Raw genomic sequence first — 72,089 nt, forward strand, 5'->3', positions numbered from 1 at the left:
AGCCTCTCCTAAAGCCCAGGCACAAAAAAGCCTGCCTAGAGTTTGCCAGGGCCCATGCTGACAAAGATGAATACTACTGGGACTCTGTACTCTGGAATGATGAGACCAAGATAAATGTTTTTTGGAACTGATGGCTTCAAAACTGTATGGCGTCGCAAAGGTGAGGAATACAAAGAAAAATGCATGGTGCCAACAGTGAAACGTGGTGGCAGTGCATGAGTGCATGTGGGGCTGCATGAGTGCTGCTGGTGTTGGGGAGCTGCATTTCATTGATGGCATCATGAATTCACAGATGTATTGCTCTATACTGAAAGAGAAGATGCTACCATCACTCCATGCCCTTGGTCATCGTGCACTTTTTGAACATGACTAAACACACATCTAAGGCCACTGTTGGATTTCTAAAGAAGAACAGGGTGAAAGTGATTCAGTGGCCAAGTATGTCTCTTGATCTGAACTCAATCAAACACCTATGGGGAATTCTGAAGAGACAAGTTGAGCATCACTCTCCATCCAGCATCCAGTCACTAAAAGAGGTCATTGTTGAAGAATGGAAAAAGATTGATGTTGCAAATTGTCGCCAACTTGTTCATTCCATGCCTAGAAGACTTGGTGCTGTCATTAAAAATCATGGAGGTCATACAAAGTACTAGATGTAGTAGTTTTTGTTGTGGGGTGTACTCATTTTTGCACCACCCTAATTTGAGTAAAACTAAAAAATGTGTAATCCAAGTTTATATTATTAACCTTACTTTCACGTTATAAGTTAAACAGATGTTAATTAAAGTTTGTCTTTTCAACATTTTGGAAATTATGTTCATTGAGATATTGTTTAAAATGTTACTTTTCAAAGGGGGTGTACTCATTTACGCTGAGCACTGTATATAATGTGTATGTAGTGGAAGTCAACTTGTGACCAAGTAAAACCATTTCTTGTACTCATAAACTTTTGGAGCATCTTAAAGATTATTTTCTTGTCGCTGATGATACCTCCCATGGCTTTCTGAGACCTGCAAGAGTCTTGCAGTAGCAATGGCAAAAGCAGATGCATACCAGGAGTTGTACGAAAGACTAGAGACCAAAGAAGGAGAGAAAGACCTGTACAGACTAGCTAGGCAGAGAAACAGGGAAGCGAGGGATGTACAGCAGGTAAGAGTGATGAAAGATATAAATGGAAATGTGCTGACAAACAAGGAGAGTGTATTAAGAAGGTGGAATGAGTACTTTGAGGGTTTAATAAATGAGGAGATTCCAAGAGAGAAAAGTTCAGATTTGTTGGAGACAGCAAATCAGTAAGGAGGAGGTGAGGGCAGCCAATGAAAAGAATGAAGACTGGGAAAGCAGTCGGACCACATGGTATCCCGATTGAGGTTTGGAGATGTTTGGATGAGATGGCTGTGGAGTTCCTAATGAGATTGTTTAATAAGATCTTAGAGAATGAGAAAATGCCGAATGAATGGAGAAAGAGTGTGTTAGTCCCAATATACAAGAATAAGGGAGATGTACAGAGTTGCAGTAATTACAGAGAGATAAAACTGATGAGCCACACCATGAAGTTATGGGAAAGGGTATTGGAGGTGAGATTGAGAAGAGAGGTAGCAATCTGTGAACAGCAGTACGGGTTTATGCAAAGGAAGAGCATGTTGGATGCAATTTTTGCTTTAAGAATGTTAATAGAGAAGTATAGGGAACTTCCCCATTAACATTTGTGATAGGAAAGTCCCAGCAAAAGTGAAAGGTAAGATGTATAAGACAGTAGTGAAACCAGCTGTGATGTATGGATTGGAGACCGTACCCTTAATGAAGAGACAGAAGGCAAAGTTGGAGGCGGTGGAGTTGAGGATGTTAAGGTTTGCAATGAGAGTGACAAGGTTGGACAGGATAAGGAATGAGCACATCAGAGAGACAGCACATGTGGAGAGCTTGGGAATTAAGCTAAGAGAGATGAGACTGAGATGGTATGGGCACATCCTGAGAAGAGATGCAGAGCATGTTGGAAGGAGAATGTAGAAGATGGAGCTGCCAGGCAGACAAAAACGAGGAAAGACAAAGAGGAGATACATGAATGTGGTGAGAGAGGAGATGAAAGTGGCAGGTGTGGTAGAGAAGGATGCAGAAGACAGGAAGCAATGGAGACGAAAGATCCACTGTGGCGACCCCTAATTGGGAGCAGCCAAAAGAAGAAGAAGATATACCGTACATACATATACACATGAGCGTATATATGTGTGTGTGTATATATATATATATACACACACACACGCATGACTGGGCCATTCTAGCAGCTTTATTTTCTTTCTCTGAGACCAATTGAGAGTTTCCTTGGCTGTGTGTTTGGCCAAGGAAACTCTTACTCACTCACTCACTCTCTCTCTCTCTCTCACACACACACACACACATATATATATATATATATATATATATATATATATATATATATATATATATATATTAGTATATTGTGGCAGTGGGGCGTGGCCTAGCGTCGGTTTGTGAATGGAGGGCGGGACCAGGGAAGGTGAGTGGCAAAGTCAATACACCTGTGTCTAATTAATGTGTGTCTGTGTTGCAGTGACAGAGGATAGAAAAGGAGGGAGAGAGCAGAGAGAAGAGAGCTCTCCCGACCAGAACACGTGTGTGTGTGTGTGTGTGTGTGTGTGTGTGTGTGTGTGTGAGAGAGAGAGAGAGACAGAGAGAGAGACAGAGAGAGAGACTGGTAGCGTGTGTGTGATGCTGAAAAGCAGAAAATTAAAGAAAATAAAGTGTGTGAACATCAATTCCCACCTGCCGTGCTTCTGTACTACACCCTCATCAAGGAACTGTTACAGTGGTGCCGAAACCTGGGATGTACAGAAGGGAACCACCACATGGAGTCCTCCCCATTCCAAGAGCTCATCCATGCCCTCACTATCAGCATCAAGCGCTGATTACCCTTCGGAAGGAGCAGGAGCAACGCTTTGAAGCCTTGATTCTGGCCCAGCAGGAAGATCGCCAGGCATTCCAGCATCTGCTCACATCAGCATGGGCGTTGACCAGCACCATGGCAGACCCTCACGCCACCCTCATGAAGATGGGCCCACAGAAGCTTTTCCCGCTCTTTTCAAGTGAGCGGCCGAAATTCGGGGGTGGCCATTCGAGCAGCACGCGGCGCGCCTACTTCCGCTTCTGAATGGTGAGACGCAGCTCGCAGTGCTGCAGCTCCCTGCTGACAGCCGGCTTAGGTACGCTGACCTGAAGAAAGCCATCCTGCAGTGTGTTGGCCGCTCCCCGGAGCAACACTGCCAGTGCTTCCGGACGCTGATGCTGGAGGAGGTCGGCCGGCTGTTCACACTCAGCCAGCAACTCCTGGACGCCTGCCAGTGGTGGCTGAGGGCAGAAGACTGCAACGCAGATGGGATCATCGATCTGGTTGCACTGGAACAGTTCATCTCTCAACTTCTGGAAGGAACAATGGAATGGGTCCAGTGTCATCGCCTGGCCTCACTGGAACAAGCCATCAAGTTGGAGGAGGACCATCTGGAGGCAGTTCCAATGGCAGGCGGACGAGGAGCCTCTCCTCATGTTCTTTCTCTCTCTCCTTTGTCCCCCCTTCCCCCCCCTCTCTCTCCCTCTCACCCTGTTCCCCTACCGTGGAGCTGGCCTATCGCACCTGTGGAGTCCTCCCATCTCTCTCTTCTGTGTCTGTGTCTCCTCTCCCTCAGGTGAGTGACGCCCATAACACCAGTGCAGAGGGAAAGCCTGGGCGTGCTGGCGTGGTGGGGAGCCGGAGCATCTCTCGAACCCATGCTCCGCAACAGAGGTGGGAGCTGTGATCCACATCCCTGATGCACCAGAGACCGCCCCCGATCGGGCCAGAACATATTGCATACCAGTAAGCATTCAAGAGGATACATATCACACATTGGTGGATTCTGGTTGTAATCAGACCTCAATCCACCAAAGCCTGGTGCAAGGTTGGTGCATTGGGGAGAGCACAAGCGGTGAAGGTGTTGTGTGTGTGCTCTGGGATGTTTACAACTACCCTCTAGTGTCTGTCCATATTCTATTTTAGGGCCAAAAGCATATAGTTAAGGTGGCGGTTAATCCCCATCTCACCCACTCACTGATTTTGGGAACAGATTGGCCAGGGTTTCGAATGTTATTGGAACACATAGTAGGAAGTCGGTCCAATGCCACGGGGTGATCACAGTGTGGCATTGACTGGAGAAGCTGTCACAGAGCCGTCCACGTCATCACTGCATCAGGACGATACGAGGAGTGAGGAGCAGCCCTCCCCTCCTCCCTCCCTTGGGGATTCCCTCAAGGATTTCCCTTTAGAGCAGTCACGTGACAAGACTCTGCAGCATGCGTTTGACCAAGTGAGAGTAATTGATGGTCAAACTCTTCAGCCAAATGCGGCACCCGTCTTCCCATACTTCTCAATTATTAAAGATAGACTGTATCAAGTGACGCAGGACACTCAAACCGGTGAACAAATAACCCAGTTGTTAATCCCTAAGAGCTGCAGGGAACTCGTCTTCCATGCGGCTCACTTTAATCCCATGGCTGGACACTTAGGGCAGGATAAAACACTAGCCTGAACAATGGCCCGGTTCTATTGGCCAGGGATTCACGGAGACATTTGCCGGTGGTGTGCGGCATGCCGTGAATGCCAATTAGTAAATCCTGCGGCCACTCCAAAAGTGCCTTTGCACCCTCTCCCTGTAATCGAGATCCCCTTCGAAAGAGTTGGTATGGATCTCGTCAGGCCATTAGATTGGTCAGCACGAGGATATCGCTTTATTTTAGTTCTGGTGGACTATGCAATGCAATATCCGGAAGCGGTGCCTCTCTGCAATATCTCAGCACGCAGTATTGCGGAAGCGCTCTTCTGTATTATCTCCTGGGACGGGATTCCGAAAGAAATCCTGACAAACCAAGGCACTTTGTTTATGTCGTGCACACTGCATGACGTGGGTTATTGGGGATTAAATCCACCCGCACCAGCATTTATCACCCACAAAGGGATGGTTTAGAAGAGAGGTTTAATCAAACTCTTAAAAATCTCATTTGGATGTTTGTAAGTGAAGACGTACATAATTGGGATAAATGGCTCGAGCCCCTGTTATTTGCAGTACGAGAGGCCCCGCAAGCCTACATGGGATTTTCCCCAGTTGAATTATTATATGGGCGAAAGCCACGTGGTATATTTGGACATGCTACGGGAAACTTGGGAGGAGGGACCTTCACCTAGTAAAAACGAAATTCAATATGTTCTCGACCTGCGCGCCAAACTCCACACCCTCGTGTGAGGGTGTGGAGTTTGGCGCACAGGTCGAGAACATATTGAATTTCGTTTTTACGAAACCCAGGAGAATTTGCGGCTGGTACAAGAACGTCAAGCCCAGCTGTATGACAGGGGCACGTGCCTTAGAGAGTTCACTGTGGGAGACAAAGTACTCATATTATTGCCCACATTGAATTCCAAATTAGTCGCCAAGTGGCAAGGGCTCTTTGAGGTCACACGGCAAGTTGGGGACATTGACTATTAGGTGAGGTGAACGCATAGGGGCAGAGCTCTACAAATATACCACCTCAACCTATTAAAGCATTGGAATGAGAGGGTCCCTGTGGTGTTGGTGTCAGTAGTTCTGGAGAAGGCGGAGATGGGGCTGGAGGTAAAAATAACCACAACCCGAACCACTCCAGTCCCTTGCGGAAACCACCTCTCACTGGCCCAACTCGCAGAGGTAGCCAATTTGCAGGAGGAATTTTCTGACATGTTCTCACCCCTTCCTGGCCACACCCACCTCATAGAACACCTCATTGAAACACCCCCAGGGGTGGTGGTGCATAGCCGCCCGTACCACTTACCCGAACACAAAAAAAGGTGGTTCGGGACAAACTCAAGGCCATGCTCGATATGGGCATAATCGAGTAGTCACACAGTGACTGGAGCAGCCCGGTGGTCCTGGTACCCAAGGCTTATGGGTCGGTCCGGTTCTGTGTGGACTATCAAAAAGTCAGTGCGGTGTCTAAATTTGACGCGTACCCAATGCCTTGTATTGATGAGTTGCTCGATCGGTTAGGTGCGGCTCGCTTTTATTCAACACTGGATTTGATGAAGGGATATTAGTAGATCCCCTTGACTCCTCTGTCCCGAGAGAAAATGAATTTTTCCACACAGTTTGGATTACACCAGTTTGTCACACTTCCTTTTGGGTTGTTTGTGGCTCCCGCTACATTCCAGTGGCTGATGTACAAGATCCTCCGCCCCCACGCCACCTATGCGGCAGCCTATTTAGATGACATAATGATATACAGCAGTGACTGGCTGTGGCACATAGAACACCTTAGGGCCATCCTAGAGACGCTGAGGCAGGTGGGTCTCACAGCCAATCCAAAAAAGTGTGCAATGCGGGTGGAAGTACGCTATCTTGGTTTCCACTTGGGTCATGGGCAGGTTCATCCCCAAATTGACAAGACAGCAGTGATTGTGGCCTTATATATATATATATATATATACACTACCATTCAAAAGTTTGGGGTCACCCAGACAATTTTGTGTTTTCCATGAAAAGTCACACTTTTATTTACCACCATAAGTTGTAAAATGAATAGAAAATCTAGTCAAGACATTTTTCTGGCCATTTTGAGCATTTAATCGACCCCACAAATGTGATGCTCCAGAAACTCAATCTGCTCAAAGGAAGGTCAGTTTTATAGCTTCTCTAAAGAGCTAAACTGTTTTCAGCTGTGCTAACATGATTGTACAAGGGTTTTCTAATCATCCATTAGCCTTCTGAGGCAATGAGCAAACACATTGTACCATTAGAACACTGGAGTGATAGTTGCTGGAAATGGGCCTCTATACACCTATGCAGGGCCGTGCAAAGACCTTTGGAGGGGCAGGGGCTCAACATTCAAAAAAGGGCACTTGGAACAAATTCTTCACACAAGTTAACTTTATTCAAAACTAAATTTCAATTGCAACTGAACATTCTGTGTGCGTGTGTGTGTGAGTGAGATCCATCTAAATGCTGCAGTATTCTTCAAAGCAGCAGTCTTAAGTTTTCAAAGCTGCTATAATATGTTATTAACGCCGTCGTTCAAACTAAAGTTTCCGAATCTGCCACGTTAATGAAATGGATGGAGCAAACGGTTTAAATATAGCCTAGGCGGCTTCATTAAATGAAAACAACCCTACGCATTTACTGTTGTGTTCTAAGCTGCACAATATTGCATGCTCAGATAAGAAATGAAAGGAGACTTTCAGTGTGACCTTACCATGCCGTTCCTCGCACTGTCTCCCACTGTCAACCGTCTGCATGTGCTTTCTGCACGGAGGTTCACTGAATGCATGACGTCACGGATTGATGCCCGCATTTACATAGAAAAACGTTATTTTATAAATCTATAATTTCATATATTATTGTCAAATTGTAGAGAATATTGATGTTGGAGCTAACTTATCTTTTACAAATATTAAAAAAAAACAGTCCCTATGAAAAGGGCACTTTGGACAGCAAACAGAAAAGGGGCAGGGGCTAGAGCACCTGTAGCACCGGTTCATTGCACGTGGGTGCACCTATGTAGATATTGCACCAAAAACCAGACATTTAGTAGAATTTAGCTAGAATAGTCATTTACCACATTAGCAATGTATAGAGTGTATTTCTGATTAGTTTAAAGTGATCTTCATTGAAAAGAACAGTGCCATTCTTTCAAAAATAAGGAAATTTCAAAGTGACCCCAAACTTTTGAACGGTAGTGTGTGTGTGGTGTGTGTGTGTGTGTGTGTGTATGTATAATATATACCGCATACACACACACACACACACACACGTGTGCGTGTATATATATAATATATACCGCATATACACACACACACACACACACACACACACACACACGTGTGCGTGTGTAATATTGTTATATTACACACGCACACGTGTGTGTGTGTGTGTGTGTGTATGCGGTATATATTATATATACCGCATACCGCATTATATATATTATATATAATATAATATTATATTATATTATATAATATTATATTATATATATATATACACACACATATTTTATGTGTGTGTGTGTATAATAAATATATATATGTGCGTGTGCGTGTATGTATGTGTGTGTTTATATATATATATATATATATATATATATATATATATATATATATATATATATAATATCTCATCATCTCTAGCCGCTTTATCCTTCTACAGGGTCGCAGGCAAGCTGGAGCCTATCCCAGCTGACTACGGGCAAAAGGCAGGGTACACCCTGGACAAGTCGCCAGGTCATCACAGGGCTAACACATAGACACAGACAACCATTCACACTCACACCTACGGTCAATTTAGAGTCACCAGTTAACCTAACCTGCATGTCTTTGGGGGAAACCGGAGCACCCAGAAGAAACCCACGCGGACACGGGGAGAACATGCAAACTCCACACAGAAAGGCCCTCGCCGGCCCCGGGGCTCGAACCCAGGACCTTCTTGCTGTGAGGCAACAGCTACACCACCGTGCCACCCATATATATATATATATATATATATATATATATATATATATATATATATATATATATATATATATATACACACACACACACAGTGAGGCAAAAAAGTATTTAGTCAGTCATCAATTGTGCAAGTTCTCCCACTTAAAGGAGTACGCCACCCCCAGGTGAAATTGAGTCAGTCCCTGCAGTCCCTAGAGTTGGATGAGTGAGCCAAAGCATTTTGTAACCGACCCAGCCAATGTCCTGATCTAGAAACGCCCCGGTTAACTTTAGCTTAGTGTAGTCGCTGTAATCCGGCGTGTCCAGCTAGCATTGTCGTTGCAAAAGTGAATCAAATAACTCAAGATTTTTTATAATTATTTCTCATGACCTGTACATTCACATCGAGTACACATCAATGCAAATTAACACGAAGGGATTTACAAGACCAATTTATATATGGAACTATTTTCGGCCACAGCACAGGCAATGCACCGCTGCAGGCGCAAAGACACCACGCAGCACCACAACTTCCGTCAATACACCAGTGTTACCAGCATGTAGTTACGGTAAGAGGAGAAGAGAAGTTGTAGTAAGGTTGTTACATAAGTAGTTTGAAGTTAGTTTCACATCTACTGAGGAAAAATGGTTATTTGCTGTGTGAAGGGCTGCAATAACAAGCAGAGGACGTACACGAACATAATGTTTCACAGAATTCCAAAACCAGTGGAACAAAGAAATCTTTGGCTTGCAGCCCTCGGCATTCCTGCAACAACACCAGTGGATAAAATCAATCAATATCATGTTTGTGATGAGCATTTCAAACCGGAGGACTACGAAGAAAAAAATGCAGTATGCTATGAGAAAGGTGTTGCTACATCTGAAGGATACGGCCGTTCCATCCATTTTCAGTACAGAGGCAGAACAGAGTTCATCATCCATGCCTGTAAGTATAATTTCTATCCCTCCTTCCTTGGGTTATACATTGCTAACGTTATAACTGAAACTTCCCGTTAGTCCGACTCACATTGTCGCTTCCAGTTTTATTGTATAACTTCATCACCGTTTCACCCTATTGACAATACGACGAGTTTACCTTTTACCGTTACCTGTGGCATGAAATAATTGTGGGGCTTGGTTACAGCATACAATCGCTCTGTTGACTCGCGTGTACTGCAAAGTTTGATAAGAAGGTTGCAAAGAAGTCACTGTTCATGTAAAGTTTATGTAATAGACCATCCAACCAAAGATTTTTACCCAACTGACATAACGTTAGTACATGGGCATTGATACCAACTCTCAAGACTGTAGGCAAAATCATCAAATCAGTCCCCAACCAACCTAGCTAATACAGTGGCTAATTTGTAGTGTCCATTCTTCCCATGTCAAAATGAGTGTTTGATCTTTGTTTAGGCTAACGTCACATAAACAATACTAATTAGCCTAACCTGTGATACTTCTTTACACTTGCTGTAATGAATGGCAGCTATCCAACAGTACACTGCCTTCCTGTACTTTTCCTGTACTTTATTCAAAAGGTTGTCTTCATGGAGTAATCATTTTAGTTGCATTATATCAACCATTTATCAGGGTGAGCTCAGTGATGTACAGGAAGATGTACAAGACACACCAGAAGTGGAGGATTCCTTCACTCTTTTTGCGTGTGTACCTCAGTCTACTCCTCAGAAATCCAGAACTCCGGACTTCAAGGCTCCATTACCTTTTCTGCAAACAACTTGTGCACAGGGGCGGCACGGTGGTGTAGTGGTTAGCGCTGTCGCCTCACAGCAAGAAGGTCCTGGGTTCGAGCCCCGGGGCTGGCGAGGGCCTTTCTGTGTGGAGTTTGCATGTTCTCCCCATGTCCGTGTGGGTTTCCTCCGGGTGCTCCGGTTTCCCCCACAGTCCAAAGACATGCAGGTTAGGTTACCTGGTGACTCTAAATTGACCGTAGGTGTGAATGTGAGTGTGAATGGTTGTCTGTGTCTATGTGTCAGCCCTGTGATGACCTGGTGACTTGTCCAGGGTGTACCCCGCCTTTCGCCCGTAGTCAGCTGGGATAGGCTCCAGCTTGCCTGCGACCCTGTAGAAGGATAAAGCGGCTACAGATAATGAGATGAGATGAGATGAGAACTTGTGCACAGGCAACATGCACCAAGTCACTGTCTGGCCTTGCACCCACATGGACACAACCGGTCCATGCTGTTTTTACAGGTACTGTGCCATGTCACCAGAAAGTTGTTATTACATGCATCTATTCCTTTTGTAGGGCACAGCATCTTTGTCCACGCTGACTACTGTGTGCAGTCCAAGAAGAGGTCTAACATTTGATGTGAGTGGCAAACTTGGATGTCCAGTATCTTGGATCCATTATGTCTAGATTACAATTACAGTAAAGCACAAATGTAGTTATAGAGCTGTTAGAAGATCGTGTAAGTTACAGTTTTTTGTGAGGTGACTAATGTGTGTGGGGGAAGCCGTGGCCTACTGGTTCAAACTTAGACCCAAAGGGTTGCTGGTCCCTAACCAGTGGACCACAGCTGGCACCTAATCTCTCACTGCTCCCTGGGCACCGCTGAAGCAGGCAGCCCACTGCCCTGGGTTGGTGTGTTCTTCACCCTCACTGTGTGTTTCACTAATTCATGAATGGGTCAAATGCAGAGACCAAATTCCTTGCATGTGTGTGTAAATACACTTGGCCAACAAGACCGATTCTAAATGCTAAAGTAATTGTATCTGTCCAAATTGATGTTTTACCCAGAAAAAGAAGTGCTGGATCTGTTATAAAAGGCCAATAATAATGGCTATCCACCTGATGAAATCACCAGAAATCATTCACTAATGTTCTAATTACAGGCCGCAAAAGACACAACATTGTCTATCAAAAACAATTAAAACAATGGATTGCCAAGCCTGTTTATGTGGACACCACCCAAAAGTTCAGAAATGAGCTTATGGAAGGAGTCATCCGAAGAAGGCTGGACCCCTCCATAAAATACAGAGACCCATCATCACACGTTCAAGTTCCTCGCCTGGCAGCAAACATCGGTCTGCCAAAACCCAGCAAGGAGGACGTCATGAAAGGCCACACTTCACACTTCAAAGTCTCATCCTAGTCTTCAACAATTTTTTCTTTTCCTACATGTGAAACTCACTTACATGCTTTGTTAGCATTATTGATAAGCATGTGTGTAGTCATTGGTCTAGCAGTTCTGCAGTAAAAGCAGTTTTATCACATGTTGTAGAGGCAATATTGGATTACACCAAAAGTAACCTTACATATTCAAAAAATAGAGGATGTATCAAGAAAAGATACACATATTTACAAAGACTTTCCATGAAAGCAAATGTTTATTTTGTATCTCAATGTTATATACATGTTCCCTTTTCTACATGTTTGTAAGAAAATAAATAATTGTCTGTGTTCTCTTCATGTTTTGTTTTATTGGTATGTGTAGAGACTCAGGTATAGTTTTGCAGTAAAAGCAGTTTTATCTACTTACAGATACAGATAGGGCCTACATTATTTGGTTACAACAAAACAGTATAGACAGTATAGTTATTATTTGTACAGATTTGTACAGTAAGATTTTACAAAGCCATAAAAGGCTAATAATTAGGCTATATCCATTGCCTCCTGCACCTCTTGAAATCCAACGTAAATACCAGACTCTGATGGAAAGTTCTGTTGGATTGATGCAATCACACATGATGGCGTTCGATTCCCTTTGCCCAGTGTCTCTCCCTTTAGGGCCCACTCCAACACAACACGATAGGACACTAATCTGTATTGCCTGTGAAAACAGCAACTCTATAAGTAGCTATCGGTCTAATGCATGTTGAACTTCACCGTAAAATAATGCATTTTTTTAACTTACTCTGTGGACAGTTGTCCATTGGGTCCACTTGGTGTGTTGTTTCTTTTCCAGTTCACTTTATCGCGCCGGAAAAAAAAAAACGAGGACTGCAGGATGGATCATTGCTGAGAAGTCGTCAGTAGCAGTGACACAACTGCGGTCACGCTCCTCTTCGGGAGCGTTGCTCACCATCGACGGCAGTATTTTATCCCATTCTGCACAGCACAAACACTCCATTTCAGTCGGCATGGGTTGGCACACTCCACACTCACACCACCAGCTCGTGTTTGCTCTCGTTCTCTCATCCGACTCGCCTTGTCGCAACGTCCTCTCTTCCCCGATCCAAAGCACGCAACTCCTCTTCAGTGAACTCAGGTTCGAAAAGGTAGGGTCTTGGATCTTGGTAGTCGAAGTCATCATCTTCGTCTGCCGTGTAATCTTCCATATTCATCGCCATTACAACTTGAGAAAGCACACCTGTCAGTGTCAGCCTAGTAGCAGAGAACTTAGTAGTCACGCTGGTGTATTGACGGAAGTTGAGGGTTTTCAAGTGCTGCGTGGTGTCTTTGCGCCTGCAGCGGTGCATTGCCTGTGCTGTGGCCGAAAATAGTTCCATATATAAATTGGTCTTGTAAATCCCTTCGTGTTAATTTGCATTGATATGTGTACTCAATGTGAATGTACAGGTCATGAGAAATAATTATAAAAAATCTTGAGTTATTTGATTCACTTTTGCAAGACATGCTAGAAGGACACGCCGGATTACAGCGACTACGCTAAGCTAAAGCTAACCGGGGCGTTTCTAGATCAGGGCAATGGCTGGGTCGGCTACAAAACGCTTTGGCTCACTCATCCAACTCTAGGGACTGCAGGGACTGACTCAATTTCACCTGGGGGTGGCGTACTGCTTTAAAAAGATGAGAGAGGCCTGTAATTTTCATTCAAATGCTCTCTAGCAAACTTCAGACAGGCCTGGACATGTACTGAGTTAAGCAGGGGGACACATCTGGCACTGCAGGATTTGAGTCCATGGCGGCGTAGTGTGTTACTGATGGTAGCCTTTGTTACTTTGGTCCCAGCTCTCTGTAGGTCATTCACTAGGTCCCCCCGTGTGGTTCTGGGATTTTTGCTCACCGTTCTTGTGATCATTTGACCCCACGGGGTGAGATCTTGCATGGAGCCCCAGATCGAGGGAGATTATCAGTGGTCTTGTATGTCTTCCATTTTTTAATAATTGCTCCCACAGTTGATTTCTTCACACCAAGCTGCTTACCTATTGCAGATTCAGTCTTCCCAGCCTGATGCAGGTCTACAATTTTGTTTCTGGTGTCTTTTGACAGCTCTTTGGTCTTGGCCATAGTGGAGTTTGGAGTGTGACTGTTTGAGGTTGTGGACAGGTGTCTTTTATACTGATAACGAGTTCAAACAGGTGCCATTAATACAGGTAATGAGTGGAGGACAGAGGAGCCTCTTAAAGAAGTTGTTACAGGTCTGTGAGAGCCAGAAATCTTGCTTGTTTGTAGGTGACCAAATACTTATTTTACCGAGGAATTTACCAACTAATTCATTAAAAATCAGACAATGTGATTTCCTGGATTCTTTCCCCCCATTCTGTCTCTCATAGTTGAACTGTACCTATGATGAAAATTACAAGCCTCTCTCATCTTTTTAAGTGGGAGAACATGCACAATTGGTGGCTGACTAAATACTTTTCCCCCCCACTATATATATGTATGTATGTGTGTGTGTGTATATGTGTGTATATGTGTGTGTGTGTGATTGTTAGGTTTATATAAGTATTATTCTTGACCAAGAAGGCAGTAATTTATTTGTGACAAATAAATGCATTTAGTAATTTAAGTTAGTTTTATAATTACAGAATATAATTTAGGATTGTTAAGACTTTATGATTCTAATGTTAAGAACATATTCTTGATATGAGATGTTTTGCTTATGACTGTCTTTGTTTAGGTTTGTTCTTATTTTTTGTTTACTTTCTTATAACATATCTTTGTTGAAAAATTCCATCACCATCTTAAGTACATAGTAGTGCCCTGACCTGAAGGGGTGTACGTAGTCAATGACCTTTAAAATCTGTCTGTACCTTGCTATCATGTCATATCATCAGAAATACAGTGGTGCTTGAAAGTTTGTGAACCCTTTAGAATTTTCTATATTTCTGCATAAATATGACCTAAAACATCATCAGATTTTCACACAAGTCCTTAAAAGTAGATAAAGAGAACCCAGTTAAACAAATGAGACAAAAATATTATACTTGGTCATTTATTTATTGAGGAAAATGATCCAATATTACATATCTGTGAGTGCCAAAAGTATGTGAACCTCTAGGATTAGCAGTTAATTTGAAGCTAAAATTAGAGTCAGGTGTTTTCAATCAATGGGATGACAATCAGGTGCAAATGGGCACCCTGTTTTATTTAAAGAACAGGGATTTATCAAAGTCTGATCTTCACAACACATGTTTGTGGAAGTGTATCATGGCACGAAAAAAGGAGATTTCTGAGGACCTCAGAAAAAGCATTGTTGATGCTCATCAGACAGGAAAAGGTTACAAAACCATCTCTAAAGAGTTTGGACTCCACCAATCCACAGTCAGACAGATTGTGTACAAATGGAGGAAATTCAAGACCATTGTTACCCTCCCCAGGAGTGGTCGACCAACAAAGATCACTCCAAGAACAAGGTGTGTAATAGTCGGCGAGGTCACAAAGGACCCCAGGGTAACTTCTAAGCAACTGAAGGCCTCTCTCACATTGGCTAATGTTAATGTTCATGAGTCCACCATCAGGAGAACACTGAACAACAATGGTGTGCATGGCAGGGGTGCAAGGAGAAAGCCACTGCTCTCCAAAAAGAACATTGTTGCTCATCTGCAGTTTGCTAAAAATCACGTGGACAAGCAAGAAGGCTATTGGAAAAATGTTTTGTGGACGGATGAGACCAAAATAGAACATTTTGGTTTAAATGAGAAGCGTTATGTTTGGAGAAAGGAAAACACTGCATTCCAGCATAAGAACCTTATCCCATCTGTGAAACATGGTGGTGGTATCATCATGGTTTGGGCCTGTTTTGCTGCATCTGGGCCAGGACGGCTTGCCATCATTGATGGAACAATGAATTCTGAATTATACCAGCGAATTCTAAAGGAAAATGTCAGGACATCTGTCCATGAACTGAATCTCAAGAGAAGGTGGGTCATGCAGGAAGATAACGACCCTAAGCACACAAGTCATTCTACCAAAGAATGGTTAAAGAAGAATAAAGTTAATATTTTGGAATGGCCAAGTCAAAGTCCTGACCTTAATCCAATGGAAATGTTGTGGAAGGACCTGAAGCGAGCAGTTCATGTGAGGAAACCCACCAACATCCCAGAGTTGAAGCTGTTCTGTACGGAGGAATGGGCTAAAATTCCTCCAAGCCAGTGTGCAGGACTGATCAACAGTTACCGCAAACGTTTAGTTGCAGTTATTGCTACACAAGGGGGGGTCACACCAGATACTGAAAGCAAAGGTTCACATACTTTTGCCACTCACAGATATGTAATATTGGATCATTTTCCTCAGTAAATAAATGACCAAGTATAATATTTTTTATCTCATTTGTTTAACTGGGTTCTCTTTATCTACTTTTAGGACTTGTGTGAAAATCTGATGATGTTTTAGGTCACATTTATGCAGAAATATAGAAAATTCTAAAGGGTTCACAAACTTTCAAGCACCACTGTATGTCATTATGTTATGATTTACACACACACATACATCTGAACATTCCATCAGAACAGTGATGTAATTAAGGTGTGACTTGCTCACACACACACACACACACACACACACACACACACACACACACACACACAGATATCAAAATGATGTCACTCACTCACCCCCCCATAGACACACACATACACACATTCATGCACACACACATATAGATATCAAACAGTGATGTCATTTACACACAGATAACACTTGTATATAATAACCCTCTGTATTCTTGTCCAGGAGGGGGGAACTTGTGCATAAAGATGTGAACTACATTGGGGTTCCTGTCTTTCTTGGCGACTGACCCCCCCAGAGCTCTGGGTGGTACGATGGCGGGGATCCCGAGAAGTAAGTTGACCGTTTCCGACTGGGTGAACCCCAACAATTTGGTGTCAGAAGTGGGATACTTCCAATCAGGTAAGGGGTCTCTTTTAATTGATTAGTTGGGGGGGACTTCCGCCTGGTTGGAAGTATCAGAAAAAAACCCAGTGGTTTATTATTTTGGTTATGTTATTGGTAATCCTCGTGTATAGGCACAGGATGACGTTTTTATTTTGGTGAACCTCGTAGACTTTTGTTTACGGGATGTTTTTTGGTGAACCTCGTGGAAGAGCCACGGGAAGATTGGTAAACCTCGTGTAAAAGCACGGGAAGGTGATCCTCGTGAAGTGAAGGAGCTGTCACGGGAAGAGCACGCTTTTTATGTTAAACCCATAATAATTACCCTAATTAATCTCAGGACTGATTCCTTCGTGCCACCATGGGGGGAAAATTGTATTGTATTAAGGTACCCGGACCCCGAGAAAAAACCCACGGGATTGGATGAATTGCTGTGGTTTAGCATTCTACACAAATTCTAGACAATTTGGCCGGCTCAGTTTTGATTTATCCTCATTCAGGTATTTGCAATCTCTAGGAGCTGTGTAATGTATATCTTTAATTGTTTCAGCATTTATATAAGGCATTACTGGATATGCACAAAATAATGAAACAACAAATCAGTACTCTGGACATGAACAGTCAGAACTGTGTTCCTGGTGTGCATAAATGTCAAACCTTTGGTCAATCAAACCTGTATAACCAACTTCCAAAATCCTTATTTCCCTTATAAAATCCTTATAAGATGCAAATTAAAATGATTTACCTAAAATTTTGAATGATAATTAACAATGATATATCCCAGTTACTTTTTATTCAATATTAATAACAATAAACTTTAAGATTGAATACAAAGCTTCAATGTTTGACAAAAAACACAAAGTGTAAATGTTATGTGCTCTTTTTTCATCGTGGAATTGATAATAGCTCTAAATAAATATTGAAGGTTTTTTTTGTTTAAAAGAATCTGTATAACTTTATTTGTACGCCCGTATACTATGTTTATTGAATCAAATCCGTATAAAATACGGACATTCTGTATATTCATTATGATCTCAACGAAAGCTTCACTGAATCGATTCTTTAGAACAAACTCACATGCGTGTGAATCAATTTACTTGATTCTTGACTCAGAAACTACGGAAACCTTATTTGTATTCCTGTTTTCAAATTGTAAACAATAATCACACTTTCATGCTGAATGAAATTAAAGTATGAACTTTCCTCAAACCATTACGTGTGCATGAACTCAAACAAATGCAGTCCATGCGTCTGTATCGATTCGCTTGATCGAGTCATTTTTATGTTTCGTCCCGAAAAAGATCCGAATCGTTTGTGAATCTCATCACTGTTACGGGAGGAGAGAAGAGATCCTCTTCCCTCAACACAGAATGATTGCTTCTTAATCAATTAGTTTCAGCGTTTGGTGAGTAGATCATCTGTATTTTATATTCATTGTGTGTGGATAGTCCGAAACTTGTAACTGGAAAGTCACGAGTGGTCCGCGAGGTGACCCCTGAACAGGTCCCTGAGCACTCTACAAGACTATTAATGTGTTTTAATAATTAATAGTGCAGCTATTAATGCAGTTTCATGTCTAGAGCTTATAAATGATGAATACGAAGTAGTTAAAACTAAGACAGAAGTATGTGATGGCAAAATAACATTAGAACTCCAGTTCCCATGATGCTTGTGAACTGGGCATGCGCACTGGATAAAAGAAAAAGCAGCTCTTTAGGGCAAAACTCTCGTCTCATCAGATTTGGGCAGTAATTCTATGCGTTCAGACCTTAAATAATGAAATAACCGTACAAGCAAATACAACACAAAAAACATTTTTAAAACATTCACTTAAATTAAACAGACATGATAAAAACAGAAGAAATATATATTAAGGCTTAGAGTTTGATTAATTCAGCCAAATCAAATATCACTTTCAGATTTGAAGATATTTATCAGGAATCATTTTTAACCTCCTAGGGCCTAGCGGTCACATACGTGGACAGCACTTTTTAGAAATTCAGAACAAGAATCCACATATGTGGACATACTTTTTCTCAAAAAGTACATCTTATCAAAGATGATGCTTAGTTTTTATTCTAATCAGGTTCTAATAAGCCCAAATAGCAAAAAGAAATTAAAAATGCATGTAAAAAAACAGCTTGGGTCTTAGGAGGTTAAAATATTGAGTATTATACCACTTCCTGTTTAAAGGCATAATAAAAGGCATCAAATATATTTACCCTACTTGTGAATGGAAATGCCGAAAAGTTTAATGTTTAACCTAATGTTTAATGTTGATCTAAAACATTTTAAAACTGATCGTGTAGTGGTATTTTTATTAATCATATGTAATTCTAACCTTTAAATATCCTATATACTCCTGTTTCTAATGCGTTTTAGTAAATGTGGACTTGTCTTGTCTGGGAGACATGAAATTCAATCAACAGCAAGCTAACCTGCTCTTTACTTCATTTTTGACATTTTTTGAATAATTGTCGTCCTATTATAAATATAATATTTTGAATAATTGTTCCATAGCAATATGCTCTGTGTCCTTTCTCAGTCAACATTGAGATAAGACTCCCAGACTGTTACAGATAGCTATAATATAAACAAACCATCCATGCAAGAACAGCAGACAAGGACAGCCACAGATATCTGCACTTGGCACTTTCTCACACAATAATAAATTTAATAAGTAATCTCTTTATATCACTAGGTAAATTCCATATACATAAAGTAAAAATGTCCAAGATAACCAATTCTCATTCCCATTAATACTGTTAATTGAATTTAAAAATGTATTTTGAGTCTCTGTCACATATCGAATCCAACAAAAAGTGCTTATCAGCTATTCAATTTTATTCAAATTACATTGTGAAATTGTTGCCCTGTTTTATATCTCCTTTTCTTTCTTTAAACTTATTGCTCCTTATGAGGCTAAGCTTAAACATGTTTAACTATTGATATAAAATGGTCTGATTAATTGTTTGCTGAGTTTTAAACCTCCATACTTTTGCCTTTAAAAACCACAGAGGATATGGAATGGATAGGCTTTTAATGTATTTAGTTAACCATAATTTTTTTCAGCAAGAAACAGAGTTAACAAACGTTTACTTGAAGAATGTTGAGAAAAAAAAGGGGAGAAATTTTTTTTTTCCTTCCAGTGGTGTTTATAAATCGGAGACTTGGGTTTATCTTTATTTAACCATTAAGAAAAAACGTCATAAATTATCATGATTATGATAATTTAGTGTCATGATTATGATAATTTAGTGTCAATTAGATAATTTCAAGGACAATGAATACTTATACAAGCCAATGGGCTTGTATAAGTATTCATTGTCCTTGAACCTTTCCGCATTTTGTTGCACTGCAACCTGGAACTTAAATGGAATTGACATAAAACTACACAAAATATGATTTAATAAGCAGTACCTCTCTCTCTGGATCGATGTCATCCTACAGTCTCTTCTTGAGCAAGGCGTTGTGAGACTGTGCACCAGCTCGTACAATACACCTGTCAATCCAGTACCTAAACTTGATGGTACCTGGCGTTTTACACAAGATTTACGTAAGATTAATGAATTGATTGTTTCTTCTGTAATGTCACAGGTTCCTGCTCATCATTGCTGTTTTTCCATTAATGATCTCTGTTCTGCCTTTTTTCACGCACATGAGGAGATACCGTTTGGACTCAAGGTTTCATTGACTCTCCTGCTGTTTTTTTCAGCTGTAATTCATAACGTACTCTGTGACCTTCTCCCTGCCTCAGGACTCTGTGGTCTGTGTGTTCTGGTATCTGCTGAGTCACCAGAAATCTGCCAAGACACTGACACTTGTGCCTGCTCCAACATCTGGCGCATAAGGGCTTTAAGGTTTTCAGGACCAAGCTGCAATATTGCATGGACACTTAAGTATTTGAACTTTTGAAGTTTGAACTTTCTCAAGGCTGTCATTCTAGACACAAAATGCCAAAACGCCCTGCAACTAAACATGCACTGATGTCTTTTCTGGGTCAGAAAATGGATCCCTGACTGCTCTTTATATGACAAGCTTCTCCGTTCTGCAATCTCTCATCATGATCCACTGCAACATCCTTTGACCTGGACTGACACTATGGTGGTCGCTTATCACTCCCTCAGAAGCACCCTTTGTTCCGCCCCTGGGGTTACCTGATCACTTCAAGCCCTTCCACCTCTATGCCTGTGAACACCAAGGCACAGCCTCTGGGGAGCGTGGGGGGGGGGGGAACTGCAGCATTGTGCGTTTTTATCCAAAACATTAGACATTGTTGCTCAAGGCTTACCTGTGTGTCTAGGGGCTGTCTCTGCATGTGCTTTGATGGTTTTAGATGCGGAAAAATTGGTTTTGTCTCACCCACTGATCTTGCACTCGTCACATCAAGTTAAACAGGTGTTGCAAAATTTATAGACCCATTAAATTAATTTATCAGTAATTTAATTGATAATTAAATTAACATATGACTGTTTATTCTCTGTTCTACTGACAATCTCGAAATTCATGTCACATCCTCTTTTGATAATGTAGGTCATGCTCTCGCACGCCTCATTAATTCTCAGGATGATACTTGGGATGACATTGATATTGTCTGTCTAAAAATTGTACATACTACTAGTATCAGGTCTGATCTCTCTCCTCCAGCCCTCTAGGGATGGGGGAAGTACTCTTTGTTGGTGGTTCTTGTTCTAAACGTGTATAATATTTATAATTTATAATATTTATCAGGGCGGCACAGTGGTGTAGTGGTTAGCGCTGTCGCCTCACAGCAAGAAGGTCCTGGGTTCGAGCCCCGGGGCCGGCGAGGGCCTTTCTGTGTGGAGTTTGCATGTTCTCCCCGTGTCCGCATGGGTTTCCTCCGGGTGCTCCCCCACAGTCCAAAGACATGCAGGTTAGGTTAACTGGTGACTCTAAATTGACCGTAGGTGTGAATGGTTGTCTGTGTCTATGTGTCAGCCCTGTGATGACCTGGCGACTTGTCCAGGGTGTACCCCGCCTTTCGCCCATAGTCAGCTTGCCTGCGACCCTGTAGAAGGATAAAGTGGCTAGAGAGATGAGATATTTATCATACCTCTGTGGTTACTCTGTGTGTTCACTGCCTGATATTCTGCATGAGGCATATGCTCTTCCTTTCTCATTTGATTTTTGTCATCTTGATTGTGGACAAATTCTCTAAATGGGTAGAAGTTTTTTCCTGTTCTCGAGAGAACACGAAGGTAGTTACTCGTACTCTGGCAAAAGAAATAATACTTAGTTATAATAATAATAATACTAATACATTTTATTTATAAGTGCCTTTCAAGGTACCTAAGGACACTGGACAGTAAAAAAGAAAAACAAACAATAAAAGTAGAACAATAAAATAATAACAATAAAATAATAAGAAATCAATAATAATAATTATTGTTATAGTTATGGGGTTTCAAACGCCACAGACTCAGACAAAGGTACCCATTTCGCCTCAAAAGTCACACAAAACCTTTGTAAGCATCTCTAAACTAAACTGGTGTTTTCACATTCCTCAATCCTCTGGTATCGTAGAACGTACTAATCAAACATTGAAAGACAAATTAAATTAAGGCTATGCAGGACACAGGTTTGGCTCTGTAATCCATAATTCATTGTGGCTGAAATTCGTGTGACACCAAGAAATTATTTTTGGAAGACCTTTCCCTCTCCCCTGGAAGAAGGGAACTCCGGCTCTGGGTACCTCTGATTTGAAAATGCATATGGATGAGTATTCTGCAGCCCTTAAGTTGCATAAAATTTGTACCAAGGTCAATAATACCACCACACACCCCTTCCAAGTTGGAGACAAAGTGCTGGTGTGACTTTTTAAAGTAATGATTTGGACAATTGGGAAAACCTAGATACGGTGGGCCTGCAGACATAGTCGCCATTACTTTTACTGCTGTTTTAACTGATCTTTTTCCACAGTGGATCCATGCCACGCGATTGAAGAAGGCTCCATAACAAAGTTGTGTTACAATGACAAGTTTGCTATTAACGCTTTTTTGTGTCCCTATCCAGTTTCTGTTCTCTCTCTCTGTCTCTCTATTTCTGAGCTCTACACAGATTTGACTGAGAATCCTCAAGACGTTGTGAACAAAGAGGGGAAGAGATCTTGTGCGCTGTTTGGGACCAATCATCCTCATTACAACCATGACGGTCCTCATCACAGGTTTCGTGACTTCATTGTTGCTCGGGGCAGGGCTACCCGCCCGAGCCTTCGTGACTGCTTCATTGTTGCTCGGGGCAGGGTTACCCGCCCAAGCCTTCTGGACCACTTCATTGCTCGGAGCAGGGTTACCCGCTCGAGCTGGACAACATCTTCTGGCAATTTGCTAACTGGACTGCACAAGCGCACACCACACGAATGTGTTATGAATTTCATCTGATGCCGTTTTCTACTATTATTATCTCTATGCTCTGAAACTCTGTATTCTTACAGGACTCTGTTCTCACTATAGGTAGATATGCCTTCTAATTTCATTTTCCCTCACTGTTTTAGAACAAATTACTCTGAAGGAAGTAGTGTGTATTTGGGACGAATTAAGAGGTTTTGAGTTTCTCTAAGCTCCGGTGAGGTGGGACGAGGGCTGATCGGGCATGCCCGCCCTCTGAGCACCAATATACATCAGGAAGGGCAAAGATTAACTCAAGATTAATTCTCGATGTAATCACATATATGATCATGAGGTGATAATGATCATATATGATCCTAGGATTTGATAATAGTGATACTATTGTCAAAGGGGGGGATTGTTAGGTTTATATAAGTATTATTCTTGACCAAGAAGGCAGTAATTTGTTTGTGACAAAATTAAGGATTAATTTCTGTCAGTTAAAATGACCTTATGTCTCGGCTGGACATTGTTTGGGAACATTTTGTTTATTTTGATATGAAATGTGTATTGTTGATCAAAGATGTGTCTAGATGGTGACAGGGTCTGCGATGATATCACACACACTCACAATGGCCTTTGATATCACACACAACCACAGCTGCATAGCCAACGTGGATTGGGAATTAAAAGTTAGATTTAAAGCCATGATTTAAGTTAGTTTATAGCTAAGATTGTGATTTAAGATTGTTAGAGTTAACCAGTTTCTTTAATGTTGAATCGGAAGTTGAAATGATTGAATGTTGGATGTAATGGTAGCCTTATTGCTGAACAAAGTGTTAAGATCCATTATTATTTTGGACTATTGCATATACTAAGGCAGTGATTTAGATTTAATTGTTAGATCTAAGATGCATTTAGTGATTTAAGTTAGTTTTATAATTATAGAATATAATTTAGGATTGTTAAGACTTTATGATTCTAATGTTAAGAACATATTCTTGATATGAGATGTTTTGCTTATGACTGTCTTTGTTTAGGTTTATTCTTATTTTTTGTTTACTTTCTTATAACAAATATCTTTGTTGAAAAATTCCATCACCATCTTAAGTACATAGTGCCCTGACCTGAAGGGGTGTACGTAAGCAATGACCTTTAAAATCTGTCTGTACCTTGCCATCATGTCATATCATCAGAAATATGTCATTATGTTATGATTTACACACACATACATCTGAACATTCCATCAGAACAGTGATGTAATTAAGATGTGACTTGCTCTCACACACACACACACACACACACACACACACACACACACACACAGATATCAAAATGATGTCACTCAATCACCCCCCCATAGACACACACACACACACACACACATTCATGCACACACACACATAGATATCAAACAGTGATGTCATTTACACACAGATAACACTCGTATATAATAACCCTCTCTATTCTTGTCCAGGAGGGGGGAACTTGCGAATAAAGATGTGAACTACATTGGGGTTCCTGTCTTTCTTGGCGACTGACCCCCCCAGAGCTCTGGGTGGTACGATGGCGGGGGTCCCGAGAAGTAAGTTGACCGTTTCCGACTGGGTGAACCCCAACAGTATATACACACACACACGTACACACATATATATATATATATATATATATATATATATATATATATATATATATATATATATATATATGTGTGTGTGTGTGTGTGTGTGTGTGTGTATAATAAATAAATAAATATATATACACACATTTTGTGTGTGTGCGCGCACGCGTGTGTGTGTATATATATTATACATACACACGTATGTGTGTGTATGTGTATATATAATCTACATACGTGTGTATAATGTATATAAAATGTGTGTGTACATATCTTAAACACACACATACGTGTGTGTATATATATATATATATATATATATATATATATACACACACACACACACACATATATATATATATATATATATATATATATATATATATATATATATATATATATTAGTGCTGTCAAAAATGTCGCATTATTATCGCGTTAACTTGACTCAATTTTAACGGCGATAATTTTTTTATCGTGAGATTAACGCTCTGTGACATGATGTAGGTTTTTCATAAGCTTTTGAAACTGCCAGGAACTTGGAACAGAGACTTTGCTTAGAAAAACGATAGCAGCTAGACTGTAATGCCATGCCCCGCACAGCCAGAGTCCTCTGCCCTCCCCCCAAAGAACCAGTGCGGGCAGGGTGCGCTAGCCCCGCGCCTCGGGATGAAGAGCCACGGTGCTCGGCTTAGGTTTCGTTTTCCCATCGGCGGCTCCAGCCCGACTTTGCAGTGGCTGTGACAAGACGTGTTATGCTCTGCAATAAAAAAAAACAACATTGGTACATAGCAAGCCCATTCACTTTTTTATGCTGATAAGAGAATTACAATGGTTTTTCATGTGACAAAAATGTGCAATTAAATTGCGATTAATCGCGAGTTAACTATGACAGTCGCGACATTAATCGCGATTAAATATTTTAATCGCTTGAGAGCACTAATATATATATATATATAAAGTTTATTTGTATAGCGCTTTTAACAATAAACATTGTCGCAAAGCAGCTTTACAGAATTTGAACGACTTAAAACATGAGCTAATTTTATCCCTAATCTATTCCCAATGAGCAAGCCTGTGGCGACGGTGGCAAGGAAAAACTCCCTCAGATGACATGAGGAAGAAACCTCGAGAGGAACCAGACTCAAAAGGGAACCCATCCTCATTTGGGCAACAACAGACAGCCTGACTATAATATTAACAGTTTTAACAGGTATAACCCTCAACTGTCCTCATGGGGCCGTCCTTCACAGGAGCGGTGCGATAAAACTCCGACCAGACACAGGGCACCAGGATGGATCAAGCAGGTCCGAGGGGCAGAAGAGGCCAGCATCTCAATCCCAGGATCAACATGTAACTCAGAGGGACAGATTGGGGGGGGGAGGGAAGAGCGAGAGAAAGAAAACACGTTGTTAGGTATGCCCTAAAAATGACAAGTATTAAATCTGTGTGGTAGGCTCGCAGAGACGAGAGTCTTTACATCAGGCATAACACACAACAATGGCATGTTAATATGGTAAAATATATCATGACCTGCTCTGGCTGGATGCTTGATTGGGTGATGGGAGCACACTCCTCAGCAATGATGAGATGCAGATGGGACCCTTAGGGCTGGCCAAGACAATTCAGTTACATTTCACCAGGTCTGGGACATGCGACAGAATGTCTGACGGCCGATTCCCTGCAGGCTACGATAGCCAGTCGAGGTCTCCACCTTCTCCACCAAAAGATTTCCTGTTGACTCCATGTAACTCAGAGGGACAGATTTGGGGTGGGGGGGAGGGAAAGAAAACACAGGTGGTTAGGTATGCCCAATGTCACCTGAATAAGTAGAAACAGTATACATATTGCACCGAGTACAAGCAGGGACTCCGGCAACTAACTATGACAGCATAACTAAAAGGAGAGAGCCAGAAGGTAACACAGGCATGAGGGAGCCCCGGGACATAAAGCAGCCAGCCACTACACCGTCAACAAACTCGAGTGAGCAAGCGAGTGGGGACTGACAGCATCCATACATCCCAGTTTACCAAAACACTCTATGTCTGAGGACCCTCCAGATCTACTCCTTTACCTCATAAACACCATTAACAAAAGGCTTGACTAAACAGATATGTTTTCAGCCTAGACTTAAATGCTGAGACTGTGTCTGATTCCCGAACATTACTTGGAAGGCTGTTCCATAACAGTGGGGCTTTGTAAGAAAAGGCTCTGCCCCCTGATGTAGCCTTCACTATACGAGGTACCAGCAGATAGCCTACACCTTTTGATCTAAGTAGGCGTGGTGGGTCATAGAGGACGAGAAGTTCACTCAGGTACTGTGGTGCGAGACCATTTAGTGCTTTAAAGGTCAATAGTAGTATTTTATAATCAATACGAAATTTGATTGGGAGCCAATGCAGTGTGGATAAGACAGGAGTGATGTGGTCATATTTTCTAGTTCTAGTAAGGACTCTTGCTGCGGCATTTTGAACTAACTGGAGCTTGTTTATGCACTTATTGGAACATCCAGACAGTAAGGCATTACAATAATCCAACCTGGAGGTAACGAAAGCATGGACTAGTTTTTCTGCATCATGCAATGACATTAAATTTCTTATCTTGGCAATATTTCTGAGATGAAAGAAAGCTATCTGGGTGATGTTATCAATGTGAGTTTCGAATGAAAGACTGGGGTCAATAATCACTCCGAGGTCTTTTACTGCTGCACGTGAAGAAACAGAAAGGCCATCCAGAGTTACTGTGTAATCAGAAAACTTACTTCTAGCTCTATGTGGTCCTAGTACAAATACTTCAGTCTTGTCAGAGTTAAGCAGAAGGAAATTAATAAGCATCCAGTGTCTAATGCCCTTAACACATTCCTCAATTCTATTAAGCTGGTGTCTCTCATCAGGTTTTGCAGAGACATACAACTGTGTGTCATCAGCATAACAGTGGAAACTAATACAATGTTTACGAATAATATCACCCAGAGGTAACATATATAGAGAAAAAAGCAGTGGACCAAAGACAGAACCTTGTGGAACACCATACTTTACATCAGTACGTCTAGAAATATCACCATTTATATCAACATACTGATAACGATCAGTTAGATAAGACCTGAGCCAGGAGAGGGCCATTCCCTTAACTCCCACAACATTTTCTAGTCTATCCAGAAGAATGGAATGATCAATGGTATCAAATGCTGCACTAAGGTCAAGCAACACAAGTAGCGAGACACAGCCCTGATCAGACACCAACAGTAGGTCGTTTACTACTTTAACCAGTGCTGTGTCTGTGCTATGATGAGGTCTAAATCCTGACTGATACATTTCATGGATGTTATTCCTATGTAAATATGAGCATAACTGCTGTGCCACAGCTTTTTCAAGGATCTTGGAGATAAAGGGGAGGTTTGATATTGGGCGATAATTGGACAGCTGACAGGGATCAAGGTCAGGTTTTTTATTCAGGGGTTTGATAACTGCTAGTTTAAAGGATTTGGGTACATAGCCAATCATAAGAGAAGAATTTATTATTTTTAGAAGCGGTTCAATTACTCCAGGCATTATCTGTTTGAATAGATGTGTCGGTAAGGGATCTAGTACACAAGTTGAAGCTTTTGATGCGGAGATTAATGAAAGTAATTCAGTTTCTTTTAGGGGAGTACATTCTAACTGATGATCTGATACAGTTATATTGTTAACTACAAGGTCACTTTCATTGTCTAACCTTAAATTAGTAGTTTGAATTTTTTGTCGGATATTCTCAATTTTGTCATTAAAAAAATTCATGAAGTCGTTGCGACTACATACTGCAGGTGTGCATGTGTTGATAGTGGACTTATTCCTGGTTAATTTTGCTACAGTATTAAATAGGAATCTAGGATGATTTTTGTTATCTTCTATTAGGGAGGAGAAATATGTTGATCTCGCAGCACTAAGAGCTTTTCTATACTTCAGGAAGCTCTCCTTCCAAGCTAATTTGAACACTACCAATTTTGTTTGATGCCATTTACGTTCCAATTTTCGAGTGGTCCGTTTTAATGTGCGAGTGTCATCATTATACCAGGGTGCTAATTTTTTGTCTCTGACCATTTTCCTTTTAAGAGGAGCTACATTATCTAAAAGTATGGCGGAATGTTGACTCTAAGCATTCAGTTGCCTGATCAAGTTCTGCAGGGGGTGACAGTGACCCAATCAAAGTTGACAGCTCTAGGAGATCATTTATAAAGCTCTGTGCAGTAGTTGACGTGAAAGTACGTTTAATACAGTAGCGTGGTGAGGTGCATATATTATTACTCAGACATATTTTGAATGAGATGAGACAGTGATCTGAGATAACTTCAGACTGTGGAAGTATGACTATATTGTCTACGTTTAATCTGAATGTTAGTATTAGATCAAGGGTGTGACCACCATTATGGGTCGGTCCTATGACATTCTGCTTAATCCCGACTGAATCTAAGATGGACACAAACGCTGTTTTTAAAGGGTCTTCTGAGTTATTGAAGTGAATATTCAAATCTCCAACAACTAAAGCTTTGTCTAAGGAAATAACCAGATCTGAGATAAAATCTGCAAATTCAGAAAGAAACTCAGAATATGGCCCCGGGGGCCTGTAAATAATAAGCAATGGAATTAACTGGGTAGACTTATTTTTCGAGGCTACATACATTATATGAGTATGAAGAACTTCAAATGTATTAAATTTATAACCAGGTTTGTGTGTTACACCTAGATAATCGTTATAAATAACCGCGACGCCTCCTCCTCTGCCAGTTAGACGAGGCTGGTGTATATAACTGTATCCAGGAGGACTCGCTTCATTTAATGCTATATATTCATTTGGCTTAATCCATGTTTCTGTTAAACACAGTACATTAAACTCCTGATCAGTAATGAGTTCATTAACCATTAGCGCTTTAGATATAAGAGATCTAATATTTTATAATTTTTAATATATATATATATATATATATATATATATATATATATATATATATTTTTTTTTTTTTTACACACACAGTGGTGCTTGAAACTTTGTGAACCCTTTAGAATTGTCTATGTTTCTGCATAAATATGACCGAAAACAACATCAGATTTTCACACAAGTCCTAAAAGTAGATAAAGAGAACCCAGGTAAACAAATGAGACAAAAATATTATACTTGGTTATTTATTGATTGAGGAAAATGATCCAATATTACATATCTGTGAGTGGCAAAAGTATGTGAACCTCTAGGATTAGCAGTTCATTCGAAAGTGAAATTAGAGTCAGGTGTTTTCAATCAATGGGATGACAATCAGGTGTGAGTGGGCACCCTGTTTTATTTAAAGAACAGGGATCTATCAAAGTCTGATCTTCACAACACGTTTGTGGATGTGTATCATGGCACGAACAAAAGAGATTTCTGAGGACCTCAGAAAAAGCGTTGTTGATGGTCATCAGGTTGGAAAAGGTTACAAAACCATCTCTAAAGAGTTTGGACTCTACCAATCCACAGTCAGACAGATTGTGTACAAATGGAGGAAATTCAAGACCATTGTTACCCTCCCCAGGAGTGGTCGACCAACAAAGATCACTCCAAGAGCAAGGCGTGTAATAGTCAGTGAGGTCACAAAGGACCCCAGGGTAACTTCTAAGCAACTGAAGGCCTCTCTCACATTGGCTAATGTTAGTGTTCATGAGTCCACCATCAGGAGAACACTGAACAACAATGGTGTGCATGGCAGGGGTGCAAGGAGAAAGCCACTGCTCTCCAAAAAGAACATTGCTGCTCGTCTGCAGTTTGCTAAAGATCATGTGGACAAACCAAAAGGCTATTGGAAAAATGTTTTGTGGACGGATGAGAGCAGAATAGAACTTTTTGGTTTAAATGAGAAGCGTTATGTTTAGAGAAAGGAAAACACTGCATTCCAGCATAAGAACCTTATCCCATCTGTGAAACATGGTGGTGGTAGTATCATGGTTTGGGCCTGTTTTGCTGCATCTGGGCCAGGACGGCTTGCCATCATTGATGGAACAATGAATTCTGAATTATATCAGCGGATTCTAAAGGAAAATGTCAGGAAATCTGTCCATGAACTGAATCTCAAGAGAAGGTGGGTCATGCAGCAAGACAACGACCCTAAGCACCCAAGTAATTCTACCAAAGAAGGGTTAAAGAATAATAAAGTGAATGTTTGGGAATGGCCAAGTCAAAGTCCTGACCTTAATCCAATCGAAATGTTGTGGAAGGACCTGAAGCGAGCAGTTCATGTGAGGAAACCCACCAACATCCCAGAGTTGAAACTGTTCTGTACGGAGGAATAGGCTAAAATTCCTCCAAGCTGGTGTGCAGGACTGATCAACAGTTATCGGAAATGTTTAGTTGCAGTTATTGCTGCAGAAGGGGGTCACACCAGATACTGAAAGCAAAGGTCCACTTACTTTTGCCACTCACAGATATGTAATATTGGATCATTTTCCTCAATAAATAAATGACCAAGTATAATATTTTTGTCTCATTTGTTTACCTGGGTTCTCTTTATCTACTTTTAGGACTTGTGTGAAAATCTGATGATGTTTTAGGTCATATTTATGCAGAAATATAGAAAATTCTTAAGGGTTCACAAACTTTCAAGCACCACACATACATATATATATATATATAAAACGATTGAATGCATGAAGCGAGTGATTTCATGCACATTATTTGCTCAGGAATCCCCTCAAATGAAATCACTTCCCAGCCACAGAATGGCCCCTTTTTTTGGGGGGGGGGGGGACTGTTGAGATATTGTTGAAAAATAAACAAATATCACAATGACTCAATTTCAGAGGGAACTAAATTTCACCAATTTTATGAAATCGAAAGACCATATTGCTTTAAGTGATATGTATTTCACATCCCCTAAAATTAGTGTGTTGTATTCTATGTTACCAGATCTACACTCACAGACCACTTTAATAGGAACTTGTTCCTGATTCTAAAATTTCTGTCCTTGGCTGGTAGGAGTCAAACCCAATGTTCTGCTGTTTCATGCTGAGATTCTTTTCTGCCCACCATGCTTGTAAAGAGTTATGAGTTGCTATATCCTTCCTGGCAGCTCGAACACATCTGACCATTTTCCTCTGACCTCTCTTATCAACAAGGCATTTCCACCCACAGAACTGTCACTCACTGAATGTTTTTATTTTTCGCACCTTTCTATGTAAACTCTTTTGTGTAGACTGTTGTGTGTGAAAACCTGAGAATATCAGCAGTTTCTGAAATACTTAAACCAGTCCATCTGGCACCAACACCCATGCCACAGTGAAAGTCACAGAGATCACAATTTTCCCCCCTTCTGATGTTTGAAGTGAACATTAACTGAAACTCTTGATTTGTACCTGCATAATTTTATGCATTGTGCTACTGTCAAGGGATTGGCTGATTAGATAACTACATAAAACAGCAGGTGTATGGGTGTACCTGATAAAGTGGCTGGTGAGTGTATCTTGCACTACTGGCCTTAGTGCAGCTACAAGGAATGCTTTATCATCCCATAAATTGAAATGGTTAACCTACTTTAAAAATCAACAACAACAAAAAAACCTTGTTTCTACAATATTTGCTATGCCAGATATTTCTGCATGTCAGTAGTGATGTAAATGTCAATACACTTGCATTGTTTATACTTGTATTGATTTACATTATTTTGATTGAGCCCAATTGCTGAACACTGGTAGCAAAGTAGAGGAATGTATGCTAAATGACTGGACAGAAATGATTTACTGCACACTTTCCTGTATGAGCCATGCATACATCATGGCTGTGATGGCCAATCCTACTATCTAAGCCTTTACTGATTTACTCAATGCCATGTATAAGAGCAAAAGTATTTAATCATTGGTAATGGATTGAGCTGATTAAGACCGATAGTGTGTGGTTAGTACCATCCATCCATTATCTGTAACCACTTATCCTGTGCAGGGTGACGGGCAAGCTGGAGCCCATCCCAGCTGACAATGGACAAGAGACACCCTGGACAAGTCACCAGATCATCACACAGAAACAAAACACTTCACCAATTAGCCTAACCCACACGTATAACATGAGAACATGCAAACTCCACACCGCAACATCAGCCACTGGGCTCAAACCCAAAACCTTCTTGCTGTGAGGTGACAGTGCTAACCACCACACCACCATGCTGCCCTGGTTAGTACCAAACAAAGCATAATTTGATAGTTCAGAGATACGTGTGTGTAGTATGTTCCTTATGTGTGGGTGGAGAACAGAGGACGGCAGGACAGAGATCAAGGTAATCAGAAGGCTTTATTGCCGTACTTTCCAGTCTGACAATTTCAAACGTAAATTCGAGACACACACACACTGTCATCTTGTCTCAGGAAGCTCTCCCTCTGCCTCCTTAAATAGGGCGCGGTCACTGGGAAGACACACAAACACAGGTTAATTGCTGTCAGGTGTAGTGATTCTGCCACTCACCTTCCCTGAGTCCACCCTCTTGTCACAGACCGGCGCTTGACCACGCCCCTGCTGCCACATACCCCCACCGCCCGACTCAGGCCGGGCGGCTGTCCGGCCTGCAGCCGACTCCCCCCTTGACGGGAGAGGAAGTCCACCACGACCATCTGCACCCCCGGCCTGTGGACCACCTTGAAATTGAAGGGTTGGAGTGCCAGATACCAAAGGGTGATCCGCACGTTGGCATCTTTCATGCGGTGGAGCCACTGGAGGGGCGTGTGGTCCGAACAGAGGGTGAAAGGGCGCCCCAGCAGGTAGTAACGGAGGGCGAGGACTGCCCACTTGATCGCTAGACATTCTTTTTCGATTGTGCTGTAGCGCCCCTCACGCACCAACAGCTTCCTGCTAATGTACAGGATAGGGCGGTACTCCCCCTCCACCTCCTGGGACAACACCGCCCCCAGCCCTCTGTCTGACGCATTGGTCTGCAACACAAAAGGGAGAGAAAAGTCAGGGGAGTGTAATAGTGGCCCCCCACACAGTGCAGCCTTTACCTCAGAGAAAGCCCGCTGGCACTGCTGCGTCCACTGGACCGGATCTGGTGCCCCCTTTTTAGCGAGATCAGTCAGCGGGCTGGTGACGTCCGAATAATTAGGTATAAACCTACAATAGTAGCCAGCCAGCCCCAGGAACTGTCTCACCCCCTTTTTGGTCTTGGGCCTCGGGCAGGCCACAATTGCTGCTGTCTTGTTAATTTGGGGACGCACCTGCCCGTTGCCCAAGTGGAAGCCCAGATACCGTACTTACACCTGCCCAATCACACACTTCTTTGGGTTGGCAGTGAGACCCGCTCGCCTCAGCGACCTAAGGACGGCCCTCAGGTGTTGTAAGTGCCGCTGCCAGTCATTACTATAAATGATTATATCATCAAGGTATGCGGCCGCATAGGTGGCGTGGGGGCGGAGGACCCTGTCCATCAGCCGCTGAAACGTAGCAGGCACCCCAAACAGCCCAAAAGGAAGCGTGACGAATTGTTGCAAGCCGAACGGTGTGGATAAGGCTGTTTTTTCCCGGGATCATGGAGTCAAGGGGATCTGCCAATATCCCTTCATCAAATCCAGTGTCGAATAAAAGCGAGCCGTGCCTAGTCGATCAAGCAGCTCGTCAATACGAGGCATTGGGTACGCGTCGAATTTATACACCGCGTTGACTTTTCTATAGTCCACACAGAACCGGACCGACCCGTTGGCCTTGGGTACCAAGACCACCGGGCTGATCCAGTCACTGTGGGACTCCTCGACGATGCCCATTTTGAGCATGGTCTGAAGTTCTTCCCGAACCACCTTTTTTTGTGTTCGGGTAGCCTGTAAGGGCGGCTACGCACTACCACCCCCGGGGGTGTCTCTATGTGGTGCTCTATGAGGTTAGTGCGACCAGGCAGGGGCGAGAACACATCCGAAAATTCGGTCTGCAACTGGGCGACCTCCGTGAGTTGGGTCGGGGAGAAGTGGTCTCCACAGGGGACCGGAGAGGTACGTGATGCCAATGTCCCTTTTTGAACCTCCGGCCCCAGCTCCGCCTTCTCCGGAACTACCGACACCAACGCCACGGGGACCTCCTCGTTCCAGAGTTTAAGCAGATTGACGTGGTAAATCTGTAGCGCCCCACCCCTGTCCGTTCGCCTCACCTCATAGTCGACGTCCCCGACTCGCCGTGTGACCTCAAAGGGTCCTTGCCACTTGGCGATCAATTTGGAGCTTGACGTGGGCAACAGTACGAGTACCTTATCTCCCGGAGTGAACTCTCTAAGGCGCGTACCCTTGTTGTACAGGCGGGCTTGCCGTTCCTGGGCCTGCCGCAAATTCTCCTGAGTTAGGTGGGTGAGCGTATGGAGTTTTGCGCGCAGGTCCATAATGTACTGAATTTCGTTTTTGCTTTGGGAAGGTCCCTCCTCCCAATTTTCCCGCAGCACATCTAGGATGCCGCGCAGCTTACGCCCATATAATAATTCGAATGGGGAGAACCCCGTGGAGGCTTGGGGGACCTCTCGCACTGAGAACAGCAAGGGCTCGAGCCACTTATCCCAATTACGTGCGTCCTCACTTACGAATTTTTTAATAACATTTTTGAGGGTGCGGTTGAACCGTTCTACTAAACCGTCCGTTTGTGGGTGATACACACTGGTGCGGATCGGCTTAATCCCCAATAACCCATACAGTTTGCGCAGTGTCCGTGACATAAATGTAGTGCCTTGATCAGTCAGAATCTCTTTCGGGATTCCAACTCGGGAGATGACGCGGAAGAGTGCCTCCGCAATACTGCGTGCTGAGATATTGCGAAGAAGCACTGCTTCCGGGTATCGCGTTGCATAGTCCACCAGAACTAATATAAAGCGGTACCCTCGTGCTGACCGATCTAATGGCCCGACGAGGTCCATCCCAATTCTCTCAAACGGGGTCTCGATTAACGGAAGAGGGCGCAAAGGCGCTTTTGGAATGGCCGCTGGATTTACTAACTGGCATTCGCGGCATGCCGTACACCACCTACGAACATCGCTGCAAATCCCCGGCCAATAGAATCGGGCCATTATTCGGGCTAGTGTTTTATCCTGCCCTAAGTGTCCAGCCATGTCATAAAGTGAGCCGCCTGGAATATCAATTCCCGGTGGCTCTTTGGAATTAACAGCTGTGTGACTCGCTCTTTAGTTTGAGTGTCCTGCATCACTCGGTATAATCTATCCTTCATAACTGCGAAGTAGGGGGTGGCATTCAGCTGGAGCGTTTGACCATCGATTACTCTCACTTGGTCAAACGCATGCCGCAGAGTCTCGTCTCGCGATTGTTCTAATGGGAAATCCGCGAGGGATTCCCCAATAGAGAGAGGAGGAGCCGGCGGCTCCTCACTCTGACGCGGAGATGACGTAGACGGCTCTGCGACAGCTGCTCCCGCCAAAGCGACACTGGGACCTCCCCGTCAAATGGCAGGACCCACTCTTTACTAGGCGCGTCATTAAACCCCGAAATCCCGGCCAATCAGTCCCCAAAATTAAAGAGTGGGTAAGGCGAGGATTAACCGCCGCCTTCACTATAGATTTTTCCCCTCTGAAAAATATTTGGACTGACACCAAAGGGTAGCTGTGAACATCCCCGTGCACACACAACACCTTCACCCCCTGTGCTCCCCCCAATGCCTCGTCTTGAACCAGGCTTTGGCGGATCGAGGTCTGATTGCAACCAGAATCCACCAACGCCTGATATGTAGCCCCTTGGACACTCACCGGTATGCGATACGCTCCGGCCCGATCGAGGGCGGCCTCTGGCGCGTCGGGGATCCGTACCACCGCGCATTGTTGTTGCAGGTGGCCCGGCTCCCCGCAGCGCCAGCAAACCGGCCCGGGCTTTCCCTTTGCACTGGTGCTCTGGGGCTCACTCACCTGAGGGGGGGGAGAGACAGACACAGAAGGGAGAAATGGGAGGGCACCACGGGTGCAGCGGGCCGGCTGGGGTGGAGCCGGCCCCCATCTCCGCGGTGGGGGAATGGGGCGAGGACTGGACACAGAAGGAAGGGGAGAGAGAGAGAGAGAGAAGAGGAGAGAAGGGTTGACGTCGTCGGCTGTCCTGCCGCCGGAACAGCTGCCAAATGATCCTCCGCCAGCCCGACTGCCTGATCCAGCGACGCCGGGCGGTGGCACTGGACCCACTCCGCGGTTCCTGCTGGTAAGCAGGCGATGAACTGTTCCAGTACCACCTGGTCGACAATTCCCTCAGCGTCGCGATTGTTGGCCCTCAACCACCGCCAGCAGGCGTCCCGGAGCTGCTGGCCGAATGCGAACGGCCGGCCGACTTCCTCCAACCGCAGCGCACGGAAGCGCTGGTGCTGTTGTTCCGGTGTGCACCCCACACGCTGGAGGACGGCCCGGCGGAGGTCCGCGTTGGCCAGCCGGCGGTCGGCGGGGAGCTGTAGTGCGGCCAGCTGTGCCTCTCCCGTTAGCAGGGGGAGGAGGCGCACCGCGCGCTGCTCCATCGGCCACCCCGAGGCTTCGGCGACCTGTTCAAAACAACATGAGGAACGCCTCAGGGTTGTCCTGCGGGTCCATCTTGGTGACAGTGGGGGGGGGACGGGCCCGCGGCCAGAGCGCTGGTGGACCCCGCCGACGCGAGGAGATGCCGGAATGCCTCGCGATCTTCCTGCTGGGCCAGCACCAGGGCTTCGAAGCGCCGCTCTTGTTCCTTTCGGAGTGTGACGAGCACCTGGGGCTGGCTTTGCTGAGCCGTGGCGAGAGCGTGGACCAGGTCGGCGAACGGGGAGGATTCCATGGGGCTGCTTGGTTGGTGCTCCACTTTCTCCCGGGTTTCAGCGCCACTGTAGTATGTTCCCTATGTGTGGGTGGAGCACAGAGGACGGCAGGACAGAGATCAAGGTAATCAGAAGGCTTTATTGCCGTACTTTCCAGTCTGACAATTTCAAATGTAAATTCGAGACACACACACACTGTCGTCTTGTCTCGGGAAGCTCTCCCTCTGCTCTCCCTCTGCCTCCTTAAATAGGGCGCGGTCACTGGGAAGACACACAAACACAGGTTAATTGCCGTCAGGTGTAGTGATTCTGCCACTCACCCTCCCTGACTCCGCCCTCTTGTCACAGACCGGCGCTTGACCACGCCCCCACTGCCACAGTGTGATCCTTAGAAATGACTGTGGGAATAGAATTCAGGGTCATGGTTTCAGAGCTGAACACTGTACAGTTGACAAAGATGGATGAAAGTAACAAAACACTTAATGCATATCAGTGCTTAGGAAAAAAAAAGTTATCATCCATTTTAGTAGCAGGCATGTGTTTATACCAACAATGACAAAGATAGAGCTACATTTGTGTCAGGTTCACCTGGGAATGAACCTGGGTCATTGGTGTAGCAGGTAGGAATGCTGTCCCTGTGCCACAAGGTGGTGTTATAAGAGCCTGATGCAGAGACATGGGTGTTATTCAGATCAAGGGTTTTTACTTGATTTGCAGGGCAAGAATAACTGAACAGCAAGAACACAATAAATCAGGAGTACAGGCCAGGCAAAGGGTCAATAGCCAGTGCCAGTCAGAATCAGCATACAATCTAAAGTAGCAGGCAAGGGTCAACAACAAGAAAACAAACAGAAGAAACCTCAGAGCATAAACTCAGGAACAGGCTTAGTCACTGGGTTTGCACAGCACATCAACTCAAGACAAAGCAAAGAACTCAGGAAAACAGGGGACTTAAATAGGCACATAAACCAGGCTCAGGTAAAGGGCAATTCCATGTAAATGTCAACCTCACCATGCAAAAATTAAGCAACATGTAATACATCAAAACCACTCCCAGAGATATCACCTAGGCCTGTATTTTACAGATGTGAATAAGTTGAACCAATTTGTAACCAACCTAATATGTCACTGTCAGTCTTTCTTTCTTATAATGTAAAACCCAAGCTAAAATCAACTTTGATCATGTACAATTCTATATTATTGCCACAAGCCACAGAAATGGATGCTAAAATCCACAAAACAGCAAAACAATAGCCATCCTAAATATTATTTAAGAACTTTGATAGTTTTAGCTGATATTTAGAGAGTTTTTCAAAGGGTTATGGTGGTTAAATTGCTGATTTTCTAAACATATGCCGTGTCTATTTCAGACGCGTCACATCCATAACGCTGACTTTTCCTTCCGAAACTCTGCATGAAATACAAAATATTTTAAAACAAAGATTTTTTAATATTCACCTTGGACCCCTCTATCAAATGGATATCTCCATTTCGACATTAGGTTTACAATTTCACAGAGTTTGATAAAAATGTACAGTCACCCAAGAAAAGTGATACTTTTTCTGTCACATCCATAACGCATCTTTTATTGGCATTTTCTGGCATGCCCTAGATGTACTATGGGAATTGTTCTTGTTCTATCACTTCTCCAGTATGGTACAGCCTTAAAATATGCAACACCTGTTTAAATACTGGGATAAAACATTCACTGGGTCATTTGTTGCCATTTTGAGTTCAAGTGTCACGTCCATAACGCTGGAATTGCTCTAAACACAATACATAGATAATGAGACCAAACACACACTCACTGTGTCTGAAATCACTCATTACTCACTATTTAGTGAGTTCGCCATTTTGTAGTGCTGTCCGAATGTATAGTGAGAATTATTACACCCTATATAGTGGACTCATAAGTATCCCACAATGCACTGTGAAAAAAAAGTGTACAACCAATGGTCACTAACCAAGCAATATTATGCATTGCGGTTGTGCTGAAAGAAAAAAAAAAAAGTGTGTTGGGGTGAATGGATGGAGGAAGAAACACATTATAAATGGACATTCAAGTACTATATTAAAAATAGCTAAAATAGAATAAGACAGATAAAATCCAAGAATAAAAGTGACAGTGCAGAGTGAGAAAGTAATCAAAAGCCTCAAATTTGATTAAATAAAAGGCAGCAGCAAAGAAGAAAGTATTCAGCCTTGATTTAAAACAACTGAAAGATGCAGCAGACACAAAAAAGTACTTTGTATATACTGTATTAATGTGGGAAATATGCTCAGTATAATATGGATTTATCATAAAAATACATGCATGTATTTATTATTTTGAAAACCCATCAGCTGACTGATCTGGCACATTTTAATTGTGCGACAGTAATGATGTAAATAACAGCATGATGGAGTAGTATCTAAAAGTGCTTTTTCATTTTGCCAATGAGCTCACTACCGTATATAGTCCTCTATACAGAATTCCCTATATAGTGAATAGGAAGTAGTGAATGAGTGAGTGATTTCAGACACAGCCACTGAGAACCCCACATGGCCAAAAAAGGACTAGCAATAACAAAGTCATGGCAGTTAGACATGCTAGAATTTGTATATTTTGACAGAAAATACACCTACAGTGGTGCTTGAAAGTTTGTGAACCCTTTAGAATTTTCTATACATCTCCATAAATATGACCTAAAACAACATCAGATTTTCACACAAGTCCTAAAAGTCGATAAAGAGAACCCAGTTAAACAAATGAGACAAAAATATTGTACTTGGTCATTTATTTATTGAGGAAAATGATCCAATATTACATCTGTGAGTGGCAAAAGTATGTGAACCTCTAGGATTAGCAGTTAATTTGAAGGTGAAATTAGAGTCAGGTGTTTTCAATCAATGGGATGACAATCAGGTGTGTGTGGGCACCCTGTTTTATTTAAAGAACAGGGATCTATCAAAGTCTGATCTTCACAACACATATTTGTAGAAATATATCATGGCATGAAAAAAGGAGATTTCTGAGGACCTCAGAAAAAGTGTTGCTGATGCTCATCAGGCTGGAAAAGGTTACAAAACCATCTCTAAAGAGTTTGGACTCCACCAATCCACAGTCAGACAGATTGTGTACAAATGGAGGAAATTCAAGATCATTGTTACCCTCCCCAGGAGTGGTTGACCAACAAAGATCATGCCAAGAGCAAGGCGTGTAATAGTCGGCGAGGTCACAAAGGACCCCAGGGTAACTTCTAAGCAATGGAAGGCCTCTCTCACATTGGCTAATGTTAATGTTCATGAGTCCATCATCAGGAGAACACTGAACAACAATGGTGTGCATGGTAGGGTTGCATGGAGAAAGCCACTGCTCTCCAAAAAGAACATTGTTGCTCATCTGCAGTTTGCTAAAGATCATGTGGACAAGCAAGAAGGCTATTGGAAAAATGTTTTGTGGACGGATGAGACCAAAATAGAACATTTTGGATTAAATGAGAAACGTTATGTTTGGAGAAAGGAAAAACACTGCATTCCAGCATAAGGACCTTATCTGTGAAACATGATGGTGGTAGTATCATGGTTTGGGCCTGTTTTGCTGCATCTGGGCCAGGATGGCTTGCTGTCATTGATAGAACAATGAATTCTGAATTATACCAGTGAATTCTAAAGGAAAATGTCAGGACATCTGTCCATGAACTGAATCTCAAGAGAAGGTGGGTCATACAGCAAGACAATGACCCTAAGCACACAAGTCGTTCTACCAAAGAATGGTTAAAGAAGAATAAAGTTAATGTTTTGGAATGTCCAAGTCAAAGTCCTGACCTTAATCCAATCGAAATGTTCGAAGGACCTGAAGCGAGCAGTTCATGTAAGGAAGCCCACCAACATCCCAGAGCTGAAGCTGTTCTGTACGGAAGAATGGGCTAAAATTCCTCCAAGCCAGTGTGCAGGACTGATCAACAGTTACCAGAAATGTTTAGTTGCAGTTATTGGTGCACAAGGGGGCGTCACACCAGATACTGAAAGCAAAGGTTCACATACTTTTGCCACTCACAGATATGTAATATTGGCTAATTTTCCTCAGTAAATAAATGACCAAGTATAATATTTTTGTCTCATTTGTTTAACTGGGTTCTCTTTATCTACTTTTAGGACTTGTGTGAAAATCTGCTGTTGTTTTGGATCATATTTATGCAGAAATATAGAAAATTCTAAAAGGTTCACAAACTTTCAACCACCACTGTACATACAGTACAACATTGTTCACACTTTAAGCAGTATGCTAAATTGGATTGAATGGCTGGTGTCTGATGCATTATTAAGTTAAATATAAAAGTTAACCCTGATTTCACACCAGCCATTTTTACTTACTAACTTTCAAGCAAAAAAAAAAAATAATAATAATAATTAATGATGTCGGAAATTAAGACAGAGTCATCAATGTCCAAAACAGTATTAATTTTGAGAGGAATTTTAAATTTACTTTTAGTCTTAGTTTTGTTTTTGTATACACCCTGTCTGCATCCATCACCAGATTGCTAGGCCTGTCACAGCTTTGCCAGACAAACAACCATTCCCACACACGGGCAACTTAGAGTAGCCAGTTAACCTAACTGTATGTTTTTTGGGGGAAACTGGAGCACCCGGAGGAAACCCATGCAGGCACAAGGAGAACATGCAAACTCCATACAGAAAGGCCACAGTCAGCTGCTGGGCTCAAACCCAGAATCTTCTCGCTGTGAGGTAAGTGTTAACCACCACACCACTGTGCCTTATTCTTAGTTAGCTACTTACTGAAAATTGTAGTTGGTTTAAAATCACATTTTATTCTTTTTATTTGGTTTTAGTCAAGATTTAGTCAGTGAAACTCAGTTTTAATTTTAGTCATTGTTTTAGTCATCATTTCCTCAGACCATTTCATGATACTTTAATGGGTTTTGCTGGAGGATATTTCTACTGATTGTAAAAATTCCCTTTCCATACTTCTTTCATAAAATCATATAAAAATGAATGTTTAAGGTGTCTTTTCAAATTGGTAGTGCCTTTCCACCCATCTTAAGCCTAGTTGTGGTATTTTGTCCATATTAAACTACATTTTTGATCACTGAAAAGTGACCTTTTGCAAAACTCCTTCCAGGGTGAAAATTTTCAGAAACTCTATTTTCAGAGTTGAAGTGTATAAAGGGAAAATAGAGATTTTGATGTGCAACGTCAGCATTACTTTGCAACCCCATTATTTTTGATGTTCGACTGTGTACCATTACCTTCATTGTTTATTTTTGTTTTCATGTGGGTGGATATTTTTCTAAAACAGTGTTTGTGTGGATGAAATAGGAAAACCTCTGTTTTAAAATATACCTGTGTATGTGTGGACTAGACCTCAATTCCACATGGCACTGCATCCTTATTGGGAATGAGACAATGAGGTTTTTTTTTTTTTTTACAATAACAGAAACATGCTCACAGATTGTCTTTCCTTTTTCTTACCACAGGAGTCTGACAGGCCTCTGGTGCCTGGTGAAGTTGAGGAACATCTTTAGGCTCTAACAAAGTTAGCTTGTTCACATTGGGTATACTGGAAGCTGGCATTTGCGCAGACATGTACAGAGCAAGAAAACTTAATCATATGAAAGATACATGGAAGCAGTGATAATTTATACTTGCACTTAGAGATTTATGTATGGAAATGATTGGTTAAAAAGGAAAACAAGCAATGCTTTGAGATGGTTACTGTGATCTAGGTTGTCTGCCCACACAGACCAAGCTGTTTTCTCTCATCCTTACTTGTCAGGGCACAATTAACAGAGATTTCACATTAATTTCCATTGTCAAATATTTTTTTTTCATGTACATTATCATCACAGTTTAGTAATGAAATAAAAGGTCATCCCCAAATACTTAAACAAAATTTTCATTGACAAAATTAACACTGGTCCAAAACCTGTGAGTATTGTGAGTATTTTTGCCACAATTATCTGTACAATACTAAATGATAAGTAAAATGAGTGTAAAAGGTTTTTGTTGGTTATAAAAGTGTTGTTGTTCAGCCCACAACATTGGCTTCTTTTACATACAATAGAGCATCTTTATCTGGTGTTTGTGTGATTGATGTCCATAACAATGAGTAGAGTACCAGGTTGTGATGCAAGTTCTGGGAGATAGTCTTTCTCTCATTCATATATACATTCACACATCTGTCCTAATATGAGCCAGTGAGAATAAAGAAAATTGTATAACTATATATAGAAGTTGTAAAAGTTGTATTAATCACAATTTAAGCAAACAGCCAGCTATTTTAATTAAAAAGGTTGTCATATACAGAGATCAGTCTATCACAGTCATACAAATGGTGCTGCATACGACACAGTTTACAACCCCAATTCCAAAAAAGTTGGGACACTGTATAAAACAAATAAAAACAGAATGAGAAGATTTGCAAATCATGGAAACTCCATATTTCATTGAAAACAGTACAAAGAGAACATATTGGGAATTGTTGAAACAGATTTTATTGTGTTTTGAAAAGTATATGCTCATTTTGAATTTGATGTCAGCAACATGGGCAGCACGATGGTGTAGTGGTTAGCGCTGTCTCCTCACAGCAAGCAGGTCTGGGTTTGAGCCCCGTGGCCAGTGAGGGCCTTTCTGTGCGAAGTTTGCATGTTCTCCCCGTGTCCGCATGGGTTTCCTCTGGGTGCTCTGGTTTCCCCCACAGTCCAAAGACATGCAGGTTAGGTTAACTGGTGACTCTAAATTGACTGTAGGTGTGAATGTGAGTGTGAATGATTGTCTGTGTCTATGTGTCAGCCCTGTGATGACCTAGCGACTTGTCCAGGGTGTACCCCGCCTTTCACCCATAGTCAGCTGGGATAGGCTCCAGCTTGCCTGTGACCCTGTAGAACAGGATAAAGTGGCTAGAGATGATGAGATGAGATGTCAGCAACATGTTTCAGAAAATTTGGGACAGGGCAACAAAAGATTGAAAAAATTGTGTAATGTAAAAAACAAAAAAAATGAATTTACTTAATTGGCAACAGGTCAGTAGCATGACTGGGTATAAAAAGAGCATCCCAGAGAGGCTGAATCTCTCAGAAGTAAAGATGGGGAGGGGTTCACCACTCTGTGAAAGACTGCATGGGCAAACAGTGCAACAATTTTAAGAATAACATTCCTCAATGTAAGATTGCAAAGAATTTGGGGATCACATCATCTATGGTACATAATATTATTAAAAGATTCAGAGAATCTGGAGAAATCTCTGTATGCAAGAGACAAGCCTGAAAACTAACATTGGATGCCTGTGACCTTCAGGCTCTCAGGCAACACTGCATTAAAAGCAGACATGTGTCTGTAGTGGAAATCAATGTATGGGCTCAGAAACCCTTCAGAAAGCCATTGTCTGGGAAAACAGTTCACTGCTGCATCCACAAATGCAAGTTAAGACCATATATAAACAATACCCAGAAACACCACCATCTTTTCTGGGCCCGAGCTATTTTACAATGAACTAAGGTGAAGTAGAAAATTGTCCTGAGATTTGATGAATCAAAAGTAGAAATTCTTTTTTTTTTTTTTTTTTTAGAAATCATGGACACCATGTCCTCCAGGCTCCTCTCTTTAGGAGAGGGATCATCTGGCTTATCATCACTGCACAGGTGCATTAATGCACATGACATGGGCAGCTTGTACATCTGGGAAGGTATCATTAATGTTGAATGATATATACACGTTTCAGAGCAATATGCTGCCATCCAGACAAAATCTTCAGGCAAGGCCTTTCTTCTTTCAGCAAGACAATGCTAAATCGCTTTCTGCACATATTAAAACTGCGTGGATCTGTAGTAAGAGAGTCCAGGTGCTAACCTGGCCTGCCTGCAGTCCATACCTGTCTCTCATTTAAAACATTTGGTACATTATGAAGCACAAAATACAAGAAAGGAGACCCCGAACTGTTGAGCAACTGAAATTGTATATCAGGCAAGAATGGGACAATATTTCTCTTTCAAAACTACAGCAATTGTTCCTCAGCTCCCAAATGGTTACAGAGTGTTGTTAAAAGTAAAGGTGATGCAACAAAGTGGTAAACATGCCCCTCTCCCAACTTTTTTGAAATGTGTTGCTGACATTAAATTCAAAATGAGCATATATCAAAAAACAATAAAATTTCTCAGTTTCAACATTTGGTATATTGTTTTTTGTGGCAGCAGGGGCGTGGTCAAGTGCCGGTTTGTGAATGGAGAACAAGGGCAGGGAAGGTGAGTGGCAAAGTGGAAGTACCTGTTGTAAATTAATGTGCTGTTTGTGTGTGTTTGTGTGCAGTGAGAAGGAGCAGATAAAAGGGAAGAGGAGCAGAGAGTGAGGATCTCTTCCCCTGGCTGAAATCACATCTGTGCATTGGCACACAAATTTATTTTGAATCTGCGGAAAAGCGTCTTTTTTTTGTTGACTACCAGTTGAGAAAATAAAAATGGAAGTGAATTTGATCCTGCCTGCCTGTCCACTGTACTAGGGAAGCCATTACACTGGTGCCGAAAGCCGGGACGCTGGAAAAGAGCCATTGCCATGGAGTCCTCCCCATTTAGTGAGCTGATTCATGCCCTCACCGCCACCCAGCAGAACCAACACCAGGCACTGGTTGCAATGAGGACAGCAAGAGCAAGACTTTGAGGCTCTGCTGAGGGCCCAACAAGATGACTGCCAGGCACTCTTGCATCTCATCACCCCGGCAAGTGCACCAGCCCTGGAGTCCATGGGATTCCCACACATCACCCTCACAAAAATGGGGCCATACGATTATGGACCTGTTCAAGCAATCCGCGGAGGCGTGGGGGTGGCCGGATGAGCAGCGAGTGGCCCACCTATTACCGCTCCTGACTGGCGAAGTGCAGTTCACAGCTCAGCAACTACCCATGGAAAACCGGCTGCTGTACACCGACTTGAAGTGTACAATCCTCCAGTGAGTCAGCCGCTCCCCAGAGCAACATCGGCAGCACTTCTGTGACCTGACACATAGGACACCTGCCGATGGTGGCTGAGAGTGGAGGACCACGATGTAGAGGGAATCATTGATGCGGTGGCACTGGAGCAATTCATCACTCGGCTGCCTAGGGGGACAGCAGAATGGGTCCAGTGCCACTGGTCGGCATCGCTGGATCAGGCCATTGAACTGGTGGAGGACCATCTGGCAGCAGTTCCGGTGGCAGGCAGACATCCAGCTACTCTCTCTGTGTCTCTCTCCTTCTGTGCCCCTTCCTCTTGTTCCTCCCCTCCCTCCTGTCCCCCACCCCACCCCCCCAACAGAAGTGGGTGCCAATTCCCCTGCAGCCAGCTCCCTGAGCCTGCGGTTCCCCTTCCTCCTCTTCCCCTTAGGTTTCTCCTCGCCCCAGCAGTGCAGAGGTGAAGTCTGGGCCGCTGTGCTGGTGCTGCGGGGAGCCTGGGCACTTCCAGGACCAGTGCCACCTGATGGAGGTAGGGGCAGTGGTCTGGGTCCTTGACATGCCAGAAGCCGCCCCCGATCAAGCTGGAATGTACTGCATACTAGTGAATGTTCAAGGGGGTATACATCAGGCACTGGTGGATTCGGGTTGTGATGAGACCTCCATATATCAAAGCCTGATTCAGTGCGGGGCACTAGGGAATGCATGTTTGTTGAAGGTTAAGTGTATGCATGGTGATATACACAAATATCCACTAATGCCCGTCACTATTCATTTCCGACAAGAAAAGCATAATGTAGAGGCAACGGTTAGTCCAAGCCTCACCCATTTGCTGATCTTGGGAACTGGTTGGTGGGGGTTTAAAACATTAATGAAACAGATAGTAGTGGGTGGGTCCTGCAGTTGCAAATCATGGGGGAATCCTGCCGCAATGTTGGCTGGGGAGGCGGTCTCAGACATGTCCATGTCACGATGATGGAGTGGGAAGAGGTGACATGTCCATGTCATGATGGAGTGGGAAGAGGTTGCCTCTCTCTGGGGAGATTTCCCATTGAAGCAGGTGCATAATGAGTCTCTGAGACACGTTTTTGACCAAGTGAAAGTAATTGATGGCCACGTCCTTCAGCCTAATGTGCGCTGTCCTTCCCATACTTTTCTATTATTAAGGATGGGTTGTATCGAGTGACGCAGGATACTCAAACAAAAGAAAAGATGGGTTATTGAGTCCTGAAGAGCCATAGCGAACTTTTATTCTGTGCGGCTCATTATAATCCTATGGCTGGGCATTTCGGGTGGGATAAGACAATGAATCGTCTCATGGCCCATTTCTATTGGCCAGGCTTCATGCCAATATCTGCAGATGGTGTGCGGCATGTCACGAATGCCAGCTGGTGAATCCAGCAGCTACACCAAAAGCGCCATTGTGGCCCCTTCCATTGATCAAGATCCCCTTCAAAAGAATTGGCATGGATCTCATCAGGCCATTAGATCGATCTGCATGTGGGTATCGTTTTGTGTTAGTCATAGTGGATTATGTAACTCGATACCTGGAAGTAGTGCCTCTCCATAATATATCCACACAGTGTTGCGGAGGCGCTCTTCTGCATTATCTCCTGAGTCGGGATTCCAAAAGAAATCCTGACTGATCAAGGCATTACTTTCATGTCACACACACTGTGCAAACTGTATAAATTATTGGGGATTAAATTGATTCATACTAGTGTTTATCATCCTCAAACAGATGGGCTGGTTGAATGATTTAACCAAACACTTAATAATAAAAATTCATAAGTTTGTTCATGGGGATGCTAAAAATTGGGACAGGTGGCTCGTCCCTCTGTTGTTTGCAGTGCATGAGGTCCCACAAGCCTCTACCAGGTTTTCCCCATTTGAATTGCTCTATGGACATAAGCCCCATGGTGTCCTAGACATCATTAAAGAAAATTGGGAGGAAAAGAAAATTGAATCATTAAGTCATTAAAGAAAATTGCCTTCTCCATCTGGGAGCAAAACTCCATGCACTGAGTCACATAACCCTACAGGTTATGTGACTCAGTGCATGGAGTTTTTGCTACAGGCCCAAGAACATCAATCTTTTCTGTTCAGACGGACATGGCTAAGGGAATTTGCATTGGGAGATAAAGTCCTCATTTTACTGCCCACTTCAAGTTCAAAATTGCTCGTCAAGTGGCAAGGGCCCACTGAGGTCACATGGCAAATTGGGGAGGTTGACTATGAGGTCAAGCATTTGGATAGAGGCGAAACATGTCAAATTCACCACCTCAATCTCCTAAAACCATGGAGAGAGGAGGTTCCTGTGGCTCTGGCAACAGTAGTTCTGGAGAAGGCAGAGCTGGGACCAGAGGCAAGTCTAAAGTGTGGTTAATTCACCCCAGTCCCCTGTGGAGACCACCTCTCACCATCCCAGAGAGCACAGGTTGCTAGGTTACAGGAGGAGTTCTCCGATGTGTTCTCACCCCTCCCTGGTCAAACTGACCTTACAGAACACCACATTGAGACTCCCCCAGGGGTGGTGGTGCACAGCCGCTTGCATCGGGCTCCCCAAACACAAGAAAAATGTGGTTTGGGATGAACTCCAGGCTATGCTGAAGATGGGGGTAATTGAATCACACAGTGACTGGAGCAGCCCGGTGGTCTTGGTTTCCAAGACCAAAGGGTCGGTCCAGTACTGTGTGGACTATAGAAAAGTCAACACCGTGTCTAAATTTGATGCATATCCGATGCCTCACATTGATAAACTGTTCGATCAGTTAGGCACAGCTTGCTTTTACTTGACACTGGATTTAAAAAAGGGATATTGGCAGATCCCCTTGACTCCATTATCCTGAGGAAAAAACAGCCTTTTCCACTCCGTTCGGTTTATACCAATTTGTCACGCTTCCTTTCAGGTTGTTTGGGGCCCCTGCAACATTTCAGCATCTCATGGACAGAATTCTCCGTCCCCACAATGCATATGTGGCGGCCTACTTAGATGATATAATCATTTATAGTAATGATTGGGATAAGCATCTACAACATCTCAGGGCCATTCTGAGGTCTCTGAGGTGAGCTAGGCTCACAGCAAACCCAAAGAAGTGTGCAATTGGGTGGAAGTATGGTATCTGGGCTTGGGTCTTGGGCAGGTGTGTCCCAAATTGATAAGACTGCAGCAATTGCGGCCGGCCCAAGACTGAAGACCAAAAAGGGGTTGGAAGCAGTTCCTGGGGCTGGCAGGCTTGTGCCTAATTTTTTGGATGTCAACAGCCCACTGGCTGACCTCACTAAAAAGGGAGTGCCATATCCAGTCCAGTGGACGGAGCCATGCCAGCAGGCCTTTAACCAGGGAAAAGCTGTACTTTTAGACTCCCCTCTCCCTTTTGTGTTGCAGACCAACACAGACAGAGGACTGGGGGCCATTTTGTCCCAAACAGTGGAGGGGGAGGAGCACCCCATGCTGTACATAAGCCACAAGCTTTCCATGTGGGAGATGAAATACAGCACCATCGAGAAGGAGTGCTTGGCCATCAAGTGGGCGTTCCTCACCCTCCATTATTACCTGCTGGGATGCCCTTTCACTCTCTGCTTGGATCACGCCCATTCCAGTGACTCCACCGCATGAAAGATGCCAATGCCCGGATCACCCGTCAGTATCTGGCTCTGCAGCCTTTGAAGTTTGAAGTGGTCCACAGGCTGGAGGCACAGATGGGGGGGTGTCAGCTGCAGGCCGGATGGCTCCCCGGCCTGAGTCGGGCGATGGGGGTATGTGGCAGCAGGGGCATGTTCAAGCTCTGGTTTGTGAATGGAGAGCGAGGCCAGGGAAGGTGAGTGGCAAAAGTGGAAGCACCTGTTGTAAATTAATGTGCTGTCTGTGTGTGTTTGTGTGCAGTGAGAAGGAGCAGAGAGTGAGGATCTCTTCCCCTGGCTGAAATCACATCTGTGCAGGGGCACACAGAAGTTTATTTTGAATCTGCTGAAAACCATGGTTTGTGTTGACTACCAGTTGAGAAAATAAAAACGAAAGTGAATTTGATCCTGCCTGCCTTAGTGTCCACTGTATTAGGGAAGCCTACATCTTTGTACTATTTTCAATGAAATACAGAGTTTCCAAGATTATCACATTGTTTTTATTTACAGTTTACATGGCATCCCAACATTTTGGAATTGAGGTTGTATGTTTTGCTTTTCCTTCAATTTTATTCTAATATATATTAGTTTAAATCTTACCAAGCCTCAACTGTTACTTTTCATTCATAACATCTCATTATCTCTAGCTGCTTTATCCTGTTCTACAGGGTCGTAGGCAAGCTGGAGCCTAGCCCAGCTGACTACAGGCGAAAGGCAGGGTACACCCTGGATAAGTTGCTAGGTCATCACAGGGCCGACACATAGACACAGACCACCATTCACGCCTACGGTCAATTTAGAGTCACCAGTTAACCTAACCTGCATGTCTTTAGACTGTGGGGGAAACCAGAGCAAACCCACGCGGACAACATGCAAACTCCGCACAGAGAGGCCCTCGCCAGCCACAGGGTTCAAACCCGGACCTTCTTGCTGTGAGGCGACAGCGCTAACCACTACACCACCGTGCCGCCCTCGTTCATAACATGCTTCTAATAATGCTTGAGTAAGACCGTCAATATCAGCTTGTTCATCCATGTCATTGTCCAGGTCTTGCCCATTGTTGTCTTTGACAGGTCTTGCCCATTGTTGTCTTTGCGAGTGGTTGATCTTTGTATGCTGCATACTGGCTGTTAAAAACTTCGTAGTCTGTTCCTGCTTAATTTGAACAACCTTGAGCGCTAGAGACTGGTGATGCACTCCACTCAGAATCACTAGACGTCTTTTTAATTAAAAGGCTGATAGTGTATGTTCTATAGACTACCATAAACAAAGCTTCATGAAAACAAACACTTTGCAACCAATATGATGTTATCAAAATGCATCCTGCAATAAAACTCAGCCCAGTCCACCGGAGATTTTTTTTTAGATATAGGTGGGGTTTCAACCAAAACTTAATAGGGTTTTCTTTTGTTTTTATGGATTTTCCACATACAATGGCTTGCAAAAGTATTCATCCCCCTTGGTGTTTGTCCTGTTTTGTTGCATTACAAGCTGGAATTTAAAAGTTTTTGGAGGGTTAGCACCATTTGATTTGATTTACACAACATGCCTACCACTTTAAAGGTGCAAATTGTTTTTATTGTGATACAATCACAGACAAACAGGCTAAACTGACTGTCTGGTAGCTGCACGGAGTCGTCACTCAGGGTCCCCTACATCGAGACTGTGTCTGTTCCCCGAGCTCAACAAAAAATAGAAATACTCAGAGTTTGTTCCAGTAACCTAATCAATGTAAAATTAGATCATACTGACTGTACAGCTGCTGCCAGCACCTTTGATCTAAAGGGGGGGCTATTAAATATTAGATCGCTTACATCTAAAGTGCTAATGGTTAATGAACTCATTACTGATCAGGAGTTTACTTTGTTTAACTGAAACATGGATTAAACCAAATGAATATATAGCATTAAATGAAGCGAGTCCTCCTGGATACAGTTATATACACCAGCCTCGTCTAACTGGCAGAGGAGGAGGTGTCGCGGTTATTTATAATGATTATCTAGGTGTAACACAAACCTGGTTACAAATTGAATACATTTGAAGTTCTTTATACTCAATGTATGTAGCCTCGAAAAATAGGTCTACCCAGTTAATTCCATTACTTCTTATTTACAGGCCCCTGGTGCCATATTCTGAGTTTCTTTCTGAATTTGCAGATTTTATCTCAGATCTGGTTATTTCCTTAGACAAAGCTTTAGTTGTCGGAGATTTTAATATTCACTTCGATAACCCAGAAGACCCTTTGAAAACAGCGTTTGTGTCCATTTTATACTCAGTAGGGATTAATCAGAATGTCATAGGACTAACCCATAATGGTGGTCACACCCTCGATCTAATACTAACATTCGGGTTAAACGTAGAAAATATAGTCATACTTCCACAGTCTGAAGTTCTCAGATCATTAGCTCATCTCATTCAAAATATGTCTGAGTAATAATATATGCACCTCACCATGCTACTGTATTAAACATACATTCACATCAACTAGTGCACAGAGCTTTATAAATGATCTCCTAGTGTTATCAACTTTGATTGGGTCACTATCAGCCCCTGCAGAACCTGATCAGGCAACTGAATGCTTAGAATCAACGTTCCCCCATACTTTAGATAATGTAGCTCCTCTTAAAAGGAAAATGGTCAGAGACAAAAAATTAGCACCCTGGTATAATGATGACACTCGCACTTTAAAACAGACCACTCGAAAATTGGAATGTAAATGGCATCAAACAAAATTGGTAGTGTTCAAATTAGTGTGGAAGGAGAGCTTCCTGAAGTATAGAAAAGCTCTTAGTGCTACTAGATCAACATATTTCTCCTCCTTAATAGATGATAAAAATAATCCTAGATTCCTATTTAACACTGTAGCAAAATTAACCAGGAATAAGTCCACTATAGACACATGCACACCTGTAGTATGTAGGAGCAACGACTTCATGAATTTTTTTAATGACAAAATTGAGAATATCCGAAAAAAAATTTCAAACTGCTAATTTAAGGTCAGACAATGTAAGTGACCCTGTAGTTAACAGTATAACTGTATCAGATCAGCAATTAGAATGTTTTACTCCCCTTAGAGAAATTGAATTACTTTCATTAATCTCCACATCAAAAGCCTCAACTTGTGTACTAGATCCCTTACCTACACGTCTATTCAAACAGATAATACCTGAAGTAACTGAACCACTTTTAAAAATAATAAATTCTTCTCTTAGCTCGTTGGCTATGTACCCAAATCCTTTAAACTAGCAGTTATCAAACCCCTGACTAAAAAGTCTGACCTTGATCCCTATCAGCTGTCCAATTATCAGCCAATATCAAACCTCCCCTTTATCTCCAAGATCCTTGAAAAAGCTGTGGCACAGCAGTTATGCTTATATTTACATTGGAATAACATCCATGAAATGTACAAGTCAGGATTTAGACCTCATCATAGCACAGAGACAGCTCTGGTTAAAGTAGTAAACAACCTACTATTGGCGTCTGATCAGGGTTGTGTCTCACTTCTTGTGTTGCTTGACCTTAGTGCAGCATTTCATACTACTGATCATTCCATTCTTCTGGATAGACTAGAAAATGTTGTGGGAGTTAAGGGAACGGCCCTCTCCTGGCTCAGGTTTTATTTAACTGATCGCTATCAGTATGTTGATGTAAATGGTGATTTTTCTAGACATACTGAGGTAAAGTTTGGTGTTCCAAAAGGTTCTGTCTTTGGTCCACTGCTTTTTTCTTTATATATGTTACCTCTGGGTGATATTATTCATAGACATTGTATTAGCTTCCACTGTTATGCTGATGACACACAGTTGTATATTTCCGCAAAACCTGATGAGAGACACCAGCTTAATAGAATTGTGTGAAGGACATTAGACACTGGATGCTTATTAACTTCCTTCTGCTTAACTCTGACAAAAATGAAGTACTTGTACTAGGACCACATGCAGCTAGAAGTAAGTTTTCTGATTACACAGTGACCCTGGATGGCCTTTCTGTTTTTTTTACGTGCAGCAGTAAAAGACCTCGGAATGATTATTGACCCTAGTCTTTCATTCAAAACTCATTGATAACATTACCTGGATAGCTTTCTTACATCTCAGAAATATTGCTAAGATAAGAAATTTTGTACATGATGCAGAAAAACTATTGGATTATTATAGGTTGGATTATTGTAATGCCTTACTGTCTGGATGTTCCAATAAGTGCATAAACAAGCTCCAGTTAGTTCAAAATACAGCAGCAAGAGTCCTTACTAGAACTAGAAAATATGACCACATCACCTCTGTCTTATCCACACTGCATTGGCTCCCAATCAAATTTCAGATTGATTTATAAAATACTACTATTGACCTTTAAACACTGAATGGTCTCGCTCCACAGTACCTGAGTGAACTTCTGGTCCTCTATGACCCACCAAGCCTACTTGGATCAAAAGGTGCAGGCTATCTGCTGGTACCTCATATAGTGAAGGCTACATCAGGGGGCAGAGCCTTTTCTTACAAAACCCAACAGTTATGGAACAGCCTTCCAAGTAGTGTTTGGGAATCAGACAGTCTCAACGTTTAAGTCTAGGCTGAAAACATCTGTTTAGTTAAGCCTAACTAAATGGCTTTAGTAAATGGTGTTTGAGATAAAGGAGTAGATCTGGAGGGTCCTCAGACAGAGTGTTTTGGTAAACTGGGATGTATGGATGCTGTCAGTTCCCCACTTGCTTGCTCACTCGAGTTTGTTGATGGCGAAGTGGCTGGCTGCTTTATGTCCCGGGGCTCCCTCATGCTTGTGTTACCTTCTGGCTCTCCCCTTTTAGTTATGCTGTCATAGTTAGTTTTGCCGGAGTCCCTGCTTGTAGTCAGTGCAATATGTGTACTGTTCCTACTTATTCAGGTGACATTGGGCATGCCTAACAACCTGTCTATCCCCCCCCCCCCCCCCAATTTGTCCCTCTGAGTTACGTCAGTCCTGGGATCAAGATGCTGACCTCTTCTGCTCCTCGTACCTGCCTGATACATCCTGGTGCCCTGTGTCTAGTTGGAGTCTCATTGCATCGCTCCTGTGGAGGACGACCCCATGTGGACAGTTGAAAGTCACACTTGGAGGATGCTCTGGACGCTTACAGTAATGCTTTTATGGCTGAGGACTACAGTTGACTTGCTAACTTTAGGACTGCAGTTGTCATGAACAGTTTTGCATTCAAGTTTCCATCAATGAAGAGTTTATAACATCAACGAAACTGACTTCATGTTAAAACTGTTAATGTTAGTCATGTTGCCTGTTGTTGCCCAAATGAGGATGGGTTCCCTTTTGAGTCTGGTTCCTCTTGAGGTTTCTTCCTCGTGTCATCTGAGGGAGTTTTTCCTTGTCACCATTGCCACAAGCTTGCTCATTGGGGATATATTAAGGATAAAATTAGCTCATGTTTTAAGTCATTCAAATTCTGTAAAGCTGCTTTGTGACAATGTTTATTGTTAAAAGCACTATACAAATAAACTTGACTTGACTATCAGATGAAGAAACAGAAATCTTGAGTGTGCATAGGTATTCACCCCCTTTTGTTTGAAACCCCTAAATAAGAGCTGGTCCAACCAATTCACTTCATAAGTCATGTAATTAGTTGATTAAGCACCACCTGTGTGCAATTAAAGTGTCACATGAGCTGTCACATGATGTCTGTATAAATTAACCTGTTCTGGAAGGACCCTGATTATGCGACACTACTAAACAAAAAACCAAGGAGCATTCCAAACAAGTCAGAGACAAAGTTGTGGAGAAGTATAGATCAGGGTTGGGTTATAAAAAATATCCCAAACTTTGAAAATCCCAGAGAGCACCATTAAATCCATTATCGCAAAATGGAAAGAATATGGCACCACTTCAAACCTGACAAGAGAAGGCCACCTATCAAAACTCAGACTGGGCAAGGAGGGCATTAATCAGAGATGCAACAAAGACAGCACTGAAGGGGCTGCAAAGATCCACAGCGGAGATGGGAGTATCTATCCATAGGACCACCTTAAGCCGTACATAGAGCGGGGCTTTATGGAAGAGTGGCCAGAAAAAGTCATTGCTTAAGAAAACATGTTTGAATTTTGCCCAACAGCATGTGGCAGATGCCCTAAACACATGGAAGATTCTCTGATCAGATGAGACTAAAATTTATCTTTTTGGCCATCATGGGAAATGCCATGTGTGGCGCAAACCCAACACTCTGAGAACACCATTCCTACAGTGAAGCATGGTGGTGGCAGCATCATGCTGTGGAAATATTTTTCATCTGCAGGACCAAGAAAGCTGGCCAGGACTGAAGGAAGGACGGATGGCACTAAATACAGGGCAATTCTGGAGGAAAACCTGTTCAAGTCAGCCAGAGGTTTGAGACTGGGACAAAGGTTCATGTTCCAGCAGGACAATGACCCTAAACATACTGCTAAAGCTACACTGGAGTGGTTTAAAGGGAAACATTTAAAAATCTTGGAATCACCTAATCAAAGTCCAGACCTCAATCCAATTGAGAACCTGTGACATAACTTGAAGATTGCTGTACACCAATGCAACCCATCTAACTTGAAGGAGTTGGAGCAGTTTTGCCTTGAGGAATGGGCAAAAATCCCAGTGGCTAGATGTGCCAAGATAACTTAGATAACCTGTGATGGCATGATTGGCAAAATTATTGTTGTCCATTGCTGTTTTTGGAAACGTAATATCTTGTGGCATGATGATATACAACATAACCCAGCTATAAAACCAAATACACCAGCCATTACATTAAAACCAGTGACAGGTGATGTGAATAGCATTATCTCATTACAGTGGCACCTCTCAAGGGGTGAGCAACAAGTGAACTGTCAGTTCTTGAAGTTGGTGTGTTGGAAAAAGGAAAAGTGGGCAAGCGTAAGGATATGAGCGACTTTGAAAAAGACCAAATTCTGATGGCTAGACAACTGGATTAGAGCATCTCCAAAATGGCAGGTCTTGTAGGGTGTTCCTGGTATGCAGTGATAAGTACCTACCAAAAGTGGTCCAAGGAAGGACAACCAGTGCACTGGTAACATGGTCATGGGCACCCAAAGCTCATTGATACATGTAAAGAGCAAAGGCTACCCAATCCCATAGAAGAGCTACTGTAGAACAAACTCCTGAAAAAGTTAATGCTGGCTATGATAAAATGGTGTCAAAACACAGTGCATTGCAGCTTGCTGTGTATGGGGCTATATGGCCACAGACTGGTCAGAGTGCCCATGTTGACCCCTGTCCTCTGTCAAAAGTGCTTACAATGAGCACACGAACATCAAAACTGGATCATAGAGCAATGGAAGAAGGTAGCTTGGTCTGATAAAATCACATTTTCTTTTACATCATGTGAATGGTCGGATGCATGTGTGTCTCTTACCTGGGGAAGAGCTGACACCAGGATGGGAAGAAGGCAAACCATAGAGGCACTGTGATACTCTGGGCAATGTTCTGCTGGGAAACTTTGAGTCTATTCATGTGGATGTTACTTTGACACATCCCACCTACTGGTACCAAAACATTGTTTCAGACCAAATACACCCCTTCATGGCAATGGTATTCCCTAATGTCAGTAGCCTCTTTCCACAAGATATTGTGCCCTGGTACACTGCAAAAATTGTTCAGGAATGGTTTGAAGAACATGACAAAGTGTAAAAGGTATTGAATTGGCTTCCAAATTCCCCAGCTCTCAATCTGATTGAAAAGCTGTGGGATGTGCTGGACACACAGCTCCAATCCATGGAGGCCCTACATTGTAGTTTACAGAAGTTAAAGGATCTGCTGCTAATATCTTGGTGCCTGATATCAGAGATCTTGTTGAGTCCAAGCATCAAAAAATCAGAGCTTTTTTGGTGGCAGAAGGGTTATACATGATATGAGGCAGATGGTTTTATGACTGATATGTAAATTTACTGATGGTAAATGCATACAAGATGTGTCATTTTTTTGGTTCAGAGTTGGTTGGGAAATGCCAGACCTCTCTCCAACTTCTCATTAAAATGTGACAGGGTAGGAAGGATGTTAGTATGCATGGGAATGCTAATGCTGCATTTTGTTGGACTCACAAAATATGGGGCAAGCTGCTGGCAGAGATAAAATAAAATTGTACTGGGCAAATGCATTTGTCCATTTATCACTCTCAAAACAAAGAAATTTTCTGTCCAAAGATGTGTGTGCCAGATATCAAGTGAGACATTATGCCTTTTATATGCTTTTAATTGACATGATGGTGTAAAGCCTCTATTAGCAGGTGTGATATTTACAAAAACAAAACCATAAAGCAGAGTACTTAAACAGCATTGTAAACATGGCTAGAAATAAATGCGACAGTGATAATACTTCGCAAAGCCTCCATGAAAAAAGATTTCATGGAGCCAGTCGTTATGGGAAACACCTGATGCTGATTTGAGCACAATCAGCATGAGCAAATACAGATGCTGTTTTCACGGAGGCTTTGTGAAGTATTATCACTGTCACTACATGATCATTCGTGACCCCATAGCAATGGTAACTAGGGCACATTGACAGGGGCATGCTTGCAGTGCTTCATTCAACTGAGTTAGTTGTTATTGGTAGGTATGGGAAGGTTTTGCCGAGTTTTTGGACATGCAAATACTTTTGAAACTAAGACATCAGATTTTTTTAATTTACCAAAAGTAATTCTTCATCAGGTGAAAAAACTAGAGTGTTTTCATCATCTGCAGTCAGTCGATATGACTAAGGCTGTTGACAGAGGTTTAATAAGTTTCCTCCAAGTAGGTCCGTCATAGGCTGTCTCCTGCCATTGGTTGAGATCAATGCCTCTCCATTTCATATTTCTCTTAGCAATGTCTTTAAAACTTAATATGGGTCTCCCTTGGTTACACTTTCCTAAACAGAGCTGAGAGTACAAAAGCTGACATCCATGCACATGTCCCAGCCATCCAGGGTTTTTCTCAATGAGAATATCAGCAGAGAATTTTCACGTTCGTAACCTTTTCCTTCCAGGATATGTTCATTATGGCTCTCAAATGCCTCATCATATAAGCATGGAGCTTTTTCATTTGGGTGCGATATATGATCCATGTTTCAACACCATACAGGAGGGAAGAAAGCACAACAGCTCAATAGAGCTTGCACTTGACTTTGATAAACACATGCCAGTTTTTCCCTAGCCTGTCCTGTAATTTTCCAAATGCAGTACTTGCCATTTCCCATCCTGTACCTGAGTTTGCTGTCTAGTCTGACAATGTTGGAAATGGTGCTACCTAAATATTTAACATCTGTTAACATCTGTATTTAACATTCTTTAGCACCAAGGGCTCCTGGTTGATAGTTATGGTTGTTGGCTCAGGAGCTGGGTTAAGATATTTTACTGGTTGGTACAAGCACTGAGTTTTCTTGATGTTGATCTTAAGGCTGAATTGGGAGGCAGCTTTGGCGAAACTATCCACTATTCTCTGAATGGCATCAGCACTATGTGCCACCACAGCACTATCATCTGCAAACAATTCTCGCATGAGGACCTGGGCTGTGTGTTTTTTCACTCTAAAATGGGCTACATTAACAGATCAGCATCATGATGAGTTTGAATGTAGATACCTTCCCCAGCACCCTCAAAGGCTACTTCTAACATTGCTGCTAGGTAGAGAGAGAACAGTGTTGGGGAGAGTCATGCAACCTTGCTTGACTCCATTGGTGACAGCAAATTCCTTTGAGATGCTATTTCCTTGAGCCACATGAGCTTGCATTCCATCATGTAGTGCCTTCACCAAGTTGATAAATTTGGTGGGACATCTGTACTTTCCAAGTACTTCCCATAGGCCCTTCCGAGACACTGTGTCAAATGCCTTGTCAATAAATACGGCATACATCGGCATATTCTGCTCTATACACTTCTCTTGAGTTTGTCACAGACAAAAGATCATATCCATGGTGCCTCTACCACTGCGGAACCTGCATTGAATCTCAGGCAAAATACTGGGAGCTACGTATTCATTTATTCTGTTGAGAAGTATATGAGCCAGGATCTGTTTGGCTATTGAAAGAAGAGAGATACCTCGATAGTTACCACAGTCCTTTGTACTTCCTTTCTTAAAGACTGGTACAATGCGAGCATCTTTCCAGTCTTGCGGCACTTCCTCATTTTCCCAGATCTGCAAGACCAGCTCATACAGACTTGAGGCAAGTTTCACACCTCCCTATTTCCAAATTTCCACAGGTATACCACACCTTCCTTTGTTGCATTAATGGCATCCAGCAGTTCCTTGAGTTCAGGTTTTTCATCAAGGGCTGTGATGATTGACTTCTGCACAATGGGGTCCTGTCCAAGGCAGAGCAATCAGCCTCTCCTATGTTGAGTCAAAATAAAAAACTAGATTTTTCTAAACATAGAAGGGGAAAAACCGTTCAGCAGGACTCAGTGTTGAACAGAAAGGTCAAAAACCCTATGGTATGCTCACTTCATTTTCATAAAGGTAACAATTAAAAAAATAATTTCACAACTACAGCAAGGTGCTCATTCTTATCCAGTGAAGTGAATATGAGCAACAACACAGAGGGTCTGCAGAGCCACTTTCACTGAGGTGCAATTCAGGGATCCTTCGGAGTGTGTTGTGTGCGTGCTTGGGACCCAGTCATTATGGAAAACACCTGATGCTGATCTGAGCATAATCAGCATACTGTTTTCACAGAGACTTTGCAAGTATTCTGTCAGGTATGTGGCGGTAGACAGGTCTAAGTACAGGAAAAGTGTTTATTAGCAGACATGATACTTACAAAAATAAAACACAAGCAAAACTGAAAGCAGAGTCATAAACATGGCTAGAAACAAATGTGACCATGATAATGAATACTTCACAAAGCTTCTGTGTTCTTATAAGCACATGCTGATTGTGATCAAATCAGTATCAGGTGTTTCCCATAATGACTGGGTCCCAAGCGCATGCACAATGTGCTCTGAAGGATTCCTGAATGTAAATGCACCTCAGTTCATGTTCACTTCACTGGATAAGAATGAGCACTTTGCTGTAGTTGTGATTTATTTTTGAATTCTTACATTTGTGGAAATGAAGTGAACATACCATAGGGTTTTTGACCTCTCCATTTGACACCGAGCCCCACTGAAAAATTTCCCCCCATTTTTTCCTTCTACGTTTAGAAATTTCTCTGGTTTTTTTTTCACTGATAATTACTTTTGGTAAATTAAAATAAATCTGTCTTTGTTTCGTTCAAAATGATTTGCACGTCCAAAAACATAGCAAAACCTTCCTATACCAGTCAATAACAACTAACTCAGCTGAATGGAGCAGTACAAGCATGCTCCCTATCATGGAGCCCTACTTGCTGTTGCTATGGGGTCATGTGATGGTACAAAGCCTCTATAAACACTTTTCCTGCACTTAGATCCGTCTACCACCATCTAATCTTGTAGTGTCTTGTTCCCCAGATCTTTAACCCAGCTACATATAAAAAGTTGTATGCCTCCATGCTCTTCCAGGTTTTCATCTGTTTGTCCATGTAGAACGATGTCTGCAGCACCAGGTAGTTTGAGATGTCGGGGAACTCAACGGATGGATAATTTTCCAAATCACAGGAAAAATCCTTCTTTGTTAACATAAGGATCTATCCCATTGAGTGGTTTCTGTATCCACTTCTTTTAATAACTTGCTTGTTTGCTGTACACAAACATGGCAATAAGTTATTGTGTTAATCGACCAGAATCCTCTTTTGGATCATTAATCTCTTGACTGAAAATGCTCTGCATGCATGGTTTGGCTTCTGGCACATCCATACAGTTTTAAATACAACAATTAAAAAGTTTGTTTTTATTGCATTTATTTAATTCCTGGGTTGTCATCTGTAACAGGAAGTGATGTTGCATTCAATTAATACACTTTACAATAGATTGATTCTAATAGAATAGATGAGCCAAAATAATTGGGGATCTTTTTTAATGGGCCCTGACTCGTTACCAGTATGAACAGGTGGGCCTTAAAGTAGAAAAGGTTGAGAACCCCTGATCTACAGTATATGAAGTTTGTTTTGAGCACTAGAGACAATTACTGTCAGTTATGCAGACATGACTGATAAATGTCATGAGGGCTTCTCAATCAGGTTATCCATGATTACACTTTTCTACCATTAGAGATTTCTGCTGATGTATGGTTAAGAGTAGTTCTATCTATCCATCCATCCACATACACAAGAGTAATGGGGGGGGGGGGGATAGATTAGGGATAAAATTAGCTCATATTTTAAGTTGTTCAAATTCTGTAAAGCTGCTTTGCGACAATGTTTATTGTTAAGTGCTATACAAATAAACTTGACTTAATGTGATAAATCACATTTTAAGCATAGAAATATATGAGTATGCATGATTTGTGCACAAAACATGTGCACACTTAATAAATGAAATTCCTGGTCTCACTGCCTATGAGAGAACATTGAAAAATTGTTTTAACTTAAAAAAAAAAAAAAAAAAAATACTAACCCAGCTGTCTTAAAATTGAGTTTATTGAATTTCATAGTAAATTAGCACAATGAGAAAATCAATTTAAATTACTATGAACTTCAAATCACCTCAACATTTTAAGGCAGCCTAGTTACTAACTAAGTTAAAACAATTTCACAGTGAAGGATGTGTTTGTGGGCATATAACATGGTTCTCAACCCCCCGTCCTACACATTTTAATGTTTTTTTTTTCTGCTATATCACACTTGATTCAAACTGTCTGCTAAGCCAATCCTGAGAAGTGGGTGTGTTAGATCATGAAGAACATTCAAATGTGCGGGGTACTCTTGTTCAGATAAATTATCAATGTTTCCTAGTGTAAGATAAATTATGGAAATCAAAATACACTAACCAGCCACATTAATAGAAACTTGTTCTTGATTCTAAGATTCCTGTTCTTGGCTGGCAGGAGTGGAACCTAATGTGGTCTTCTGCTGTTGTATGCCGAGATGCTCTTCTGCTCACCATGGTTGTAGAGTTGCTATATTCTTCCTGGCAACTGGAACCAATCTGGCTATTTTCCTCTCAACAAGGCATTTCCACCCACAGAACTGTCACTCACTGGTTTTTTTTGCACCATTCTGTGTAAACTCTAGAGACTGTTGTGTGTGAAAACCCCAGGAGATCATCAGTTTCTGAAATACTCAAACCAGTCCATCTGGCACTAAACCCATGCCATAGTGAAAGTCACAGAGATAATTTCTCATTATGATGTTTGAAGTGAACATTAACTGAAGCTCTTGATTTGTATCTCCATGATTTTATGCATTGTGCTGCTGTCAAGGGATTGACTTATTAGATAACTGCATAAAACAGTAGGTGGATAGGTGTTACTAATATAGTGGCCAGTGAGTGCATGTTCCCTGTGCACAGTTGAACAGTAGCAAGAGTGCACTTGGTATTTATTGCACTTAGCAATTTATCGCATAACAAGTGGAGTGGATTATCATCTAATCATGTTACCCAAGTACTCTTTGATACGGTGGCACTCTTGCCAGAGCAGACATCAAATTCCTGAGTCCTGTGGGTGATGATGTTAGCAGTTTTCTCTGACCTGTGGTTTGCTTCCAGCTGGAAATCATTACCAATGTCAGTTAGCATCACTGTCCTGAGTTTGATGCAGTTATACTGTATGTTAATTATGTAAAGCCATCACTCTATACCAACTGCTTTTACATACATCTCTGGGACATCATTGTTGGAGAGTTTTCACAATCAGATTCAATGGTTTTTAATATCTTTTAAAAACACCCAGCCAAATGAAAACCATATGACACCAGAACAAATCCAATGCAATTAAAATGTGATGTCCTGCAAAAAGTTATATAATAGCAATATCCTTATTATATTTCATGTTATATTTAAATAATATTGGCTGCTGAAGACGAGTTCAATATCATGCTAGCTGTATGAAATACATCTGATTACCATGAAAAAAAAGCACTCTCATTTCATTATCTCTAGCCGCTTTATCCTGTTGGAGCCCATCCCAGCTGACTACGGGCAAAAGGCAGGGTACACCCTGGACAAGTCGCCAGGCCGTCACAGGGCTGACACATGGACAACCATTCACACCTATGGTCAATTTAGAGAGTCACCAGTTAACCTAACCTGCATGTCTTTGGGGGAAACCCATACGGACAGCATGCAAACTCCGCACAGAAAGGCCCTCGCCGGCCATAGGGCTCGAACCCAGACCTTGCTGTGAGGCAACAGCACTAACCACTACACCACCATTCTTATTATTCACACATTTTCCTTTCGGGTGTTTCGGGTCGATGGAGCTCAACCTCAGCTAGTAGCTCATCTAGAAGGAAACCTCTGATCTCAAACCTCTGCTGCCTTGCGCCCATACCCACTCATGGGAAAGGCTTTGGGAGTAAACCCTGAGGAAAAAGTCAAGCGTTGGAGTCCCTCAGGCAGTTTGATGATGTTCACAACCTTGTCCTGGCAACTCCTGTGATTACACTGATCCCAGGATGTATTGGCAACTGTCTCTCCCCTGGATCACATTGGTGGAGTGGAGGGACCTGCTGCATGGGTAACAGCTTGTTCTCCATATTTCACTGCTCAGACTTGCACCCTGGAGAGGACACTCCAGCATCACTTTGCAGCATTGACAACATGGGGAGCAGCAGTTTACCAGTGATAAGCCTATGCACACAATTGGTGTAGAGTAAGGTGCCAGGGGTTGCTCTCAACAGTGGGAGGGATTCTAGGATGCCATTGGGCAGCTACTGCCTGTTTCAAGCTGGGCAATCCCCAGTCAGTTCAGTGCTGCCTCACCATGATCCACTTGCTCCAGTGGGTGTGTGGGGCTTAGGGAAAAACCTGACAGGTGGATTGACAACCTTACACCAGGCAGAACAAAAGAGATAAAACATCCAGCCCTCAGCCTAGGCACCTGAATGTGAGGACCATGACTCCTGGACTCACAGATGACCTGCAAGAAGTCAGTAATGCTTGCAAGTGATCAATAATGAACTGCACAGACTGTATGGATATCAGCCTGCAGGAAACAAGACTATCTTCATCTGGGAGGCTCTGAGAGAAGAACTTCACCTTCTTCTGGCAGGGAAAAATCACCAGATGAGACTAGAGAACATGGCATAGGTTTTGCCATCAGAAACAGCCTTGTTGGGTCGGTCATCCCACTACTGGAGGGAACAGAAAGATTGCTTAAGATCCAACTTCAAGCGTCAGTGGGTCTATGCCTAAGATGCCTTGTCAGTGTCTATGTGCCAAATCTAGTCTCCACCCAGGAAGCAAACAGGTTCTACAACAAACTCAGCAAAGCCATCAATGACATCCCTTCCAATGTTTGTCTTTGGGGATTTCAATGCCAGAGTTGGCAGCGATCACCACAGCTGGCCTTCCTGTCTGGGATAGTTTGGAATAGGAAAGATGAAGGAGAATGAGCAGCGATTCCTTGAACTTTGCTGCTGACAACCTCTGCATCACCAACACATTTTTCAACACCAAGCCCAACACAAGATATCATGGAGGCACCCAAGGTCCAGACACTGTCACCAGCTCAACCTAGTCCTGGCAAGATGCGTCAGCCTACAAAATGTCAAGCTGACCTGCACCTACCAGAGTGCTGACTGTGACATGGATCATTCTCTTGTGTGCAGCAAGGTGAAGCTACAGCCGCAGAGACTTCATCACTCCACAAAGGAGGGTAGGCCACACATTGACACCAAGACTCATGACCCTGCAAAAGAGGAAGAATTTATTCACACCCTTGAAGCATTCAAGGTCCCCCTGACACAGACATCAGCAAGAGATGGGAGCACCTGCAGGACACCATTTACAACACTGCGATGTTGACATTTAGGAAGACTACCAAGTCTGCTGACTGGTTTGAAGCACATTCTGGAGTTGCTACCTCTGATTGAGGAGAAGAGATATGCACTGGCAGTCCACCCCCAGTGAGAAGAACTTGCAGTCACTCCAGACAGCTCAGAGTAAAATTCAGCAAGCTGCCAGGAGGTATGCAATATGAATATTGGCTCCATCTTTGCTCCAAGATCCAGACAGCAGCAGACACTGGCAACATCTGGGATGTATGATGGGATCAAGCAGGCCCCACTCAAGTTATCCACAGGAGAGGTCATCAAGGACTGGACTCAACAGATGGAATGCTGGGTTGAACTCAGCGTTGTATGCCAGAGAGACTGTTGTTACAGAGGCAGCCCTCAACAGCATTGATTCATTGCCTGTTATGGAGGAACTGGATGCTGAACCCACCCACCCTTGAGGAACTCTGAAGCACTGGAAGCACTTGCATCTGGCAAAGCACTAGGAAAAGATGCCAATCTTCCAGAGGTCCTCAAGTGTGCCAAGGACACCCTCAAAGAACTACATGATCTCCTCTGCCACTGCTGATAAGACAGTGCCTCAAGACATGAGGGATTCAAATAGTCACTATACTGTACAAGAACAAGGGAGACAGGAGTGATTGTAACAACTATCATGGAATTTCGCTCCTCAGCATCATGGGCAACCTGTCATTTTGAAGAGGCTGCAGGTCCTTGCCAACAGAATCTACCCTGAATCTCAGTGTGGGTTCAGAACTGAGCGGTCCACCATCGACATGGTCTTCTCCATCAGGCAACTACAAGAAAAGTGCAGAGAAAAGAAGAAACCTCTGTATCTGGCCTTCATTGATCTCACCAAGGTGTTTGACCTCACCAAGGTGTTTGACCTTGCGAACAGAAAAGGCCTGTTCATCCTGGCCAAGATCAGCTGCCCTCCAACCCCGTTCAGCATTGTCAAGTCCTTCCACAAGGACATGAAGGGGACCATAATCTATGACAGCTCCACATCTGAGCCATTTGACATCTGCAGTGGAGTGAAGCAGGGCTGTGCGCTTGTGCCAATGCTGTTCAGCATTTTCTTTGCAGTCCTGCTCAAGCACACTTTTGGAACACCCACAGAAGGCATCCATCTCTGCACAAAATCTGATGAAAACCTCTTCAACCTCTCCAACCTTAGAGCAAAGACCAAAGTGCAGACCAGATGTCTTAGAGACATGCTATTGCTGCTCACTCACAGCAGGAGCTACAATCTCTGATGTCCCACTTCACTGATGCCTGCAGAGAATTTGGCCTCACAATCAGCCTGAAGACACAGATCAAGATGTTAAACAGCCATTAGCATTGTTGACTACAAACTGGAAGTCATCTATGGTTGTGTACTTGGGGTCAACAATTTCAGACAGCCTGTTACTTGAGAAAGAGATCAACAGATGTATTGAAGCAACCACAACCTTTTCTTGACTGACAGTCTGTTCAAATGGCCGACTCACAGAGCACACCAAAATCCAGGTTTACTCAGTTTGTGTCCTGAGTACCCTCTATGGTAGTGATATATGGACCCTGTATTCAAAACAGAGGCTGAACTCCTTCCATATGCACTGTGAGACATATCCTGGGCATTATCTGGAAAAACAGGGTCACCAACAACGCAGTACTGGAGAGGACACCACCTCCATGTTCACCCTCCTCAAACAGAGAAGTGCTGTTTGGGTCATGTCTCTCACATGGAAGATGGCCGGATCCCCAAAGACCTCCTGTTTGGTGAGCTGATGTCTGGAAAAAGGCCAACAGGACAGACCCAGCTGCACTACAAGGACATTTGCAAGCATGACCTCAAGGCAGCTGCTATCAACACCAGTAGCTGGCAGCTGCTTGCCTCAGACAGAAGCACCTGGAAACAAGTGGTGCACAAGGGACTCTTCAACCATGAGACTACACGGAGGCACCAAGCAGATGACACGAGATCTCACAGAAAGTCCCACCCCCAAGACACCAGTTCTGCCCCCACCTTTTGCTGTGCGAGATGTGGCAGGGCCTGCCACTCTTGCATTGGACTTTATAGCCACAGCAGATGCTGCTCAGAAACATCCACTGGTGCACATCAGTGATCCCCTGGTATCAACAGCTGCCTACTACTACCACCTTTTGGGCATTCAATGTGTCCCTCATTCAAAATTATATCAAAATATTCCATATTTAATGAAGCAAACCTGGGAGCCATGTTTGTTTACAAATTGTTACAGTTGCTCACTAGCACAGAAGTTGTGTATATCCATTGTGTGAAATCACGTTGTCTTGACAACCATGCAATATCGTAAACCATATTCAACACTCATTCTCCACTGGATAGAGTGACATAATACATGTAGGATAAACAATATGCTAACAATCTTGCATGCTATCAAACCAAATTAATGAAACCTGCTAGAAGGGAATTTTTTTTATTTCATTGAAAAAGTATCCTGTATGTGTAATGTATAATAAATATATTTCTCTTTTTACACATTGTAGGTTATCACAACCTACAGTGTCTTGCAAAAGTATTTATCCCCCTTGGTGTTTGTCTTGTTGCATTACAAGCTGGAATTAAAATGGATTTTTGGGGGTTAGCACCATTTGATTTACATAACATGCGTACAACTTTAAAAGTGAAAATTGTTTTGTGATACAAACAATAATTAAGATGAAAAAAACAGAAATCTGGAGTGTGCATACTGTAGGTATTCACCGCCTTTCATATGAAACCCCTAAATAAGAGCTGGTCAACCAATTAACTTCATAAGTCACATAATTACCGTAGTTGATTAAGATCTACCTGTGTGCAAAGTGTCACATGATCTGTCACATCTGTATAAATCAGTCTGTTCTAGAAGGACCTGACTCTGCAACACTAAGCAAACAACAAGAAAACCAAGGAGCAATCCAAACAGGTCAGAGACAAAGTTGTGAAGAGGTACAGATCAGGGTTGGGTTATTAAAAAAAAAAATCCCAAACTTTGAATATCCCATTAAATCCATTATAGCGAAATGAATGTCACCACTACAAGCCTGACAAGAGAAGGCAGCCCACCAAAACTCAGACCAGGCAAGGAGGGCATTAATCAGAGCTGCAACAAAGACAACACTGAAGGAGCTGCAAAGATCCACAGTGGAGATGGGAGTAACTGTCCATAAGACCACTTAAGCTGTACACTCCACAGAACAGGGCTTTATGGAAGAGTGGCCAGAAAAAAAAAGTCACTGCTTAAAAAAAAAAAACCATGTTTGGATTTTGCCCAACAGCATGTGACAGACTTCCCAAACACATGGAAGATTCCCTGGTCAAATGAGACTAAAATTGATATTTTTGGCCATCATGGGAAATGCCATGTGTGGTGCAAACTCAACACCCTGAGAACACCATTCCTACAGTGAAGCATGGTCATGGCAGCATCATGCTGTGGGGATATTTTTCATCTGCAGGGACAGAAAACCTGGTCAACACTGAAGGAAAGATGGATGGCACTAAATACAGGGCAACAGGTTTTCTGGAGGAAAACCTGCTTGAGTCAGCCAGAGGCTTGAGACTGGGATGAAGGTTCACACTTCAGCAAGACAATGTGAACATACTCCTAAAGCCACTTTGGAGTGGTTTCAAAGGGAAACATTTAAATGTCTTGGAATGGCCTAGTCAAAGCCCAAACTGCAATCCAACTGAGAATCTGTGGCATAACCTGAAGATCGCTGTACACCAATGCAGTTTTGCCTTGAGGAATGGGCAAAAAATCCCAGTGGCTAGATATGCTAAGCTAATAGAGACATACCCCAAGAGACTTGCAGCTGTAATAGCTCCCAAGCACAACTATGTCATCACTTGTTTACTGCAATGCATTGTGGGGGATAGCCAGGGTTGGTAGTTGAGCAATAGAACATATGTGACCTGGCGCAACCGCGGCACACAATGGAACCCGACTACGCCACCCCGAAGGGACAAAAAGGTTTTGCCAAGAGACGGCACCTCTAACACATCAGCATGTACTGGCACACAAGTTAACAATCAATAAAGGCAGCAGAGACCCAGTGCTCAAGTTCAAGCAATAATTTATTTAAACATATGGAACTGAATGCGGATGGAGCTGGAAGCTAAAGCAGAGTGGTCAATGCAAAAATGTTTATTACAATATTAATTTTACATAAAATTGAGCCTCATTTAAATAGACATAAATATACACACTTACATAGCCAGCTAAGCCTACCAGCAGGGGGAGCAGCCAGGTACAAGCCACTGAGAGCTCAGAGAACCAGAGGAGACACCCAAGACCTGTGATGGAAATAGTCACACGCGCACAGCAAGTCTATCCACACGCACTGCAACGAAAGGTGCACTGCAAACATACAGAAAAAGGGTGAACACTACAAAAAGCCCACTAAACATGCAGTGAACTAAACGTTAAGCTGACGGGAGAAACCAAGAAGATCCCGCACTCCAATGGACCTGGCAATACCTGCGGCAGAACTAAGCAGAAAGGGCTATGCAATGCAACGTGATCAAAATAAAATAGAACCCCACAGTTGGTTTGACAATTAAAGCAAAAAACACCATTACACCTGGACCATGACGGGCGCGAAACCCCAGCTAAACAATCTGCACTCAGTCTCCCCGCGCTCACACTCACGGGGAAACAGAATAGGATAGAGGTGCGGCAAACAGACTCGCGAAACAAATGGTGAAAGTCAAAGCAAATCGGAAAACCAAACAATATGAAACAAAACTAAACAAAGCAGCAGTAGTGCAAAGCAGCTCGAGTCTTCCCTACAAAGGAACAAAAGCGTCATTAGACCGAGGCATAAAATCACCAATCACCGACTACAATGTCACACAACATTACCTTGCCTCGGTACTAATGACGCCAAGTCCCTCACTCGGTCATCACCGTGCTGAGCCTTCCTGCTAACAAATCCCAAAGGAAAAATTAAAAGCAACTTAACAAGAAAAAAAAACATTTAAAAGAATAAAACGCACCTGCACAAGGAATCAGCTGGCTTAACGCGATAGAGGCCCGCAGTGCATTCACGCGGGACTCACAAGCCACAGAAACCTATCAGGCAAAATACACATAAGTAAAAATTAAACTAAATAAAAAGTGTGCACTACAAACCTTACTCACCTGCTAGCAACGAAAGTCTAGGGCCAAGATAGTCCAAAAAGTCAGGCTATACCCCGAACAGGAAAAAGGCTGCTCCTATAAAGCCCCTGCAATTAATTAACTGAACGCAGGTGCGCTACAATGCGGGCCTGCACTTCAGACTTCGGAGGCGGGGCACCCGGCTACACATATGTCAGATTAATTTTACATGAGAGCGATGTGAGAGGAGTGATTTTGCTGTGCTCTGTTGTGGAAGACAACAAATTGGTGATTTAAAGAGGTGGATAACATGTCGAGGGTTTACAGCAGGAAAATGGGGATCCAAATCAAGCTAGATCGAGTCTACCACACTGGACAACAACATCAAATCTCAGAATTTCTTATTTCTGAGGGCATATATTGGATCACAAAGCAATCTTAGACTTAACTCTAAATTTGTTTCTTTTAATCTGAAATCTTAGTCTTGTACTTAATCTTGATACAGCACAATGAACGTTACAAATACAGTAAGGGAAACTAATGAAAAATCAGCTGTTGACTTAAGTCTAAGGTTGCTTCGTGATCCCAGGCCCAGATGAACAGCATCAAAACATTTATAAATATTAGTTAAATAAAACTTGATATCAGGAAACATTACCAAAAAAAAAACTTTGGAAACCCACTGATCTGCCATGTCATGTTCAGTGTAAATGCATTTTCTTCAATAAATGCCACTAGTGAGGTACACTACCACACTAGTGGCATACATACCCAAAAGAGAATCCTTTGTGGTTTGGGAGTTTTATTGGTCCGACAGGCTCATTCGGCTGCTGAGTGCTTTAGCACGTTGAGAGGCAAAGGCCAAAGAATGCTTTTTTGTTTTACAGGCTTTGGATTATCACTAGTTTCAGACAATGAAGAGTGTTGATTGTTATAATCTTCTATTCCTTCGGTTGAAGGCCATTCTGCAAACCATGGAAATATTGCTGGGTCACAGTTTAAGTACATCTTTTTCCCACCAGAGAAATGTAAGCTACAAACACTTGTCCATTTTGATTTAGTTCGAAGGTTTTTGTTGCAGATTAAACTTATCCATTTCTTTCTTCTCTTCTTCTCAACTGGCAGCTGATAAAAGCTCAAATTAGGTGTTCTCTTTGTCATAGGCGGTTTTAAACGGGGGCCAGAGCCCCTGTAAAATTGCTCCTGGCCCCTGTTGTGGCCCCTGTGCTGAACAGATAATAAGATTTATTAATTTCGACGTGCGCTGGCTCGAAGATCGGAACTGACATGACGGAGTGTTCTACACGGACTCCTTAAAGCGCTACACGCACACTGTTACCTGCAGCAGAAAGACCAGCAGCAGCGCGAATTGTAAACTTCGGACGTGAGTGATAACAGCT

The 72,089-nt window shown here is 42.7% G+C and overlaps 1 long non-coding RNA gene across 1 annotated transcript; it reads left to right on the forward strand.

Moving 5' to 3' along the window:
• Positions 1 to 17,857: 17,857 nt before the first annotated feature.
• Positions 17,858 to 24,394, forward strand: LOC132868518 (uncharacterized). The gene is made up of 2 exons (XR_009650845.1): positions 17,858 to 17,940; positions 22,569 to 24,394. It is a non-coding gene; the product is annotated as an uncharacterized LOC132868518 (long non-coding RNA).
• The last annotated feature ends 47,695 nt before the right edge of the window (positions 24,395 to 72,089 follow it).

Source organism: Neoarius graeffei, chromosome 20, assembly GCF_027579695.1.
Source record: "Neoarius graeffei isolate fNeoGra1 chromosome 20, fNeoGra1.pri, whole genome shotgun sequence".
In the NCBI taxonomy this organism is placed as follows: Eukaryota; Metazoa; Chordata; class Actinopteri; order Siluriformes; family Ariidae; genus Neoarius; species Neoarius graeffei.